Source organism: Brassica napus, chromosome C7 (genome assembly GCF_020379485.1).
Source record: "Brassica napus cultivar Da-Ae chromosome C7, Da-Ae, whole genome shotgun sequence".
In the NCBI taxonomy this organism is placed as follows: Eukaryota; Viridiplantae; Streptophyta; class Magnoliopsida; order Brassicales; family Brassicaceae; genus Brassica; species Brassica napus.
In genome coordinates, this window is record NC_063450.1 from 7,037,069 (window position 1) to 7,099,136 (window position 62,068).

At 39.8% G+C, this 62,068-nt stretch overlaps 6 protein-coding genes across 7 annotated transcripts in view; 2 read left to right on the top strand and 4 right to left on the bottom strand.

Annotated features, from left to right (window-relative positions):
- LOC106449884 (NEP1-interacting protein 2) overlaps positions 1 to 1,091 on the bottom strand; it is a 1,509-nt gene extending 418 nt beyond the window's left edge. Inside the window, exons 1-4 of the mRNA XM_048763656.1 lie at positions 809 to 1,091; positions 443 to 621; positions 267 to 350; positions 20 to 187 (exon numbers count right to left, since the gene is read on the bottom strand). Coding sequence (XP_048619613.1) covers positions 20 to 187; positions 267 to 350; positions 443 to 621; positions 809 to 974 — 597 coding nt within the window. The 5' untranslated portion in view covers positions 975 to 1,091. The remainder of the gene's footprint in view (positions 1 to 19; positions 188 to 266; positions 351 to 442; positions 622 to 808) is intronic.
- Positions 1,092 to 15,990: 14,899 nt separating this feature from the next.
- Positions 15,991 to 18,536, bottom strand: LOC106446575 (prolyl 4-hydroxylase 5). Its single transcript, XM_013888350.3, has 8 exons — positions 18,165 to 18,536; positions 18,004 to 18,091; positions 17,184 to 17,281; positions 16,994 to 17,091; positions 16,792 to 16,921; positions 16,511 to 16,698; positions 16,323 to 16,416; positions 15,991 to 16,231 (listed from the first exon to the last, which is right to left on the bottom strand). Exons 1-7 carry the CDS (start codon positions 18,368 to 18,370, stop codon positions 16,343 to 16,345), a joined length of 882 nt encoding a protein of 293 aa, XP_013743804.1. The 5' UTR covers positions 18,371 to 18,536; the 3' UTR covers positions 15,991 to 16,231; positions 16,323 to 16,342.
- A 9,304-nt stretch (positions 18,537 to 27,840) lies between these two features.
- BNAC07G06590D lies at positions 27,841 to 29,044 on the bottom strand. Of its 2 annotated transcripts, XM_013888349.3 has the most exons (4): positions 28,841 to 29,044; positions 28,503 to 28,756; positions 28,290 to 28,369; positions 27,841 to 28,148 (listed from the first exon to the last, which is right to left on the bottom strand). In XM_013888349.3, exons 2-4 carry the CDS (start codon positions 28,740 to 28,742, stop codon positions 27,998 to 28,000), a joined length of 471 nt encoding a protein of 156 aa, XP_013743803.1. In that variant the 5' UTR covers positions 28,743 to 28,756; positions 28,841 to 29,044; the 3' UTR covers positions 27,841 to 27,997. The 2 variants fall into 2 exon arrangements, with proteins under 2 accessions (XP_013743803.1, XP_022562251.1); XM_022706530.2 differs by lacking the exon at positions 28,841 to 29,044 and having other exon boundaries at positions 28,503 to 28,829.
- A 243-nt stretch (positions 29,045 to 29,287) lies between these two features.
- Positions 29,288 to 30,023, bottom strand: LOC106446573 (peptide methionine sulfoxide reductase MsrB). The gene is made up of 2 exons (XM_048762265.1): positions 29,478 to 30,023; positions 29,288 to 29,429 (listed from the first exon to the last, which is right to left on the bottom strand). Exon 1 carries the CDS (start codon positions 29,900 to 29,902, stop codon positions 29,519 to 29,521), a length of 384 nt encoding a protein of 127 aa, XP_048618222.1. The 5' UTR covers positions 29,903 to 30,023; the 3' UTR covers positions 29,288 to 29,429; positions 29,478 to 29,518.
- A 19,490-nt stretch (positions 30,024 to 49,513) lies between these two features.
- On the top strand, positions 49,514 to 52,366 carry LOC106448577. The gene is made up of 8 exons (XM_048763933.1): positions 49,514 to 49,765; positions 49,890 to 50,270; positions 50,313 to 50,934; positions 51,026 to 51,116; positions 51,229 to 51,516; positions 51,574 to 51,768; positions 51,832 to 51,976; positions 52,043 to 52,366. The coding sequence occupies exons 1-8, from the start codon at positions 49,514 to 49,516 to the stop codon at positions 52,364 to 52,366; spliced, it is 2,298 nt and encodes a 765-aa protein (XP_048619890.1).
- A 4,527-nt stretch (positions 52,367 to 56,893) lies between these two features.
- Positions 56,894 to 57,625, top strand: LOC125590382. Its single transcript, XM_048763934.1, has one exon. The coding sequence runs from the start codon at positions 56,894 to 56,896 to the stop codon at positions 57,623 to 57,625; it is 732 nt and encodes a 243-aa protein (XP_048619891.1).
- The last annotated feature ends 4,443 nt before the right edge of the window (positions 57,626 to 62,068 follow it).

The window sequence follows — 62,068 nt, forward strand, 5'->3', positions numbered from 1 at the left end:
CTATAAAACGAAGCAGAACCTGAAGACAAACAGAACAGGAGTCTCTGTTCTCAGAGGCATCTGTGTTATTGTTGTCAGTGATTGTCAACTTTGGGATCTTCTCAACAAGGTCTCCTGTTAAACCCTTTGCGCCTCCTGTCTCGAATAGGCTCGAGAGATCGTCATATGGTGCATCCAAAGCTCCCATCTGATACCAAAAGAAACATACAAATTTGAGATCATAAGAAGAGCAATTCTGAAAGTTTTGTATGCAAAAAAAAACATACTTGACTTTGCACTGCACTTAGCATTGCAGGACCTATGCGCTCCCTTACGAGTCTCCCGCTTAGAAGACTAACAATAACATCAATCTACAAAAAAAAAAAAAGAGAAACACTAAAATCACTTCAAGTTTCATTCAAATTCTTATTTCGAAACAGAGTTCAAGTGTTGCTCTGCTCACCAAGTAGAGAAGGCATCCGAAACAAGACTCATCAGATTTCCAAAGATCGAGCGATGATTCAAAGACCTCTATGGAGAACACAGCTCCTGTGATGGCTCCAATGGCTGCTCCTCTGATGAACCCGCTCTCTGTTTCTTGGCCTATCAAAGCTCCTGTAAGTGCCCCTAACAATGTGCCCACTGAACATCAAAAAAGGAAACAACTTTCTTAGCTCCAAGGCGCAGATTTTGAATAATTAAATAATATTAAATGAAAAAATAAGAAAAGTCTATTACATGTGTAAGTTAGAGACAAGCAAACAAGAACAGAGCGATCAAGAACTATTGACTAAATCTCAAGAACAGAGACTAAGAACGAGAGGCGAACCTAGGGAGAAGAAGAAGGTCAAGACGGCGGATATGATGGTGCCAAGAACAGCGGAGACGAGGAAATGACAAGCGTCTTTGATCCGTTCGACGAAGTTTCGAACAAGAAGAGAGGGACAAGGCGAGAGAGGACAAAACCCAGATTGGAATCTGTAATAAGATGCCATGTTTTCTGGTAAAAGCAGAGCTCGGAGAGAAGCTTAAATAGGAGAAAGATGGGATCTTTGCTTAGTTCTTAAGAGTTAAGAGAGAGAAGATGCGACGTCGCGCTACTTTGCATTTAAAGCACGAGTGAGAGAGATGAGTTCTACGGGCCAAGAACTTTCTTTTTCTTTACTCCATTTTTATTTATTTTTGAAATATTTAAATTAAAACTAAAATTTTGCAAAACTGAATTGTTAACTTTTATAACGTTAGTTCTAAACTATCCATTTGCGTTTTGAATTTGCATTATTCTTATTTAAAAAAAAAGCACATTATGAAGATTTATTTGATTTCATTTTCTAAGAAAGTTAAAAATAAAGATAAATTTTGTTCTAATAAATAGAAAATAATATTTTTTATAAATGAATATTTTTTCCTTTTTAAAGAAATATTTTTGAACATAATTCATTTTGAATTACTTTCGAAAATAGACGTTAACTGAGAATGCTTTTATACTCAATAAAAAAATGGAACTTGCTAAAAAAATATTACATTCATAATACCACTTTCATGTTTACACTAATCAATTTACCTTTATTTTTAATGAAAAGTAAAAGGGGAAATTTTTTGTTTAGCATTTTCATGCTACCATTATTCATCTTTACCAAGAGATATTTTCAAAAATACATTCTTTATTAAGTAGCAAAAGACTCTTACATCTTTGTTCTCTATATATATAATAAATAATTATTTAAATAAATAAAAAAAATTTATGTTTTCAAATTATACTTTTTCAAAAAAATTATAATCTTTCTTTTTTGAATTTTTTTCGAATTTATTTTTTTTCCAAAATTTCTTTTTGAAAATCAAAATTATGTTTGAAACTATTTTAAAAAAAATTATTAGTTATATATTTATTAGAATCCTAAATTTCACATTTCAAAAATCATACCCCACCCCTCAACTCTAAACGCTAAGTCTAAATTAGTTAACCTTAAGGTTATAAATGTTTATAAATAAATATTAAAAAATTAAAAAAAATTGAAAAAATAGTTTCAAAAATAATTTTTGATTTTCAAAAAGAAATTTTGTAAAAAAAAATTCAAAAAAATTTAATTTGAGTTTAATTAGAATTTATTTATTTTATTTTTTTAATCTTTATTTATTTAAATAACTAGCCGTCTTCGAGCACCAAGTGCAGCAAAAAAATTTAAAATATTTTTTAACAGATAAATATAAAATATATTTTAAAATAAAATTTTATTAATATTTTAAATTTTCTTTTTCGTATCAATATTTTAATATAAATTTGATTTAATTAAACATAAAAATTATATTTAAGAATATGCATTTATATAATTGAAATTATAATCTTAGATAGATTTTTCTATCTATTTATTTTAATTAAATATGTTAAATAAATTTGTAAAAGTTGCATAATTACCAAAATTAAAATTAAACAATATTTAAAAAAATTGTAGATATATAAGAAAATAATGATTTTACGTTTAAATTTTTATAATTTTCTAAAACAAATTGTATACATTTTTGAAAATTTTAGTAATAAAATTGGATAATTTAAAAAATATATAATTAAATTATATTTAGAAATTTATAATGCCATATTTGAATATATTTATTTTAATGATGATTTATGAGTTATTCACATATTCTAAAAAAAATTACAAAAATATAAATTGACATTAAATGTAATATATGAGTTATTACCATATTTTAAAAAATTACCAAAAATATAAATTAACATTAAATGCAATTGTCCATGTATATTAAGCTATAAGACATGTCATCAATTTCAGTAGTCATGTCATATTTGTTTTGTGAAATTGATTGTATAAAGGACATGTGGTAAAATCATTTCGCAAATATAGTTTAGGAGAATATTTATTTTATATATATAGAAAACAATGGTATAAAAAAATTTTGCCACCTAATAAAGAAGATGTTTTTGAAAATGTATTTTTAATGGTGATAAACACGAATAATGGTACCAAGAAAGTAGTAAACATGTAAATTCTCCATAAAAAAATACTTATAATTAAGTTGAGTTCAGCCGAGATTGTCATGGTCCAGTGGTCATGCAGAGTGGCTTGTCCACCTTGGGGTCGCGTCAGGGGTTCGACCCCTCTCTGCCTCCTATAGTGAGGCTTTCTCCTCAATGGGGATGTTTGTGGTCCGAAAGTCGACAAAAAAAAAGTTGAGTTCACTGTTTTCGATCCACTAGTTAGAGCATGATTATTGGGGAGTTCTTAGGGTGGAGTTCTTGGCAGAATATAAGAACCCGTCTCTTAACTTTTAACTAAAAAAACTAAGAACCGACTCTTAAATAAAAGTTTTAAGAGCATCTTTATCCAAGAATACTAGAGGAGTTCTTAGCGTGTGGGTCCCGCGTAAGACCCACTTTTTTTTAAGAAACCGGTTACCAAAACTACCAAATAGTAGTCGGTCCTTAAGGGTTTCTTACACTGTTCGCGGGCCCCACTGACACGTGGCGGCCCGCGATTGGCTCGTTTTTAATTTAATTTTTTTTAATTCGAAAAAGTAAAAAGAAAAAAAAATTAAGAAACCCCAAATGGGGTTTCTTGTCAGAGGCAGCCCGCGATTGGTTCGTTTTTAATTTTTTTTTTTTAATTCGAAAAAGTAAAAAAAAAAAAAAATTAAGAAACCCCAAATGGGGTTTATCGGTTTCTGGGATAATGATGCTCTAAGAGCCTGTTTTTAGATTTTTTAGTTAAAAATTAAGAGACTGGTTCTTATATTCCGCTAAGAACCTTACCCTAAGAACCCTCCAATAATCATGCTCTTAAGATCAATTATTCATTGTTATTACTTATTAGATATACCTATTTAACAACCATGGTTTTATTTAGTTATTATTTTAGAACAAGTATGCCTTTAAGTTGATTTAAAATTTTGGCTGCTGCAAGAAAAAACAAAAGTTGATGTAAAATCTGGTTAGACATTTGGTCAAAAAAAGATCTGGTTATACAAATTCCGATTCTCGGGAAAACTGTCTTGTGGATTTTGATGAACCTGCTCTTTCTCAAAATCTCTTCATATAAAAAGGAACTATTATTGTGCTTATTTAAGGTAGAACCTAAATTTTATAAAACTTATAAGAATCAAGAAGCTAATTGTTATATATGTTTGTAGGGTTGGGATATATAATCAATTATTAATCATTTTATTTTTGGTGATTGACATGGATGTTTACTTCAACGGTTCAACCACACAAAAATTAGTGGTAGTTGTGAATTTGTGTACGTCTGGATTCAATTAACAAGAAAAAGGCGTGGAAAACTTTGTCAACAAAATTTCTCGTCCTATTTGACTATCTTCATGGAATAATTCACTGTGGATAAACTATTTTTATATTTGGAAAACTGAAAAAATAAATAAAATCAACTGATACACAAATCAAACGCAAACCATCACTATACATAAAATCCACAAGTTAACAAAATAACAAATCAACTGATTCACAAACTTTCACATCACTATACAAAGTTACAAACCACCACTATATAATAGAACTTGATCAAGTTAACAAGTTTTCAACTATCAAAAACAACGCCACTAAACTCATCACTACTTAATTATATATGAGAAGCTTCTTTTTTTTTTAAACTAGAAAAAAATAGGAGTTAGTGATTCCTTGAAATATGAATTATATCTATTCTCTTGTAACCGATGTTTTTAAACCCGACCCGGACACTAAACCGGACAACTTATCGGATCACTGGGTCACTGGATCGACCGCAGATAAATCGCAGATTAATAAATGAATTAATTTTATTATATAATAATATATTAGCTATAAATATATAAAAACTAAAATTTAATATTTTCTAAATATTTTTAAAACATAAAATAATAGTTTGGATATGTATATATTTTATGTTTAAAAAGTATTTACAAATACTTAATTTTAGTTTTTATATTTTTATTTTCATTTGACATACAAAATATCAAAAAATTGTTTAGACTATTTAAAAATTTGTGTAACAAAGTAAGAGTTATGACATCTAAAAGATCAAGATATAATATTCATAAATATTTAAATAAATGAATATAATCATTCAGTCTTTAAACTTTTAAAAGAAAACAAATATATTTTGAATGAAGAAAATCAAAATAGAGATGAAGATCTTAAGAAGTTGGAACTTAGATTGAAAATCTTAATTTCTAATGTGAATAATAAATAAAACTTCAAATTCAAAATAAACCAAAAATAAAAGATCATTGTAATAAATTGTCAATAACAGAAATAAACTAACACCAAATCACATCAACTAATTTTGGTTCTCTCTACCATCGTTCATTTCATTTTCTTCTCGTGGCATAATGAAATCTTCATCAAAATCTAAAAATCAAAAATATAAAACTGAAAAGGGAAAACCTAACTTTTTTCGTCAGCACCTAACTTCTTAATTGAAAAATTAGAATATAAAACATAATCTAAAAACTAAAAAAAAAAGTAAAAGTTATTTATTGGTTCAACCGGTGGTTCAACCGGTATGGGTTCTGAATTTTAGTGGATTTTTGCGAATTTTTGCTGGTTTCTAAATATTGGGTTTTTCACAAAACTTAAACCAAATTTTTTTTGGGTCACCGGATTTACCGGTTCAACCGCGGATCCGGATCGGATTTCAAAACACTGCCTGTAACACTATTTTTGTAACACACACAAAAGAGTTATAGTTGTAACATAATTTAGATTTCATTTGATTTTTCTTTTAAGTCAAATTTAGATTTGATTTGACTGAGTCGAGACTATTACAATGTGACAGGTAAATGTAAATTAAATTATAAAATGCGAATTTAGTTCATATATATACAAGATTCGTCAAAAAAAACTTCTAGAAGAATTTTTTTAGATTTTTTAATAAAATTAAAAAATTTAAAGATAATATCTTAATAATTAAAATTTTGGGATTGATTTTTCTTAATCTTGTGTAGACATATTAGCACAAAGTACCGAATTTTTAAAATTAAACAGTATATACATGCAACGATCAATTAAGTTTTATTTTTGTCAACGATCAATTAAGTTTCCAACAGTTTTTCGTTACCCTTTCTCAAAAAAATAAACAGTTTTTCGTTTGTAACTTTGTAACCCTAACGCATCTTTTACCATGCACATGACATTTGACACAAATATCTAATATTGAATTTAGCGTCAAGAAATGGGAGGTTTGGACTAGTTCTTGTTGGAACTATTTTTTGAACATTATGAATAAAGTATTCATATGTCAAAAATGAATTTTTATTTGAACGAGAAATAGAGGTCTAATATATATGATTTAAGAATCTTGTATAAAGTAGCAAATACATACATTAGATATTTGATCTTGGATTTGGGTTTTGAGTTGTTAGTTGGACTTCATGTTCATTAACTTAAATCAAATATATGTTGATCTTTTATATTGATAAAATATAAAAAAGAAATCCATTTTAAAGTATATTATTTAGTTTGAATTGGTCAAACAAAAAATAATTTTACTCGTTAATTTCTTGGTCAAAATGTGGAATAAATTCACATAATAATTGATAAGAATTAAAGACTCCATTAGTGCACCATGGAGGTTTCATTTTTTGTGTTGAAAAATGAAACTTGTGATTCTCATGATTTTTCTATAAAAGGGCTTGCTAGCATTATAGAAAATACACACATTCATACAATCAAGAAACATTTCTCTCACTCAGAATAGTTATGCTAGTATTTTTTTTTTATTTTGAGTCTGAGAGTACATCACAGAAATAGGATCGATAGATTCTGTTTTTCGGTGATGATAAACAGAAACAATGCTGCAGTTGTATCCTGCGAATCTGAGCGCCATGAAACCGTCACACTACGGAGCGTTTAAAGATTTAAGGAATCAGTTTAAAAAAAAGAATTGGAGTATATACAACGAAATCAAGATAATAATTTAGATTAAAAACATGAGCCTATAATTAACGAATACATGAGTTTCTTAAGTAACAAATAATGTAAACAACCGTTAAATAACTAAAATAATTAGATATTAGTGATTATAGGTCTGAATGCATTTTTGAAATATTTAAGCTAAAGTTGGTCAAATTTTATCTTTATTTGATTATGGCATAAAACATTGAGTAATTTAATTATTTTATCTTAAAATTAACTAGAAAATTTAATGATGAATTCTTGATTAATATTTATTAATAATATAAAAAATCTTGTTGTATAAGTACAATTTTGTTTATTAGTTTAACTATTTATATGTTCTTTTCTATTAAAATATTTATTTTTATTTTTTATCGTTGAGATTTTTATGATTCGTTTAGGGCAACCATAAATACTCGTACGGCTCTAATCACAGTTATTTAAATAGTCGATAGCTAAGGAAAACGAATAAAGAACTGCGTAGACAAGTTCATGATAAGAATGATTTGTGTATATGAGAGGGTATCGTGTCATGTTGTATGTAGGTGTGTGCACCAAAGAGGATGCATGCGTGGGCGCCCTTTCTAACTCTGAATAAAAATAGAATAAAAAGAGCTACACTGCGTATTTTATTAGAACACATATATAGTGAAGACTTCAAAATAACAGTGTTATCAAATATATTTTTAACATTTTATTTTATTGATATTGGTTTGAAACTATTAATTCATAGAAGAAATTGGATATATAAAAAGAAAACTACTACTATTCCTTAAGGTAAATAGCATATATTATTTTTAATGATACATTAATAGTACTATGATTATAAGGTAAATATCTAAACATTTCCATATCTATACTAGGAGACAAATTTCTAAAATCTTTAAAACAACATAATACATTTCATATTTGGAGATATTTTTGATTGTCTTTGTCGATTTTGTTCATTATTACGACGACACTGTGAAAAGTTTTTTTTTTTTTAAATACAACATTTTTTTTTCGGAAAAGAATTTTCATTCATGAAAACTAATAAGCTTTGTGGAAGCACCAAAACCTACTAGTTAAAGTTTAAAGGTTTCTACAACCTAGGTCTAGGGTTTGATTCACAGACTATGCAATTTCTTACATATTATATGATGTGAAACTTATCAGAGGTTCTAGAGTACTGTAGGCAGAGACGTTCGCGAGCATGTCCATCGAGGATGTTGTACATGCAGAACCGTCCGTCGATTCAAGTGTTTCGGGGAGAACTTCATCATAGAATCCTTATCCATAGAGCTGTTCATCAATATCTCATATGTTACAGGTAGTTGATCATCATATGTAATAGAGTTAGTGATTATATGATAATGTAATGTGTTATCCAATATAAAAAAAACTACTAGGCTCCAAAAAGAGCATTGTCTGCCATCAACCTTGCCAGAGCTGATTTGGCTAAGGAGTCTGCCATTACATTACAAGAACGGGAAACATGAGAGAAAGATAAGTGATTGAAGAGAGAGGCAAAGTTTCTAATGTCAACAAGGTGACCCGCAATCTCATTCAATTCAGACCCTGATAGGAGGGTGGAGATGAGGATTAGAGAGTCCGAGAATAAGTTCAGTGTGGTTAGTCCCAAAGTTGCTGCTGCTCGAAGAGCGTTCCTTACTGCCATTGCTTCAGATACTAGAGTTGAGCCCACATGAGATCTTGAGGCTGAATCTTTGCTTAATATTAGTGTTGTTAGTTGTATTGATTGTCCAACCATACCCACCACAAAAGGAGTTCGAATCCCAGGCTCCGACCCAACATGAGGGAAAATTTTCATTGGGTCTACGTACCTCTGAAGGGAGATAGAGGAGGTTTAGTCTTCTGGGAGAGATGATTTGCCGATTCCCATTCTTTAGCAGCCAGCAAGGATTTAACCAAAATGTTTGTTGCCGTAGGAGACAAGTTATCAAATATAGCTCTTTTCCTTGCCGTCCATAAGTTCCAGAGAATCGAGGGGGATAAGGATTAGTAAAAAGACGATATTTTCTTTCCTTTTTTTCAACTAAAATTTCCAACAATTGTCCACACATGATTACAATACACAGGTCCAAATCACAGATGATCAGCCACAAAAAAAAAAAAGGATACAAAGCTCCCCTCAAAATAGCACACAACATTTTTTTTTGTTTTACTGAATAGTACACATTCAGTTCAAAAGATCATCAATATTCCAAAAAGATAAAACTACGAGGAATGAAACAGGAGAAACTAGATGGAAAGAAAAATTACTGTGAAAGGGAAGTTCTTTTGATCTCAAGATAATGAATCGAGTTTGTACCGAATTATCTAATTCATCTCTGCAATAAGTGTCACCGTTGGTCTAGAGGTGGAGGAATGCAAACAGTAAGAGAAATTCTGTTCTCTCTAAATGAAGTAAAATCAAACCTGGAAAAGAAGTTTGAAATTGACTGAGATATTCTTATCTCTAAAAAGCCTAATCATTCATCTTAAGAAATTTTCAAGATGAGCCGGTGGAGATAGATTGGATTTAGCGCAAAAGTAAGACCAGATTCCGGCAGAGTATGTACAGCTGAAGAACAAATGCTGGTGAATTTCTACAAAAGACGAAAAGAGAAAACAAACTCAGAACTTAGAGAAGATAAAAAGCATTAAACATAATGAGACTAACATCCCAGTATAATTAAGCGAAGCCCACTTGGGCATGTCATTCACGTGGCAGCAGTAAAACTTTGAAACTTTCCCTTGATATAGAACCACATTTAAGAAAACCAATTTGTGTGAACCACACGCCCCTAAAACACGACCTAAGAGGCGAAGAACCAAAAAATCTCCGACTGCAATTTTGGCGACATGCTGGTGTGTGTCGCCGACGATAGGCCTGTGGTGAACTTTGTCTTCTTCTACTTCAACCTCTCCCCCTATCTTGCCATGGAAACGATGAAATCAACTTCGTCACCTCCGTCGATTGCGAGGGAATCTATCGAGCAAGGTTCTTCCAACATCAGCTTTACAAAACTCTATGGTACTAATTAAGGATCCATCTGCTCTGTCTCTGACTTCTGTTTGCTCAAAGGGAATTGAAGCCTTAGCTCTTCCAGAAAGTGACACAGAGCTCTCAAACTCTTAGCTCCCCGACGGCTCTGTTATTAGTGAAGGCTTGAGCTCTCTCTCACTCTCCAACCACAACATAGAAGGATTGAAGGAACCTCCTTCGACTGTCATCACCCCTCCGTCGTCTGGATCAGTTGCTCCTCCTTCGGCTTCTCAGTACTGGTCACTCAAACATTTGAAGTTCTAAACACTCCTTCAACTGACTCAATTTCTCCTCATAAGGTCTATCAGGCACATGAAACTCGACTTGAAGTCAATGTAACACCTCCGATCTAAGAAACCACCACTCCTCAAGAGTCAAACAAATTTGTTCCCTCTTTAGGTTCATCAGCAAAACCGATTTTCTTCAAACCATCTGGTACGCCTTCTGAACCAAATACCCCTTGAGACTACGATATGTGCTTGTTGGGAATCAGTTAGCCACTCTTTGGCCGTCACTCAATACATGATCTTAATCAAGAAACCGAATAGAAAACATCCGACACGTACTCTCCAGCCTCCGATAGAAAAGCTACCGCCTCCGGAACTCAAAGCTGATGGAAGCTTAAGAATCTCGTGGGCTGCGAGATTAAGCCCAGAGTCGCTAAATCTATATCGTGCTTCTACTCCCACTTACACACTTGATGGTACACCTGGGGTATCAATCCCCTCTAAAGTGCTTAAACTAGGACCTGAAAACAAGGATGAGTATATCGTTGACAGGTTCCATAGATGTTCTTTACCTCTAGACGGTATTGTTCATGCTGTGATTAATAGAATTTGGGGAATGAGTTGTAAGATTAAGTGGAAGAAGCTTAGTGATTCTTCCTTTATGTTTCATATCCCTCAACAACCTACTTGTCAATTAGTAATCCAGAGAGGAGTCTAGCATATTGATGATTGCTTTCTTTTTGTACTACCGTTGACTCTAGAGGGATCTTTCAAAATTCCAGAAATATCTACATTGCCGGTCTGGGTAAATTAAAAAAGAAATTCATGATTGCTGCTACTCGAGATTAGAGATTAGTCATGTTTCCTCATATCTTGGAGAGCCTATTCTAACGCATAAACCTTGCATGGATTCTACTATGGGTGAAGCTAAGGTGTTAGTTGAGATGAAATTAGATAGTGACTTCTCAAAATTCATTGCTCTTGATGATAAGCAGGGAAGCATATTCCTTGTTAATGTTGACTATATATGGATTCCATCTCCGTGTGAGAGATGTGGTAGCTTAGGCCACAAACCAAGAAGTGTTTGTTGTAGTCTAATCCTACACAAGATAAGCATTTGTCTTCAAATACAGATGGAGTTAGTGTTGAGACATTAGCACATACATTTCTCACTCTAGTAGTTTGGAAATTGACAAGCAATGGTTTTCGCTCATCTCCTCAAACAAAACTAATGTGTTATCTCATTCTGCTTTCAAGAAAGAATGAGGAACATGATATCTATTCAATAAAAGGAAAAAAAAATCCCAGTAAAGATTTTTCAGTTTTAACATTAAAATATTTGATTATGAAACCTAATAAGATGTGGAAAATGTATCATCTTTGTGTAGGTTCGCCACAATTGGTCTGACACTTTTCAGCATAATAATCCCCTCTATAATTACATTTGAAGAACAACCATTTTCGCTTGAAATGAATGCTGGCCAATAGTGTCCAATGTTGTTTCCATTGACCCAAGTTGTACCTTTTCCAAGTCCCAAAAGATCGATAACAACTGGACATTTTCCAAAGGAGCCTTGAAAGTAGTCTGAAAGACAAAATGGTATTGATATTAAATCAACAAGTGTTTTGTTGTTTATCTTATGGATAATAATATCTACTTACCTTATACCAAGACATGGTTCTGTTGAATGGTATACTTTCAACTGACCATTTAGACATTGATTCTGTTTTAAAGAGTTGGTCCTCAAACCCAATTAGGCCGGCTTATAGCTCAATTTATGAGTAGACAAGTCCTTAACTATAGTTTCATCACCATTTCTTCGATAATAGAAATGGGTCCAGTGATTCCAACCGGTGCACTATATAGTTCTATAAAGAAATTTGACAAAATTTATTTTTCAGTCATACTTAAAAAGGAGTTTTAACTTTTAAAAAATACAAGATAAAATAATATTTAAAAATTACCGCAAGTTCCACAGTTATGCTAAGGGGAGAAATGACATTATGACCAGACTTAAACTTTGCATCTTTCTCAAATACATAGTAGAATTTTCCATTATCAGCTTGTTGATTACTTAAAAATATAAATCAATGATTTTGTTTTGGTAAATTAGTGTTATTGAGATTTGAAATAAAAACATATATATGGGTTACTTATCAATATGCTGTCCATTGAAAAAAACGTGAAATATATATGAGAAGTATTGTTGATGCGAAGAGACATGGTTTTTTCCAAAAATGGATTTCATTTTTAAATTTAACGATAGTCATGTACTATAGATAATCACTTTGGTCATTGCTTGCTACTTTATAATCATAAAGTTGTCTCTTTGTAGATTCTCGTTTTCCTTTCAAAAGGAAATTATCCATGTTTTCTGGTCTCCGTGATCATTTCAGAGTTGAAGGGTGATAATCTGAAAATTGAAAACCAACAAAACAATGAATTTTGGTTACAACTGTGAATGAATAATGGTTGTTAGTACAAAATTTCAAAATTTACAAAAGAAAATGTAAAAGAAAAAACTTTGGCACTGTTATAAGTCTCGATCAGTTTTGCAATCTGGTAAAATGGTAACAGAACAAGTCTGAATTTTCATTTCTGTTTCTAAAAAACCAGTTTGATCATTCTTCGGTTGTATAAATTGTTGTCTATATAATATGTTCATGATAAGTAAATAATCAAGAATAACACGTACGATACTAATAAAAATAACAAGAATATTACCGATGCAAAGTTTCCAAAGTCAATGGTGGAGATGTTTCTGTATGCTATGAAGAACATCTTGAAGTTGTTTCCATATTCGTCTCCTTTCATGGCCACAATTGCTATAATTTTAGAATCTTACTCATAGAGATCCACCACTCAAACTAGTTGGGTTCTAACAATCATGCAGAACCTTGGTTATGCCACCAAGGTAATAACTTGCCTCATCAGAAAGAATTTCAAGGATAGTTGTGATTCGAATGGGAGTAAACGGGAATAACTCCAAGCTTGGATCCCCTTGAGATATTCAATAAAAGTTGCATCCTCTTGAAGTCGACTGGTGACCTTCCTGAACGAGCTATCAAAAGCACATTTTTCATCAGATTAACGACTAACGATAACCAAAAACGACAAAGTAGTGACCTAACAAAACTATTTACCGTGGTCCATGTTTCATTCATATCGAACCACCTTCATGAAGTTTTCAAAGACTAATTTCTCGTCAGTCTTCATGACGAAGTATTTACTCTATCAATATTAAACCGAGCTGTTAGGTGCATTGACTATCTGAGGATTACCGACAAGGTTGTACATGTCGGGCTTTTGAGAAACAGTCATGAAGCTGGTTATAGCTTCAAGTACCTGCAGCCCCATATCCTGTTCGAGCTCACAAGACAGCACTAGAAGGCCTATTATAGTTAGGACTCCACTATCAACTGGGAGATAGCCATCTCATGTCTGTGACAATATTTGAATAGAAGAGAAGGAAGAGGGAACCAGAGATGGCACTCCTTTACAAACACCTTGTACATCGTAAATACCCAGGAGGTGCCAACCAAGATGTCTCGGACTCAGTAGGAAGAATGAAAATCGTCTCTATAGGTACTTCAAGCGACTCCCAACCCCTGAAGTAACTCCTCCGTATAAGCGTTTTCGGAGTCAAAAACACCGGGTGAGAAGCGACCAGACGAGTGGGATCCCCAGAACTTCTTACAGGAATAAAAGCACCGCCTCCACCATCGGCACCCCCGACAAGTTCCAAAGCAGGAGGGAGAACCCTAGTTTTGGAACTTTTAGTGGTTCGGGGACCGCTAGAAGAAGGAAGACGTGAAATAGGGAGGTCATCGTCAGACGACGAGCCACCGGAAGATGGAGCCAAGGGCGTCCTTTAGTTTCTTCTCATCAACGTCGCAATCGAAAAAGAAGGGAGAGAAATGAACAACAAGAGAAGCACTTTTACGAAGATGAAGATGAAGTCAAGAGACGAAGAAGACAAAATCGCAAAAATCCAAGAAATGTATAAGAGAAACTAACTTATAACGGTTAAAGAATAAAAACCTCTCTCTGAAACAACACGATGGCGACAAAAATGAAAAATGAAGGGTCTAATCTCTCAAAAACCAAAGAAGAACATGATTACTTGTCTTGAAACAATTCAGTTTCCAAGGAAGGAAAGTTGAATCCTTTGAGTTAAATCAATCAAATCGCAGATCAAGTCAGTAATTAATTTTAGAAACCGGAATCTCGAACCAGATTTTGAAGTACAAAAACCATCGGTCTCAAGTACACCATCCAGGTAGGAATCAATACTCGACCTGGCTAGCGACCTCAGACACACCGGACTCCAAGGAGGCTTCACCCCACTCCAAACCCGGTCCAAGGTCCGGTCCAATAGTTCAAAAGCCTGATAAGAAGACAATATTCCCATAAAGAACGCAAGTCCATCCCGAGTTCGAAGAGAGTCAAGGCCGGGCTAACCCGGTCAATCCAAAACATAAGGAAGATTAGAGCATCAAAGATGGTCTTTGTGACCTTAGATGCTCAACGGAGATCACGTTGTTATTACAATCCTCCTCTAAATATCTATAGAAGAGCCACAAAGGAGAAGGGGATCCAAGTTTCCGACATCACAAATATACTTAAATTACTTTTGAGTTTACTTATATTCTTATATCCCCTTGTTCATCACAGTTGTATAATTTCAAAATCAATAATACACATTTTCATACCAAAATCATCAATAAATAGTCTTTTTACTTATTACTTCCTCAGTACGTTAGTCTAAACTCAAACGCTAAGTGGTTTTTGAGATCTATCAACCTTGTATCTGTGTAATACCCTGGTAATGAATTCGTCAATCCAGTTGTCATGTTCTTGAAGACTTGCATGTGCAGCAATGTGGAGATGCCAATGTGTATATTTTCACAATTAAAGTGTCTTCCCTAAAGTTTTTTTGTTGCAAACGCCAGACTACAGAGATGCATATGATATGAAGATGATCTTCGAGACATTTATGATCATAGGCTTTTATCCAATGATCTCAATCTATGTTTATAAACCCTACTTATAATATTGGTAGTATCTTCTTGATCATATCATTCATATTTGGGGGAATTTCATGTTAACCACTTTTATGGTATCATTATTTATCTTTATCATCACTAAACAACATACATTTTCAAAAATACATTCTTCATTAAGTGGTAAAAGATTCTTGTATCCTTGTATGATATCATTATTTGGGGGAATTTCATGTTAACCACTTTTATGGTATCATTATTTATCTTTATCATCACTAAAAAACATACATTTTCAAAAATACATTCTTCATTCATATTTGGGGGAATTTCATGTTAACCACTTTTATGGTATCATTATTTATCTTTATCATCATTAAACAACATACATTTTCAAAAATACATTCTTCATTAAGTGGTAAAAGACTCTTGTACCCTTGTTTTCTATATAAATAATTATTTAAAAAAATAAAAAAAATTCAAATTTTTTTTTGAAAATTGAATATTATGTTTGAAACTATTTTTTTTATATTTTTTAAGTATTTATTTATATATTTATTAGAATCCTAAATTTCATATTCCAAAAATGTTTTTCGAGACCCATAACTCTAAACCCTAAGTCTAGATTAGTTAAATCTAGGGGTATAAATATATTTTACCATTCGTTAAAAGTGAAAGTAAAAATAGTTAGTGTAAACATAAAAAGTAGTATTAGTAACGTAATATTTTGGATCTAGGAATGCACATGCTTAAAGATTCACTTATATTTCGAAATCTCAAATTTGGACAATACCATCCCGTCCCAGCTGACAAACCGTGCCTGTACTGGAATAAACCGAGCACAGTTCCTGAATGTGTTTTACCAGTCTTAAAACAGCGTGTGGTTGTATTAAATTATTGAAGTCATAAGAACTCAGACAGAACATGTAAAGTTACAAAAAATCTCAAATAGTTTAAAAGAAAAAGTTCAAATATCGCTCATGATATCATAAAACACAGCCTTCAATTTCCTAAGGATCATTTCTCACTTCAAAAGGGAAATACAACAATACATCTGTTTGTAACTGTATCCACACAAACTCGTGCTGTCGTGTAACCCTACAAATAATTAAAAAAAAGTTGAAGATAAAAGACTGGATGCAATTTTGAACATGTCAGTAATAGATAGTTCAAGATTTTAAGAGATTACCTCCTCTTATCTTAGTTTTCTTAAACCTTGAACTCATGGACGTGGAACCATTTCGTGGATGACCATTTGTTTCCTTTCACCACTGGACATCCACCTGAAAATCAAAGCAGACGATATAGAAATTTAGAGACATCAATATTATTCTCACTGAAAGAAAAAAAGAGTTTTTGGTTGTTGAATCTCTTCACCGTGCAAACTGGAAGGGTCTAGAGAGGCATCAGGTCTCATGTTCCAGAAAAGTAAAGCATCTCTTTTCTTTGGTAGAACAGAGAGTCCTTCTTTGCCACATTCCGAGAGCTGGTTCCACCATGGGACTGCACTTATGTTTCCTTTTGCTGCTGGGAACACGGTCTCGCCACCATCATCAACATCCGAGCTAATGTATTGTGTTGAAAAAAGAAGATTAAAAACACGTAAAGAAATATCTCTTAGCTAAAAAAGAGATTATGAGATTCTTTTGGTTACTTACAGGTACATAAGAACAGTGGCTATTCGTTGTCCTCCGTTCTTGGTGTTGAACTCATCTAAGAAATAATCATAGTGAGGCTCATACTTCTGGCCAACTTGGTAGTGAAGAACCTGAAGACCTTCTCCATTTTCTACAAACAAACAATGATCCACAAAATCAAAGATATGATGATTAACTCCAACCTTGCAAAAAGGGAACGTACCAACAGGAATGAAGGTGAAATCTGAAATCCTTTGCTCAATCCTCTCGACAACTTCGTCATGTCCTCTTTTGAGAAAAGTTCCAGAGCTGGTCCTTACTCTGAGCAGAGACCGTATACACAAAAAACCTTGCCAAGTTAAAAATAAGAAGAAGCAAAAAAAAAAAAAAAAAGGAAAGAGTGGATAAATCACCTGCTATCTTTGCTGCCACCGGTTTTCTCATCAACCACAGTTGACTTAACCATGTTGGGTTTAGCGAGACTGATCAGGTGCTCACATTCATCATTGGTCTAAAAGAAACGGAAACGAAAAGAAAGCCCAAAGATCACATCTCAGACATTTCAATTAAACAACTCTTTTCAGACACAAACCCCCAGAATCACATTTCTAATCTTGTCATGGGTAAGCGAGAGAAAAATGTGTGTTTCCCTCCCTCTACGCCATGTTCACTGAACATTTCCATTAGCAAGGAGAATGGGATCACAAAATCAAATCTTCCTAGTATGAACAAGCAGCAGTGCATGCTCTGTGGCGAGAGAGAAATAGGATCAAGCATGAGGAAACCCCAATGCCTATTGAGATAGTGATGACGCTGTTGGAAAAAGGAATGAGGAATAAATTGAGCTTGTTGAGAACTAAAGGAGTGAAGGGTTGGGAAGAAGGCTTACAATTTTAGTTTAGTACTAGAATGTAAATTTCTTTGAAGTCTTAAATATAGGGTTTATGAATTTAAAGAATAGAGGTTACACTTGATGTAAGAAGGGTTTTTTTGATGAATAAATTTAGTGTTCATTCAAAAAAAAAAAAAAAAAAAAAAAAGCTCAAATCTTTCAATGAGGGAAACAAGTGTGTTCCTCTCCATAAGTCATATTTAGCACTCAACACTAAGATTAAAGAAGATCTAAACCTAACCTCCACAAGAGCACAAAGTCAACTTGATCAATCAAAATAAAAATCTCAACCTTAGCTTTTTATCTTGTCAGACAAGAAATAATAAATAAAAAAAGATTACCAAGAAATTGTGGTAAACAACAGCTCTAGGCTCCCACGATATCACTTCAACCCAACGCTCCCCGTTCCCTTCCTCGTCTCCTCCATTACTATTATCAAAATTTCACACAAAACAAACTCAGGAAAATTCAATTCGAATTCAAATCGTTAATCACTACTAACCTCTCCTCCTGGCTCTTCCGTACAATGTTGGTCAAATCGTTGGGTTTTGACGAGTTTCTGTTGGCATTTGGAAGTGACAAGATCCCCAGACCCAGAAGTATCATAATCACCACGAGAAGACCGATGAGCACCGTGAAGGCTTGAGTCGATCGCGATGCTGATTTTCGCGGTTGGTAGCGAAGGTTGTTCTTCGATTTCCCCGCCATTGGTTATTGATCTTTTGTTTCTCTTTCAAGATCTAAATGATTAACATTGAACAAGAGTAGTTAAAGAGAAGCTTTTGAGTTTATTTATAAATCTTTAAATAATTATTTTTATTATTATTGTGTAATTTCGTGTGAGATTGATTCTCTTCTTCTCTTCGTGTTTGTCTTCTTTTAGGAAGGTGGCTTTGACTTTTATAACATTGACTCAGCCCCTTTCATTTTCTTATATTTCTTGTTTTGTTCCAAATACTTTTGGTAATCTAGTTGTCACCCCCTAATTCGTTTTGTCCATTAGTGTGACATACTTTTACCGTTTAGTACAATGTCCTCAATTTAATTGGCACTAATCTATATGTTCCTCACATTTTTAGCTTAAAATAATTGAGTGGTTGGAATAGAAAAAAGTCTCTTGCTGGATTATTTTAGCTGCGAATGGGTGGCAATAAAGAACATTTCGTGATCACTTAGATGATATTAAACATTCCAAGGTGAAACAAATTTGCTCGTAGGTGAAATAAACTTATAAATAAAAAACTGTTATAAAAAGAACTAGGATTTTATTGTATCGTAGGAATTTAAATAATGGCAAAATTTTATACCCGTAGAATTTTTAACACTGATATAGAGAGAGAGAATTTCTTATTATAGAGAGAGAAGAGATTGAGGTGTGTCGTTACAATGAACGAAAACGTTCGTATATATAGAAAGAAATTTACTGTGCAAATAGTGCAGCGGACCCCACATCTTTTTATATTTTCAACGAAACACGGCTGCACCTTATCTTTGAATTTCGTAACACTCCCCCTTGGGGCCTTGGGGGCCGGTGTCACTATCCGCTCTCGCTTAACGTCTTTGTTGCCTCGTTAAAAACCTTTCTTGTAAAACCCAATGAGAAAAACCATAGTAAGGTAAAAAGAGTACAACCACGTAAGCTCCCCCTCGAATAAGCGGTCATAGATCCTTCTGATGACGCATTCCAATGTTATGGATGTGTTTTCTGAATACCGAGGTAGAGAGTGATTTTGTGAAGAGGTCGGCTGCATTGTCGCATGATCGAATATATCTTACTTCAATCTCTTTATTCTTCTCGAGCTCTTGAGTGTATGAGAAGAACTTCGGAGGTATATGTATGGTTCTATCGCTTTTGATATATCCTTCCTTCGTTTGAGCAACACATGCCGCGTTATCTTCATATAGAATAGTTGGCTCCGTATTTTCGTCAATCCCACTGCTTGAACATATGTGTCGGCTTATTGATCTTAGCCATACACATTCTCTACTTGCTTCATGGAGTGCAATGATCTCAGCGTGATTTGAAGAAGTAGCAACAAGTGTCTGCTTCTGAGAACGCCAAGATATGGCGGTGCCTCCAATTGTAAAAACATATCCTGTATGGGATCGAGCTTTGTGTGGATCTGACAAATAACCTGCATCTGCAAAACCAATTATTTGACCTTTTGAACTTTTAGGATAAAACAAGCCTAAATCAGTTGTTCCTTGAAGGTAACGAAAGACATGTTTAATTCCATTCCAATGTCTTCGCGTAGGAGATGAAGTGAATCTCGCTAAAAGATTAATGGAAAAAGATATGTTAGGTCGAGTACAATTTGCAAGATACATAAGAGCTCCAATTGCACTTAAGTATGGAGTTTCAGGACCAAGTATTTCTTCATTTTCCTCAGATGGTCGAAACAGATCATTTTCAACATTAAGTGATCTAACGACCATCGGAGTGCTAAGAGGAGTTGCTTTATCCATGTTAAAGCGTTTCAATACTCGTTTGGTATATGTAGACTGGTGTATAAATATACCCTTTTGAGAATGCTCAATTTGTAATCCTAGACAATATTTTGTCTGCCCGAGATCTTTCATCTCAAATTCTCCTTTCAGATAGTTTGATGCCTTTTGGATTTCGTTTTGAGTTTCAATAATATTAAGATCATCAACGTACACCGCGATTATCACAAATCCGGATGTTGTTTTCTTTATGAAAACACAAGGGCATATAGGATCATTCGTGTATCCTTCTTTTGTTAAGTGTTCGCTGAGACGATTATACCACATTCGTCCAGATTGTTTTAACCCATATAATGATCTTTGCAATTTTATTGCACATAACTCTTTAGGTTTGGAACTTAACGTTTCTGGCATTTTAAATCCATCTGGGATTCTCATATAGATATCAGTATCTAATGATCCATATAAATATGCCGTAACGACATCCATGAGACGCATTTCTAAATTTTCATTGGCCGCTAGGCTCATCAGGAATCTAAATGTGATTGCGTCCATGACAGGAGAATAAGTTTCCTCATAATCAATTCCTGGCCTTTGAGAAAAACCTTGGGCTACGAGACGAGCTTTGTATCTTGTAATCTCGTTTTTCTCATTTCTTTTTCGGACAAACACCCATTTGTACCCAACAGGTTTTATATCTTTGGGTGTGAGCACAGTAGGTCCGAATACGTTTCGTTTGTTAAGTGAATCTAGTTCGACTTGAATTGCATCTTTCCATTTTATCTAGTCATGTCTCTTTTGACATTCATATACAGACTTTGGTTCTGGATCTTCGTTTTCTTCATTTATTTCCTTTGCTAAAAGGTATGAGAAAACGTCATCAATATCATCCATCTCATTTCGTTTCCATATCTTTCCATTATGGATGTAATTGATAGAAATCTCATGATTTCCTTCAGATTCAAGATGCTTTATATTGTCGTTAGATTCACAATTTTCTTCGTCCAAAATATTTTATGTTATTTTGGGAGTATCATGCTTTTCACATTCCTTACGTTTTCTAGGAAGTTTATCCTTTGAACCAATAGGTCTACCGCGCTTTAAACGTGTTCCTGATTCACGTGTATCAACTGCCGTTCCACTATTTTGTGGTATTTCAATACGAGCAAGAGTATTTGCAGCGGGTATATGTGATTTAGTTACCATTTTGGTATCAGCAAATGCATCAGGTAGCTGATTTGCTATATTTTGTAAATGCATGATACGTCGAACTTCTAGTTCTGACTGTTTCGTAGGAGGATCAAGGTGTAATAACGATGGTACACTCCATTTGATCTCTTTTCCTACTTGTTTATTGTCTCCCTCTAGAGTTGGGAATTCTTTCTCATTGAAATGACAATCGACAAATCGTGCCGTAAACACATCACCAGTTTGTGGTTCTAGGTATCTTATTATTGATGGAGAATCATAGCCAATATATATTCCCAACCGTCTTTGCGGTCCCATCTTTGTACGTTGCGGTGGTGCTATTGGAATATAAACCGCACAACCAAAGATTTTTAGATGAGAGATATTTGGTTCTTTTCCAAATGCTAACTGTAATGGGGAATATCTATGGTATGCACTTGGTCTTATCCGAATTAGTGCTTCTGCATGCAAAATAGCATGTCCCCATACAGATGTTGGGAGTTTTGATCTCATGATCAATGGCCTTGCAATTAGTTGCAGCCGTTTAATTAATGATTCTGCCAAACCATTTTGTGTATGAACATGAGCAACATAATGCTCTACTTCAATCCCTGATACCATACAATAATCATTAAAAGCTTGGGATGTGAATTCACCAGCGTTATCTAATCTAACTCTTTTAATTGGATAATCTGAGAACTGTGCTCTTAATTTGATTATCTGAGTTAGAAATCTCGCAAATGCCATATTTCGAGATGATAACAAACAAACATGTGACCATCTACTCGATGCATCGATTAATACCATAAAGTAGTAGAATGGTCCACACGGTGGATGTATTGGTCCACAAATATCACCTTGGATTCTTTCCAAAAACTTTGGTGATTCTTTGTCAATTTTGGTTGGTGATGGTCTTATGATTAATTTCCCAAGAGCACACGCATCACATGTCATTTTATTACTTTGGTATATATCTTGGGTTTTTATTGAATGACCATGTGAGCTTTCAATGATTTTTCGCATCATTGTAGTGCCTGGGTGACCAAGACGATCATGCCATAATGTAACATCTTCTGGATTTCTTTTGATCACAAGATGTGATTCTATAGCATCAATATAAGTGTGATGCAATCCAGAAGGAAGTTCTGGAAATTTTTCCAGTACAAGGCCTTTGCCTGATTTTTCAGAAGTTATATACAAATACTTCTTTCCATTCTCAGTTGCAGACTGAGTGTTATACCCTTGACGGTATATATCTTTGAAACTCAACAAATTTCTCTTAGAATTTGGAGAATATAAGGCATTATCTATGGAAAACTTTGTTCCATTAGGCAACATAAAGTTTGCCTTGCCAATTCCTTCGATCAGGTCTGTAGGACCTGATATTGTGTTTACAGTCATTTTTACTGACTTTAAAGTAGAGAAATATCTCTTATCCTTCAGTATAGTGTGCGTTGTGCCACTATCTGGTATGCAAACTTCTCTACCAATTTGTTTAGTTGTTGTTCCATTTGCTTTCTTATCCATTTCTGTAACAACAGTTAATATTAATAAAGAAAATAAACTTTCATAAGTAAACATATTATGCATCAATAACAAGTACACAATAATTATACATTAGATATTTTGAAATACAACATTATTTTGAAAGTGAAATACATAATATTTTATGGCATCACTAGGCATTATTAAGCTTGATCAGTACAAGCACTTCAATTATTTTGATGAGTGGCCTCGTCGAAATCTCCCATAAAGTCAGAGGATTCGAGGTATGTCGATGTTGTACCCACAAGGTGTTCATTGAGATTTACTTCCTTTGCCTTGCCTTTAATAGATTCTTGGTACAATTGGCATAGATGCCGAGGAGTTCGACATACTTGAGACCAGTGTCCCTTCGATCCACATCTGTAACAGACGTTCTCATTTTTATGAGTAGGGTTTTCTTGGGTTTCTTTCCCTTTTACCCGATCAGATCGATTCCATGTGTTGGATCCCCTTCCTCTTGGGTTGTTACTCCTTTCATGGTTGCGGTTAAATCGATAACCACGACCACGACCAAAACCACGATTGTGACCACGGCCACGACCACGCCCACGATAGGAATAATTTCCTTTTTCGGATTTTTTATATCCGTTGCATTTACCTCAGGAAATGCTTTGGTTCCCGTGGGTCGGGCATTGTGGTTTTTAATGAGGAGTTCATTATTTCTCTCCGCTATCATAAGCGCCACAACGAGTTCAGAGAACCTCGTATACCCACAATTTCTATATTGTTCTTGTAGAACATAATGATTTTTGTGGAACGTTTGGTAAGTTTTCTCGAGCATTTCTGCTTCCGAGACAGGCTTACCGCAATAATCTAATTGCGCCGCTATTCTCAATATAGCGGAATTGTACGTTTCCACTTTTTCAAAATCTTGAAATCGTAGATTTTTCCACTCATCAAGTGCATGGGGGAGAGTAATTTTTCTTTGGTTATCAAACCCTCCTTCAGAGCTTTCCAAAGATCTAAGGATCTTTGGTTCTCGCATAATCATGCGTAAGATTTTCATCTAGATGCCTTCTCAGAAATATCACGGCCTTAGCCTTTTCATGAGAGGTTGATATATTGTCGTCTTTTATTGTTCCGAGTATTTCCTCGGAATCTAGATGAAGCTCCATGTTTGTAACTCATGCCGTGTAGTTTGTTCCAGTTACTTCCAATGCCGGAAACTGAAGTTTCTCGATTTTTGCCATTTGTATTTCTAAAGCACATAAATAAAAATTATTAGAATATTATTCATATTAAAAGGAACCGTTTACATTAATCATGCAAGCAATTACAAGGAGAAGCGATGTAAAGAAAATTAAACCGATATTCATCTTAAATTCACTCGGAGTAAATTCTCCAACGAATAAACCATAAATAGAAACACAAATAAAAATGGCACATAAAAACAAAAGTGCACGAATCATCTTTCTTGAAAAAATCGGAGGAGAGCGATTTGAAATTTTTTTAGAGAAGATGAGATGTTTTTGGATGAGGAAATGGAGTGAAAATGAGTTGTATTTATAGATGAAAATCACTGTTCATGACCGTTGGAGAAATGGAAAATTTTTGAAAAAATTTCTTTGTGACCGTTAGTGTTAAATCGAGTGCACCAAAAATCAGTCTGAAAATATCGTATTAAACAGTCAATCAAATCTATAAAATTTCATAAAAGTAAAAAATTATGGCAATGAAATATTTATGTTATGACAACAAATCATGCGACGGCTCAGCCGATCAATGCAGAGTAATAAATAAATTATACGGCGGCTCGGTCGACCAATTAATAATTAACATAATATAAGGCAGCTCGGCCGACCAATAAATAATAAACAGGATATAAGGCGGCTCGGCCGACCAATAAATAATAAACAGAATATAAGGTCGACTGACCAATAAATAAATTAAATTACTAGTAAATAATATATGCGGTATTCCGACCATTATAACATGATATAAATAATAGTAGAGGCGGTATACCGACCATTATAACATGGTATAAATGATACAAATAAATTTTACCGAATCGCAGAGTGATCGTGCTGATAACGTGTTATAAAAAGAACTGGGATTTTATTATATCGCAGGAATTTAAATAAGGGCGAAATTTTATACCCGTAGAATTTTTAACACTGATATAGAGAGAGAGAATTTCTTATTATAGAGAGAGAAGAGATTGAGGTGTGTCGTTACAATGAACATACACGTTCGTATATATAGAAAGAAATTTACTGTGCAAATAGTACAGCGGGCCCCACATCTTTTTATATTTTCAACGAAACACGGCTGCACCTTATTTTTGACTTTCGTAACAAAAACATTGTTTTTTTTTTTTAAACAATGTTTTTTATTCATAAGTTTATTTCACCTATGAGCAACATATAGATTAGTGCGAATTAAACTGAGGAGTTCCTGGGAGAGGTTTACGCCAAGGAGAATCAAGGGAAGATAACGGGGATGCGAGTCACTCGCGCTAGCCCCTCGGTATATCACATTCTCTTTGCTGATGATAGTCTTTTCTTTTGTAAGGCGGAACTCCGTGAATGTGAAGAAGTTATGAAAGTAGTCAGGACATATGGGAAAGCATCAAGTCAATGCATCAATTTCGATAAATCCTCTTTACTCTTTGGTAAAAGAATTCCAGTGAATGATTGACAACAGATCAAAGATACACTTGGAATTCAAAACAAATGAGGAATGGGATCCTACTTAGGAATCCCAGAAGATATTAGTGGATCAAAGTGTAAGCTATTTGCTTTCATAAAAGATAAGCTACTACACATAGTGAATGGTTGGACTGGGAGATGGCTGTCAAAGGGAGGAAAAGAGATCCTAATCAAATATATCTTGCTTGCTCTTCCGACTTACGTCATGTCCAGTTTCCTGCTCCCCTTGGAGATATGTGAAAACCTAGCAAGTGCCATTGCACAGTTCTGGTGGAGTTCAAATCCACCAAAGAGAGGAATTCACTGGGCAAAATGCGAGAAAATGTGTGCGCCTAGAGAGGAGGGAGAAATTGGTTTCCGTATGATCCATGAATTCAATCTAGCTCTTCTAGCTAAACAGCTCTGGCGACTTGTTCAATTTCCGGATTCATTAGTGGCGAGAGTTCTCCGGAGAAAATATTACCGTCTAAGTTCGCCCTTGTGAACTGGAGCAGTGGATACCCCATCGTATATTTGGACGAGTATTATAGCGGCGAGGAAGCTACTACTATTGGGTATCAGGAGCAAGGTGCATTCCGGATATGAAATTAATGTGTGGGAGGACCCTTGGATTCCTTCGATCCCAACGAGGCCAGCTCGAGCAAAAGTTCCAGTTGTACATCCCAAGATGACCGTCAGCAGTCTTATTGATTTCGAGTTGAAGGAGTGGGATGTACGATTACTGGAACAATATGTGGATTAAGAAGACATTTCGATGATTCAGAGTCCGGCCATAAGCCCCACTCACCGACGGGATACTTTCTGTTGGAGCTACACCAAAAATGGGGAATATACGGTTAAGTCTGGATATTGGGTTGCTATGAATCTGATGAGAACAGATGAGGCTTTAGAAGTTCTACAACCCAGTATAACTAAACTCCAAGACTTTGCTTGGACAGTGAATGCGCCACAAAAAATTTGTCATCTTATATGGCAATTAATCTCTGGACAGGTAGCGGTAACAAGGAATCTGAACCGACGCAATATGCGATGTGATAACTACTTCCCAAGATGTGGAGAGCCAGAGGAAACTGTTACTCATGCGATCTTTGAATGCCCACCAGCCTTACAAGCATGAGAACTATCATCTACACCATCGAGTTCTCAAACCTTTCCAGTATCAAGCTTTTATGCTAACATGGATTACCTGTTCTGGAAGAAAAATAATATAAAGAAGCCGGAAGATGACAGAGATCCTTATCCTTGGATAATTTGGTACATCTGGAAAGCCATGAATGATAAGTTGTTCAGAGGCATAGATAGAGACCCATTGGAACTAGTCAGGTATGCAGAGAGTGAGTGCGAAGCTTGGCATAATGCCAAGGAATCTATATCTGCTCCTCTACAGGGACAACCCCAAGAAGAAACACAGGCCTTAAGCTTGGGTAATATCTGCATGGTGGATGGTTCGTGGACCTCCACAACTCAGATTAGTGGAATGAGATGGGTCTGGAAGGATAGCACGGGGAATCTATATCATTCAAACTCTTCGGTTGTGTTTTTCGGACTTCAAGATTAGCTATGTACCAAGGACGCAAAATGAGATTGAAGATTCGTTAGCTAGGAATGCACGTTCTTTTCATAGATCTCTATATTTTATTGGTTGTTCTATTCCGGTCTGGTTACCCAGACCACCTCAAGTTTGAGTAATAGAATAGCCATTTGCTGGCAAAAAAAAAAAAAAAAAACTGAGTACATTGTAGTATGTATGCCAAGGGAATTAAAAACATTGTTAGGATTTACTTTGGTAGATGTCAAATATTTAGGTGTTGAGGAATTAAAGAGGACTTGGAAGTTTTAACTCTAATACTATCTTTTAAGCTAAGTTAATAATGGAAAATAGCATATGGATCTCTCACTACCAATGATATGGATTTTTCAATGCAAATTTCCTTTGTTTATCTACAAATTGAGATGTGGTAAGAACATGCTAGACATTACCAAAACATGATTTGGTCACATCCTGTAGTGTGTATTTGTCTATACAATAAAAAAGAGGATAGTCAACATTTTCTTTAGTGTGAATTGTTTAGTACAAGTACTTAGCTGTCAGAGTAATCCAATTCTTATCAACATAAAGAGAATATGGATCCATTTCAGATTAGTTTAATTTTTTTTTTATTACATGCATCCCAAATAAATCCAATATTCTCTTCTGGATTAAGTTTATTAATAATTCAGTAATACACTATTTGAGATAAACTTATTGTTCATCTGAGATGTGTATGACAGTATTGAGTCTTTCTTATGGATAAGAATGATAAAAACACCCATGTACAATAACCTTATCATCTACGGAACAAGAAACTAATGTTCCATAGTAAGAATGAATTTTATTCAACACTTGCAAATCAAACAACCACACACCAAAGTCCAGATCCATTAACATAGAACACAGTAACACATGAATGTACAAAGACACAAACACACACACATATGTAGACATATACGCAAGAGAATTTTCCCATAGTTAAAAGACATTAAGCGAAGTTGCATAGAGAGGAATGCAAGGCTTGAATGAGAAATAGTTTGGTACATAAGTCGAAAACCTCTTTCTCTTGAGTGAATCTGCAGATCCAAGAGCAGGCTGGTTCAAGTATGCGTACTTACTCTTCATCCACCTGATAGATAAGTTAGAACCGTGTTATAACATCTCAAATAAGTGAGAAGAAAAAACAGGTGGCTCTTGTTCTAGACTCATTATATGGTCCAAGATATTTGAAAAAGAGTAAAGACGATATGAAGGATAATTAAACAGAGACCAGTCTTTAATTCCCTCATGAACTTCGGTTTCTGGATCCTCCATGTCCAAGCTTTCTTCAAAGCGTTTGTAGTCCTCATCCTGCAACAGATACAATAATTAAAGAACCATTTTAGCATCTTCTGAATCATACCAAGTTGAAACCATGAGATCATCTGATTTTTCCTCTTCAACGATCTTAAAACAACATAAGAACATTTAAAAAAGGACATACAGAGAGATTACGGGCTCTGACACGAGCTGCAGCCTTAATAGCAGCAAAGAGATGCTCCTCTTCAATGATCTGCTTCTGCCTCCAGAACTTCTTGATCTGTTTATTGGTTATGCTATCTCCCTCGATCTTTCTTGATACATATCCTGGAGATGGAGGAAGCGGAGGAGGGGGAGGCGGCATCGATGACTTCTTGAATCCCAAATTCTCAGAGCCATCCATAATCTGCTTCTTCATATCCATACCAAGGACTTCACCTTCACAAGATAAAACAATTTGAAAACTATATACACAACAGAAAGAGGACACAAGCTACTAAATCTACAGATTCTGAATCTAACCTTCAAACTAAAGAGATACACCTAAGATTCTTAAGGGTCTACCAAACAATTGCCAACGTCTACGTCTGTCTACTCTTCTAATTATCTTGTACGTTAAGACAAACTAAATAGCTTAAACTGTAGAAGATAGAGACAGGTAGCTGTAACTTCTAATCTTCACTCAATGATAAAGTAATGTAAGGATAATGTAAAATATATGGTCTTGAAGCACCTAATGGTACATCTTTCAATCACATCCGTTGAATAATGAATGGCCATCGCAATCACTCACCGAAAGGCCACTTTCAACATGACCCTCCTCCATTAAACTAACTATTGGTTCTTGTTCTGTTCTTCACTTATGCTTTAAGCCGCCGATTGTATAATAAAGAAAACAACTCAACTTTTGAGTTCCTCGTACGAACATTCAAGCAATGAATAATGAATTAGTCTCACCAAAGAAGCGAATCGCCATAACAAGAACTGATGATTACTGAAGAAAAGATGAAACGATAAACACAAACACATACTCTTTATTTACATGCAAAGTTTAAACCCTCTGCTTAGATAGCAGTTTACTGATTCACATCAAACACAAACACAACCGATATAATCACAAATCCAACTTAAACAACATACTTAATTACATAAATGTGTGTATATATCTCTATGCAAAGCTTAAACCCTCTGGCTCAGATATTATGTCTGGGACGAGATCAGAAGGGTCTTGGTTTTGAATCGGTAACGAGGAGCACGAGGAACGACCTGACTCGGACCGAACCCGTACTGACCGATACCGCCGGTGAGAGGAGGACCATCGTCGTAGATGTAACCCACGAGGTGGCCGCAGCTATTGCACTTGATCTTGGTTCGTTTACGTTGGATTCCCCAGTAATTTAGGGTTTCGAAGAAGGGCATGATCTTGTCCTCCTTCTCGAATCTGAATTTGTCGGCGTCGACGGCGGCGAAGGAGATGGTTCCTTTGTTACCCGCTTCGAAGTAGAAATCGGGAGGAAACATGTCGTTAGGGTTTAGGTTTAGACCCGATCCGCATTCCTTGCAGCTGTACATCGTGAACGCCATTTCTCTAATGCTACTTCTCTCTATCGTTTCTTCTTCTTCTTATTTTTTCTTTGTGCGGAATTTTCTCCGGAAACGCGTTTCTTCGGTCAGCGCCGTCGGAACTGACTCGTATTTTCTGCCGGTGTCAAATTGCGCTAATGGGCTTAGTGTGATTTAATGTGTGGGCCTTCCATATATTTTTTTCCCGGCTGAACATGTTTTTTTTTTCGTCTCGACAAGCTTTTGAGAAACAATCTAGCCCGTTAGAAAATATGATCTTCCAATACGACTCCAAGATAAATTAGTGATTAATTCCAGACCGAAATTGGTTGGATGTTGCTACATTGATATCATAATAATCTTATTTCCCATTTTTTAACAATCGAATTGCTTTCTCGCATCACAATAAGTTGCAGTCAACTTCATTGCATGTACGATAAAATTTATCTTGATAAAGATAGATCAATTTTTTGGTTAAAGCTGTTCCGAAAGAGATTTCTTCCAAATTTTTTACTTTTGAATCCGCAGAATAATCTGTGATAACCATTACAAGAAAAATCGTAGCAAAACAATTATATCTCCTATTACAAAAGCTGGAGTCCCAGAAACTTTGAAAAAACAACTGGAATAAAGCCATAATACTAGAAAACAAAGAAGATGAAACTATTAGAAGAGAAATTATAGCTTCGTGGTTCTAGGAAATCCATTGGCGCAGACAAAAAAATCTCGACTTTTTCTCCGACGGCTAGGGCTTTTCTTTCATTTACTTTTTATTTTTTTGTTTGTCATGAGAAAGGTTTTATGAAAAAACTAATTTTAATTATTTTCGTATTATTCAATTAGTTTAAAGTTAAATACATAAAATGGAATTGGCTTATAATCTTGGATAATTTAAGCATAAATGTAGTTAAGAATACAAAAATTATCTATATATTATCTCTATATTTCTGTTGATTTAATATAGCATATCTAGTACATAAGTCCATCACTGGTACAAAGTGCTCTAGTTCTCCAAAATATTCTTTTATAACTTGGCTAGCAATGAGAAACATGCTCTTTATGGCCGATCTTAAGGCATTGTGGGACAAGAACACTTATATACCATGTTGTCTTTGTAACAATGGTGTAGAGTTAAGAAATTATTTGTTTTTTCAATGAGAATTCTCAGCAGAGATTTGGAGTAATCTCACGAAAGGTCTGCTCGGACACCACTACACCTATGACTGCATGAATACTGTCCATGAACTGGCCAAAAACGACTTGGACTGTCAGCGGCTGTTTCTCATACGCTATGCATTTCAAATCACAATTCCCTCTATCTGGATGGAAAGGAATAGGCTTAACCACGGAGATCCCCCTTCCAGGCCTCTCTCTCTCCATAAGACTGTCGACAATGACATTCAAAATCGCCTCTCTCTATCGGTTAAATATTGATAGAGAATTGCAAAGGGATGAATACAATTTAACATTTATTCAAAAAAATGCTGAATTTTGTGTATGCAGAATGTCTTAACTGCACACATAAATTGAAGTACTAATATGGACAATAAAGTGTATGCTCCAACACTCAACATGCCATCATTTTGAAACAAAATTATCAAGATCTTATATGGATGATTTGCATCCAGAATGATAGCATAGTTTATCGATGGAGCTTAAAGAGGTAGCATCACTGAAGAAACACTTTCAAAACTTCACAATTGGATATTTCTACGAGCTGATAATTATATGCATTAGTTCGTCATTTACGGTTATATGCATTATATGCATTAGTTCTTCATTCATATTTCATTTACGGTTCTTTTCTAGTTTTGTATGATGATCATGTGATATTATTATTATATAGCTGCTAATGGGGGATTTAAAAAAGAATAAATAAAAAGTGGGTATAGTCAATGGGGACCAGATGAAACAAAACTTCTGATCGATTTACTTGTTGATGCATTTCGTCGTAATTGGCGTGATACTAATGGTTTAATAAACAAGTTCACAGTGGAAGAAAAAAAATTTCTTGTTCTCATTGAAAAACTTGGATGCCAACAAGAACACAAGCACTACCTAAGTTGAATAAAAATATTTAAGAAAAAAAACCAAAGCTGTTTGGATCTTCAACACTTCAATTCTGGATTTGGATGGGATCATGACACGAAAAGGTTTACTGCTCCAGTCGAAGTCTGGGACGAGTATTTAAAGGTATGTATTTGTCTATATAAATTTAAACATCATAACTTAAGTTTTCAAAAATATCTTATAACTAAACTGTGTTTATTAATCTACAAAACATCCTATACACAAGCATCTACGGTATGATTCGGTTGAAAAATATGAGGATCTGCAACGCATATTTGGAAATGGTGTAGCTAACAGTGGTTTTATGATTGGAATGGGTGATAGTACTGATGCTCGTACCTTTATAGTTGAAGAGAGTAATCAAATGGATTGGAAGACTTTTTTGAAGTTGTCTGGAATACTTCCTAGCGCATTATTGATATCACTCAAATTACCTTAATGAGTGATTTTACTCTCTCAAATAATAGGTTCAATTGTAGTGCTTAGGGATCGAATCCACAAGGAGCTAGGGAACCTAATAAATCTAATTGGATTTGTTAAGTAAGGTGATTTAATGATTTAAATGTAAAGTGCAGTTGTCTGAGCAAGTAATTGCTCGATTGATTGGTTGAGGTTTTGGTGCTTAAAAAGGAAATAACTAGACTTAGGGTTTTTATTCAGGAAATTTGGAATTATAATCTTATAGATGCCTAACAAGTTGCATGCATGGTATTGTAGAGCTCAACACTTATAAACGAACCACTAGGCTCTCGCTTTCTAGATTCGTCTATTGACCAGTGTCGATTGATGATTCTATATGAATATTGATCGATGCACTATTCGAAACGTCGACCGATTATTGTATTTGAATATCAATCGACGCTATTGGTCAAGCGTTAATGCGCAGGTTGAATGTGCTCAATAAGCTCACTAGATCAGCTCTCGCCTTACTCTAGTAAGAATCTTAGCTCAATTAGAATGGTTTCAGGATGAGATTAAAGCTATCATTTATATCCAACAATCGTAGGGCAAATTCTAGGTAGCTAATCTAGAATCAGGCATTAATGACAATTCTAATGTTTAATATCACAACTTAACAATCTATAGTTGGGGCTAATCCCTCATTACCTATTTAAACCCTAAAATCTAACAAGAGAACTACTCTGACATGGCCAAGCAATTCATAACATCAATAAGGTATGAAAACTGCATTAGAATAGTAAATAGATATCAATGGAGTTCCAATCACAAATATAACTTTGGATCTTCTCTCCAATCTATCAAAATCCTAGAAAACCTTTGCTGTGAAAATAGTAAAACAAGAAAAACACATTTTGCCTCTAACATGTTGGTAAAGCTTATATAATTATGTTAAAACTCGTCAGGGGTAATCTTGTACATTGGTGAAGACTTGGGCTTCAAGTCGGCTGTGACCAAACATGCTTTCTGCGCACTTCGCTGTCGATCGATGTCAAGATGTGAACATCGATCGATGTCAAGATGTGAACATCGATCGATTATTCCTCTTCAATATCGAGCGATGGTCGAGCTCGATGGTCATCTCGGGTGCTTACTCCAAATATCTCCAAAATGCTCCAAAATCATCACTTATCTCCAAATCACTCCTGATCCTATAAATATACTAAATAGACTCTATAATATAATAATTAATAGTTAAAACACTTATAAACTATGGGTAAAAGTGGGTCAAATCCATGGTCTATCAACTCCCCCAGACCTACCATTTTGCTTCTCCTCAAGCAAAACAAACAGGTAGTCTCTCTGAAAGAGGTTTGAAAACAGCAGGGACTCACATGATTTAAAACTTAGAATCATCACATCTACAATATTACTATCCACATCTAATAATTCCTAATCACAAAAGTACATTATATCATATCCTAGCTTAGCAACCAAATTCACCTAACCAACAACTTTGCAAATCTTGTCTGACATTCCCTTCTACCAACCTCATTTTTTAGCATAAATAAAAGTGCATGCTTTACCTTAGGAGTATCGATCACAGGATGAAAGGATTTTCAAACAAGTTTCTAGACCTGCAGGTAAACATTAGTTCATATCCTCGACCTGCAGGTAAACATTAGTTCATATCCTCTCTCTCTACTAATTTTCTCTCTTAGTAAAAATCTGCTTATATTTGCAAGATCATTGAACAAGATTGAACAGACTTCCATGAATCAAGCCTTAATGGTGGTTGCCACAAGTCTTGTTCACTTTTTTTTGACCTATATCCTAGGATTATTTGTGAAGCAAGCCTTAATGGTTGTAGCCACCGAGTCCTGTTCTAATCATTTACCTATATAATTCTTATGAAGCAAACCTTAATGGTTGTAGCCACCAAGTCATGTTTGAATCCCTTCCTAATAAATCTCTAATAGATATGTATATATATTTTTTATATTTCGAAAATAGAGAGAGAGATGGTGATACATCTATCTACACAAGGCTTTACCTTCCAGACTTGTTTGAAGAATCCGATCCCATGTATACCAAGCCCCAAGACAAGCAGTTGTGTCAAGTTTAGTGTTGGAGGTCAGGTTTGGTTCCTTCAAACAATCTAAGCAAGTGTGAATAGTTGACAGGTTGATCCACTTTAGTATCTGTAGTACTATCTGCAATTAGTAAGTATAGAATGGTGCTAAAGAGTGGTTAGATAACAAGCAAAAATCTAATAAGTTCATTATCCCCTTCTTGACTCAATAAAAACTTTTTGAAAACATTTTAATAAAACTCATAAATAAACTATTATTAATAAACCTCCCCCAGACTTAAACTACACTGTCCCCAGTGTAAATTCAGTTGAAGTTATGGTGATAATTTAATAATAACGACTCAATGTAACAAGTGAGAAAGATATACCAGACCGGGATGGATGTCGACCGATGTAAGGATGCGATATCGGTCGCGGCAAGTGATGCTTTGTCGATCGATGTCGACAGTGTCTCGTCGGTCGATACTCACGGCAATCGTCTACTCGGATCTCTTTTTTTTTTATGAACTGCAATAAATAAATAAAAACCAATATTAATACTAGATAAATCAAAACCAAATAAATATTACCTAATAGTGAGTTGCCTCCCACTCAACGCTTTGTTATAGCCATTTAGCTTGACTTTGGAGGTGATTTGGCTAGTAATGTTGAAGACTGGAACTTGTTGGAAAACAAGTGTACATCTCTTCTCTGCGCTTGTTGAACCATGTACCAGTGAAGTCTCGCATTGCTTCATCCCTTCTGCGCCATTTTTCCTTCATCGTTGCAGTTGTGTTTTCCATCTTCTGCAATCTATCTCCAAGACTCTCAAGGTTGAACTGATGTCTTCTGAGTGTGGCATAAGTGTCAGCTGAGATCTCCTCTCTTTGGTTAGGTGTGTCAAACATGTCTCATGTCACCTTTTGTACTAGCCGGCCTCGGTTTGTAGCGTCGTCGACCAATGTCTGTCTAAGAAAGTCGGTCGTTTTGTTGTTGCGTCTGTCGATCGATACGGATGCTTCTGGTCGACAGGCAATGTAACTCTGAATCTCCACTAATTTCCCTTGTATAGCTTCTATCTTGGATGTCAAAGCACTAAAGCTAAGATCCATTGGGAAATAGATGTCATCACATCTCCTATCAAGCCTCTCTTCTGTAGTTTCCAGAGTTCTGTAGATCTCTTCTACCAACTGATCAATCTCTGCTCTGGTGTGAAAATCTGGTTGAGACTTCATCGGGTGTGAGTTCTTTGGGTCGTCGTCGATCGATGTTGGGTGGTGTCTGTGTTGGGGTCAAAATCGGTCACGACGGAATCAATGTCTGAAAGTCCGTAAAAATCAGCATGAAAGTTTTTATGAAAAATAAATCTTAGAAAGAGATTTATTTTTACGAAGAATCTTGCGGAGAAAACACATTCACGAAAAATCGGAGAAAGACTCGAACAAGATTGCCGCGTAGCAACCAGCGCAAAAGCTGGTCGCTACGTAGCGACCAAGCACGTACACGGCTCGCTCGCTAACCGAGCTCTCACCGAAGCTCGGTTGCTACGTAACGACCTATCACGTACACGGCTCGGTCGCTACGTAGCGACCAAGCTCTCCCCGAAGCTCGGTCGCTACGTAGCGACCGTGCTTTCTTAAAAATCGATACGACACGAATCCATGCATTCTCGTCTACTCTTTAATGCTATCTCCCGAAGACCGTAGCCAACCCATTTCATGTTTCTCGTCATTCGAAGTCATCAATCGAACTTTACGATAAAAACCGCGGAAAGTTCGTTTTTATCGAAAGAAGTCGTAATAAACGTTTTGAGTCAAACAACGGCCCAAAGAGACCTAAGACGTGACTCAAAACCCACTTACGATTTCTTAACCAAAAGCCCATAAACCATAGGACGGTTTATGCTTGGTTCGCAGGAAAAGATAAATGTCAAGTTTCCGCGGATAAATACAAAATTTTGAAGATAATTATGAAGATCGGAAAAAATGGAATATCTCTATTTTTATGCTATGACGGTTTAAGGGCTGAAGAGGAAAAGCGTAAACCGACCTAGGAGCCAGTATATAAGGAGTCCTAGGCGAGAGTCATGAGGAGAGACTTTTTCAGAGCAAACTTAGCACTTAGAGTAATTAGGCAACTTTCCGTTTTTGTTATTTCGAGCTACGACTCAACTAGGTTTTGCAGTCTTAGGTTGTTAGAACTAGGAATCTCGCCGACATCTCTCATAGCCAAGGCTTCTACCTTGTTGTAATGCTCATACGCGGATTCGGAATAAAACTCCTTTTGCTCTCTTTTACGATTTCTTATTTCTTTTCGTCTTTAATTGCGTGTTCTGATTGCTTGGCGTGTGGTTTAACAGATATCCGGGACCTCTGGGAAATTAGGGTTTTCCTAACTTTCCTAATTTAATCGGAAATCGACAGTGCGAATTTCGGTTCCCACAGTTTGGCGCTAGAACGAGGGGGGGGGGGGGTACGGATCAATCTAACCCTCAGCCACAAAACGCTTGATCAAAACAATGTCTGGAAACACGAAAGACAAAATCGCAGTTCGCAACAATGCTGGTAAGACAACCCCAGCCGCCACTGCGCATGTGGCCAACGATTACGCAAATGCCATAGTGCCTAAAAAAAAAATCAAACAAAAAAAAACCTAGCCGCGACTTTTCGCCAACAGGAAGTGCTACGAGACAAGCTTGTGATTTCTCTGTCTAAACATAAAGGAAAATGATAAATTTTATCAAATCCCGTAAGCTTGGCTCATTTCCGAGCTAAAGAAGTTTCAATGCGTAAGGTTTTTACCAAAACACGTTTTCCAAAAACTTTTCGGAAGGTAAAACTTGTTCTCCCAAAAACCGCAGAAAACCCCTAGGTTAATCGCGGAAAAAGGAAGCGCAGCAAATTGATTACACAGCTCGGTCGCTACGTAGCGATCGAGCTCTAGCCAAGCTCGGTCACTACGCAGCGACCGAGCACGCACAAGGCTCGGTCGCTACATAACGAACGAGCACGCACATAGCGCGGTCGCTACGTAGCGACCAAGAACGCACACAGCTCGGTTGCTACGTAGTGACTGAGCAAGCACACAGCTCGGTTGCTACGTAGCGACCGAGCACGCATACGGCTCGGTCGCTACGTAGCGACCGAGCTCAAGCCAACTCTCCACTCGCTACGTAGCGATCTGCAAGGCCTCAGAAAGGTCCCCTTTGCATTCTCGTTTGAATCCTCATCGAAACGCTTTTTATTTCGTCTCAATCGGAGTTTCCGTTGAGATTTTACGACGAAAACAAGTATGACTCTTCTTGGCTTGCTTCCACTCGCTACGTAGCGACCTGTCAGACCTTCACTCGCTACATAGCGACTTCTCAGGCCTAAGAAAGGTCCTTCTTTAGGATCTCTTTTGAATCCTCATCGAAACGCTTTTCGTTTCGTCTCAATCGGAGTTTCCGTTGAGATTATACGACGAAAACAAGTAGGACTCTTCTTGGCTTGCTTCCACTCGCTACGTAGCGACCTGTCAGACCTTCACTCGCTACATAGCGACCTGTCAGGCCTCAGAAAGGTCCTCATTTGCGTTCTCGTTTGAATCCTCATCGAAACGCTTTTCGTTTCGTCTCAATCGGAGTTTCCGTTGAGATTTTACGACGAAAACAAGTAGGACTCTTCTTGGCTTGCTTCCACTCGCTATGTAGCAAACTGTCAGACCTTCACTCGCTACATAGCGACCTGTCAGGCCTCAGAAAGGTCCTCCTTTAGGTTCTCTTTTGAATCCTCATCGAAACGCTTTTTTTTTCGTCTCCATCGGAGTTTCCATTGAGATTTTACGACGAAAACAAGTAGGACTCTTCTTGGCTTGCTTCCACTCGCTACGTAGCGACCTTTCAGACCTTCACTCGCTACATAGCGACCTGTCAGGCCTCAGAAAGGTCCTCCTTTAGGCTCTCTTTTGAATCCTCATCGAAACGCTTTTCGTTTCGTCTCAATCGGAGTTTCCGTTGAGATTTTACGACAAAAACAAGTAAGACTCGTCTAAACTCCTTCGCTTGCTCCTACTTGCCCTTACCTCCATCTTTGTGTTCTCCTTCAAATCTCGATCGAAACGTCTCTTGTTTTGTCTTGATTGGAGTTACCATTGAAACTTTACGATAAAAAAACCCGCAAAGACTTGTTTTCTCGCTTGGATTCAGATTAATCGTATAAAACGGCAACGGTTAACTTAACACCTTAGCCGCCTCAACTATATGATTACGTTGAACCTTTTTATAAAAATTGACGTCGTATCTAAGGAGAAGATAACAGCCAAGTTCGGAAGATAAATGTCAAGTTTAAAGGACAAAAACCAATGTAGAAAATGGCGAACATACACGAGAAGAGGAAGGGGAAATAATCAAGCAAAATTGAGAGGAGACAAAACTGCGTCTTCGAGAGAACTAAGGTATTTCCGACTTGAAATTTTTGAAATCAGACTTGGAATTTTCGTAGGAAATTACTAAGAAATAAAAACGCCTTGTGGGAACCGAAATTCGCACTGTCGATTTCTGTTTAAATTAGGAAAATAGGAGAACCCTAGTTTCCCAGAGGTCCCGGATATCTGCTAATACCACACGCCAAGCAATCAGAACACAAGAATAACAACGATAAAGTATAAGAAATCGAAAAGAGAGCAAAGTAAATCTTATTCCGAATTCGCGTTTGAGCGTTACAACAAGGTAAGAGCCTGGGCTACGAGAGCTGTCGGCGAGATTCCTAGTTCTAAAACCCTAAGACGGCAATAACCTAGTTGAGTCGCAGCTCGAATAACAAAAACGGAAATATGCCTAATTGCTCTAAGTGCTAAGTTTGCTCTGAGAAAAATCCCTCTCATGCCTCTCACCTAGGACTCCTTATATACTGGCTCCTAGGTCGGTTTACGCTTTTCCTCTTCTGCCCTTAAGCCGCCATAGCATAAAAATGGAGATATTCCATTTTTTCCGATCTTCGTAATTATCTTCAAAATTTCGTATTTATCCGCGGAAACTTGACATTTATCTTTCCTCGCAAACCAAGCGTAAACCGTCATGCGGCTTACGGGCTGTTGGTTAAGAAATCGTAAGTTGGGCCTCGAGTCATGTCTTAGGTCCCTTTGGGCCGTCTTCTGACTCGAAGCGTTTATTACGACTTCTTTCGATAAAGAGTGAACTTCCCGCAGTTTTTACCGTAAAGCTTGATCGATGACTTAGAATGGCAGGAAACATGAAATGGGTTCGCTACGTTCTTCGGGAGATAGCATCGAAGGTTAGACGAGAATTTATGGACTAATGTCGTATTGACATTTCGGAAGAGCTCGGTCGCTACGTAGAAACCGAGCGGAACACGCGCTCGGTCGCTGTGTAGCGACCCTTTTCGAGCTCTTGTCCGATGTCTCGTGTTTCCTCCGCAAAACGTTTCGTAAGGAAGAATCTATTTCGAAAAAGTATTTGTCGAAGAAGGTTTTTCGTTTTCTTCTTCGGGGATTTGGACGTTAACTTCGTCGTAACCGTTTTCGACCCCAACACGCCTTTGAGACTGCCATAGAACTTTAGGGAACGTAAAACCTAGGTGGATAGTCTAGCGAAGTCTTAGGCGATTTTTCTTGTCTCGATATATCGTTCCATAACTGTTCAGCCAGATCTTGCAAACCGATCGAGAAACGATCGCCACGCATATCAAGCTCGCTTCCTAAAGAGGGAAAAAACTAGAGACATGAATGTCGTCTTAAACCCAATTGGTTTCTAGAAATTTTCTCGGAACCGACATATTCCAAGTCGTCAAAGTGGAAACAAACCAAATCACAGTCCAAGCATCGTCTTTAAATTGTCCAGGATTATTGATAATTTCAAACCTTAGAAGAAGAAACGTACACAACCCTTCAAAGTATTGGTTCAACTGTTTTCTTTCGTAAAAAAAAATGGGGAGTAGGTACGTATACTATACTCGTATACTTCCAAACTTCAAAAACTTTTGCAAATCGTCTCAAATAGGCAAACGACAATCTAAAATTCGTCTAAACGCTAGCAACATATCCAGACGATCATGAACATAATCTCAAAGACTATTCATAATTTTTTGTCGCAATCATGCGTACAGAAAACATATACTAATATCAAACTAAAACTCGACGATTAGCCAAAGTATTGAAGCCCTTTCCAGTTTTAGAAAGCCAGTTTCGTTTAAAAATTTCTACGTGAAATCTTCGATCACCAAAACATTTCTTTCAGTTTCCGTTGTACCAAGTGAGTCACGGAAAAGCATCGAAAACATTTGTGACGAAGAAAACTCGAGAATAGATGTAGCATCGTGCACAAAGAGATGCTTTCCTCCCGATGGTGGCTAGATCCACCTCTGGTCGATCAATTCGTTCCAGAAACGAATGTGTCATGAGAATCCTTTCATAAAACCTATGAAAAACGTTCTGCGACTAGATCGTAATGAAATAAACTTCGGTAACACTCCATGAGTAACTCCAAGCAACTTTCACCTAGGATCGAAATCACAGCAGAAACGTTTCTCGTGAAACCCACAGAAATAACGCTACTTTAACATATGTTTACATATGACCGATCTACAACCTTCGTAAAACCGGTCCCCGTTACTTACGCGAAAAATCCTTCGTACAATCAGACCAAGTCTTACGAAGAAACTTTCTAAAGTTAACATAACAGGCTTTATGAAGAACCATGCGGCTCGCTGGCTTATGCTTTTCTTTTCCCTCAGCCACATCTGAGAAGTCAGTCGTCCCGCCACTGACTCCACACTGGTTATGTAGCAAACCTCTTGGGCTTCGTCTTCCTCAGGCAAAAAAGATTCGATTTTCATAAGACTATAGGTCACATTATACGAAATATTCGTCGTATAACTGAAACCTAGAGCGGAGAATCATTTTCTACGACTATCGGCCATATTAGCATGGATAACCCCGGCAAACTTGCCCTATCAATCTCGACAAGCGCTCTTTGGCCCTCGGTCAATTACGCCTTCCACTAAAGGTCCAAACCAATATTTGTCATCCCCTTTAAGGACGATCGTAAACTAACATGACCTTAAATGTTAAAGTACCATGGTCTAATCCTTGACCTACAACATCCTTGGCTATCTGAGTGAACACATCTCTCACGCCAAGCCAAACTATTTGAGAAACCATAGCTCCATCACTTAACGGCTAAACGACAATCTACGATTTGCTAAAAACGTCGTGTGACTATTAAGAGAATAATTATCGTATAGCCTACAGTCGGAAGTCATATGATAAATTCTTCGTAACGAAACTCAGTTCTAACAACCAAATAGTTAAAGGAAGATCCAAACTTTTCGAAAATTGACCGAGTTCAATACGCTCCACAATGCACTTTAAGCCCGCAACGTTTTATCCATAATACGCGGCATGTAAGGAAAAATTCGTAACAAAGCTTCTAGAGCTGTACGAAACATCCTCAAAAATGCACGAAATAGATCTCGGAAAGCCAACACTTCACAAAGCACTATGAAGGAAAATGCTTCTTCCCATGGAAAATATTTACGCGACACCTCAGTCCTAATTCCTCTATCGCAAATCAAATTATTAGCATCCAAACAGGAACAACAATTTTGGCTGCGAACATCCGCAGTCAAACAAGAACGTTTCTCAAACGCAGGGCTAAGACTAAACCCTTGCAACATCGCAAAACATCTTCAAGCCGGCGAACATTTCAAGCACGAAACGCGGCATATGAAAGAATAACAAATCTTCAGCCTCGCGAGACGTCGCAGACGCCTAAAGATTTGTTCTTCGATGAAATTTCCTTCCTCGATAAAAACACTTTCTTGGAAGACCAGACAGTCATACACACTAACATCTTCTCAAAACATATCCTTCGCGAAGACTCGAAACGATATTTTTTACCATTAAGTTTGTTGATGATCACAACGAACTCTTAACATCCTAAACAGACTTAGCCATCTCGTGGAGATGACTCTCGTACATCCGACACAAGGATAATGGCGCTATAAGAGAAACCCAAATTTTTTGGTCAGCACTTCCAGGAGGCTTAAAAATTGTCCTTGGAGAGATGCTCGGTTCCAACCATACAAGTCGTATAAGAGAGAACCTATCGCAGACTTTAAATCGGTATGGAATCAAGATGAAACTGAAACGGGATAAGTAAGTCGAATTAGTCATCGCACCCTCTAAAACCAGGAGTAAACCTAGGTCTTGCCCTAAACCCAGCGCACTGGTCTCTAACATCTCTAGGCATAGTATCAAAAACCTTGATACGAGATCCCAAAATTTGTCTTTTTGCCAATATTCGAGCGTCTTCAGAAATCTCGCAAGATTTACACACTGCGGAAAACTCTCGAAACAGATCACGGATATAGCAGTTCACACAGAGTTATATTACGAGATGACAACTCGTAGTCTTCCTTCTACACCCATATAAAATGCCATCGGCAACAACACACCTGATAACCGCTACATAAAAACTAGACCGTAAAGGTCTCGCTGGAAAACAAGTCATAAGAACCTTAACTCCAAGACGAACTACGAAAGGCTTGATCCCTTCAACAAGGGTACGTAGGCAGCCGTCATAAGGCGCAGCCCCAATCTTATCGCGTTCTACTCTTAGAAGAGTGAGAAGACCACTTACCACGAACCTTTTCGACCATTAATTCCGCCTAACTCACCTAACTTGCCAAGCCACTCGCTAAAACCTCACGCTAGAAGCTCATGGTTCTAACGAGCTGGGGGGTTAACTGTTGGGGTCAAAATCGGTCACGACGGAATCAATGTCTGAAAGTCCGTAAAAATCGGCTTAAACGTTTTTACGAAAAATAAATCTTAGAAAGAGATTTATTTTTACGAAGAATCATGCGGAGAAAACACATTCACGAAAAATCGGAGAAAGACTCGAACAAGGTTGCCGCGTAGCAACCAGCGCAAAAGCTGGTCGCTACGTAGCGACCAAGCACGTACACGGCTCGGTCGCTAACCGAGCTCTCACCGAAGCTCGGTCGCTACGTAGCGACCGAGCATGTACACGGCTCGGTCGCTACGTAACGACCGAGCTCTCACCGAAGCTCGGTCGTTACGTAGCGATCGAGCACGTACACGGCTCGGTCGCTACGTAGCGACCGTGCTTTCTTAAAAATCGATACGACACGAATCCATGCATTCTCGTCTACTTTTAATGCTATCTCCCGAAGACCGTAGCAAACCCATTTCATGTTTCTCGTCATTTGAAGTCATCAATCAAACTTTACGATAAAAGCCGCGGAAAGTTCGTTTTTATCGAAAGAAGCCGTAATAAACGTTTCGAGTCAAACAACGGCCCAAAGAGACCTAAGACATGACTCGAAACCCACTTACGATTTCTTAACCAAAAGCCCATAAACCGTAGGACGGTTTATGCTTGGTTCGCAAGGAAAGATAAATGTCAAGTTTTCGCGGATAAATACGAAATTTTGAAGATAATTACAAAGATCGGAAAAAATGGAATATCTCCATTTTTATGCTATGACGGCTTAAGGGCAGAAGAGGAAAAGCGTAAACCGACCTAGGAGCCAGTATATAAGGAGTCCTAGGCGAGAGTCATGAGGAGGAACTTTTTCAGAGCAAACTTAGCACTTAGAGCAATTAGGCAACTTTCTGTTTTTATTATTTCGAGCTGCGACTCAACTAGGTTTTGCATTCTTAGGTTGTTAGAACTAGGAATCTCTCCGACAGCTCTCATAGCCAAGGCTTCTACCTTGTTGTAACGCTCAAACGCGGATTTGGAATAAAACTCCTTTTGCTCTCTTTTACGATTTCTTATTTCTTTTCGTCTTTAATTGAGTGTTCTGATTGCTTGGCGTGTGGTTTAACAGATATCCGGGACCTCTGGGAAATTAGAGTTTTCCTAACTTTCCTAATTTAAACGGAAATCGAGAGTGCGAATTTCGGTTCCCACAGTCTGTCGATCGATGCCGGTCGATGTTTGTCGGTCACATGCTGAATCTTTGCTATGTCTTGCCTCATCTCCTCCATGCATGTATTCAACCAACTGATGCTACCATTCAGTGGATAGTAGACACCATCAAGCTTCATCTGAAATCACCTTCATACTTTTCTTGGGCTCCACAGACTCCATAGAACATCTCATTGATCTCGTCCTTGGTGTAGATCTCTGGTACCAGCTTGGTTTGTGTGAATGAGCTAGCATGTTCTGGAAGACATATGTAGCTATGCTCATCTCTCGAAGCTCTTTTCATTAGCTTTCTGATATCCTCCTTGGACACATTGATGATGTGTCCATCCACATCTCTTGCACATCCCTGATCATCTCTGTAGACTCCATACTCATCTTTCTCTTCCCAGTAGATTTTTCTGGTTCCAAAAAGGTCAAAAGCTCTTCTGCTGAATTCTAGACGTCTGTCGATCGATGGTGGTATGTTAACATCAGTCGACGGTCGAGTAGGATGTCGATACTTCTTCTTGAAGCGATTGTCTATGCCACCAGATGTGTCATAGACTTCTTTTGTACCCTTCTGAGTTGCTGGGACTGTGCGTTGTTGCATGAAGAGATTGTCTGCTCCATTAGCCATCTGAAGAATGTCTGCAATGTCCTCTCTGGATACTTGCAGTGCATGTCCATCTATTTCTCTTGCGTAGCCATCTGAGTCCCTAAAAGTACCATATTCGTCTGGTGCTAGATACTGGTTATCAAAATTAGGGTTTTCGCTTATAGTGGATTTTGGTTTTGGACGGATGTCGATCGATGATGGAAGCTTTTCATAGATCGACGGGCGGTTGGCTCTATCGGTAGAATGGCTGAAATGTGTTCCTTCCCCAATAGCTTATGCTTGTTGTTGATCTGCTCCATCATGTCTTTGCATGTTGAGAAGTTCCTTATATGGGAAACCTTCATGAGGTTCATCTGCTCCTGGCTCATGAATTGCCATTTCTACTGCATAGATTTCGTGATGGTGATCATCTGCCCAACTGCCAATCGAGTAGTCTCCTTCTCGCACACGGTCGACTCCAGTGTCGATCGATGGGTAGTAGGCAATGTCGGTCGATTCTCGTTTTTGGTTTCTCTGATGAGGTTGAGTGTCGAACGATGTCGAGACTGTTCTGTCGATCGATGGTGCATTCCTCTTCCAAGAGGAATGATGTAGAAGTTTTCTTCCTCATCAAGAATTGCTCTGTACTCTGCAGCTCGTTCCCCCTCATAATCTTCATCATACTCCTCTGTATGCATGGTGTTGTCTGGTGTAGGCTGTCATAGTGGGGTTGTAGTAATCGTTCTCCCAATTTCCTGGGCTACTGTTGACCGATTCTTCTCTTGGTGCTTCGGTCGATTTCTGCTTGGCACTGTCGATCGATGTTGCAGTGTAAGTTTCAATCGACGTCGAGTATTCTATCTCGTATTCGGCTCCACAGTGGCAAGCTGCAATGATTCCTGGATCATTAATTATTCTGGAGGACATTTGTGGCTTCTTGACTGGAATAGGGTTGTAGTGGACATGAGGATCTATGAGTGTTAGGCACAACTGGTTGGTTTGCAAGTTGCACACTGCTCCTACTGTTGACAAGAAAGCTCTCCCAAGTAATAGAGAAGAGTTCCAGTTTAGCTTGATATCCAAGACATGGAAATCAACTGGAACTATGGCATTGCCAATCTGCACCTCTAGGTCTCTCACAATCCCTCCTCAGTTTCTCTAAGGACAATCCACGAAGTGAATAATTCTTTGGAAGGCTCCACTTGCAGACCCAGATGGTCTGCCATAACCCTAGGTAGGATACTGACTGATGCTCCTGTGTCGCACAAGGTATGTGGGAACTCAATACCCTTCACTGTACATGGTATTGCAAATTGCCAAGGATCGCTCTTCTTCTTCAGTGTAATCCTCTTCCTCATCTTTTCTCTAGCTTCACAAAAAATTCTCGTAATGTCTTCTTCAGTCTCCCTTGTTTCTCTGAAGAACATCCACAATCCATGGGTAAAATAAAGGAATCCTGAAAACTCTCTTTTGGAAGCTTTCCCTTTGCTTTTCATTAGCTCCCCTTTTCAGACGTTTCGCCACTTTTTCCTTTCTTTTCCTCAGGGATCTTCCCATAGGAACCCTATCAACTTCCATAAGATCTGCTCCATCATCTGAAGGTATACGTAAGAGGTGCTCGTCGATCGATGGATGCTGGAGGTTGTCGATCGATGTCTGTCTCTCTTTGTCGATCAATGGGAGTATCAGAATGTTGATCGATGTTTACGTAAACAGGGCTGGGCGGATGTGGGTATTTTGTTGCGAACACCTCGAGAGTAATAATCCTCACGACATTGCAAGATGCGATTGACTCCGTAGGTGTCATCGATCGATGCTCTGGAGAGCTTGTCAATCGATTTGGATTGTCATCCGTCGATCGATGTTCGAAGTCTGGCGTCGATCGACACTAGTGCGATCCGCCGAAACTCATCGAACTTTAAAACTTTGAAATCTCCTTCTTGCAACTTCTCTTGCTTCACCACTTGCCAGAAATCATCCCCAATGATGGCATTCACGTGGTGCTTCATCACATCATATCCTACCCCTCTTTTCAAGGCTTCCTGCCTCTTAACAGCTTCCCATGTCTGAACAACCTGCATCTCCAGTTTCTTCACATGAGTGCTCAAAGTCTCAAACTTTGTGTTCAGGTTGGTGTAGGGAGAATCAATCTTCCCACTGAAGTCCACTGTCATGCGCTGTCATGTCCCCGATCCTAGATAGGATCGTCCGGACGGACCATGGTGCGAGGAGACGCACCAGTCAGGTCGTAAGACCTTGAGACAAGCGTAATATGGTCCAAAATGAAGGTTAAGGGCATCAGGAAGCTGAGACTTAACCAGAATATGAGGGAAAAAAGTAATAAGGAACTGGATGAGTGAACCGGAAGCTGTATGAGGTCCAGATCAAGCTCAGCCAGCTAGGTGCAGCTGGAAACTAGTTCACCATGACTTAATAAGCTCACAGGAGCTGGAATACTAGCTCACTCAGCTGGGAACAGTTGGTGGTCAGCTCATCTCAGCTGGGAGGAGTGTTCCGGTCCGAACCAGTATGGTCGGGTCCGAACGGTTACGGACCGAGCCGGTGGTCCATGTGTGACGGTTGGATCAGGAGTATTGGGGATCGAACCAGGGAGTGAGAAGGCTCAGGTTTCATTTGAAAAGGAAGGAACAAGAAGAATAACCGCCATGGGCAGTTACTGGGCGGCGGTTATGGGAAAAACTACCCCTTTTGGTACCTTTTTGGTAACTGCTCGTCCAGGCAGTTATGGGGGAGGTCATGATCGATTTCTTCTTCATTTTTTCCTTGTCTCTGTCGAAAATATGAAAAGATAAAAGACAGGAAACTCAGGCAAAACTTCCAGAGAGAAAAGAGAGACAAACCGAGAGTTGGGCGATCCGATCTGTGGTGGTTCCTGGTTGTTTCTGGTGGAGTTTGTCTGTGAGATTAAGAGGATGGATACTAGGCAGAAAGACAAGGAGAAGGAGACATCCCCTGGAGATCGTAACCCTAAGGTGAGAGGTGTATCCGAGAACCACCGGACATAGCCGGCGGATGAACCGTCTGTGCGTATGGTTCGCTCTGGTTCGTTTGGTTAGACCCATCTCTGATCTTATACTCTGTCTTTCATCTTTTTGTTGTTGTGGAGATCGTAACCCTAAGTTTTTCCTTGTCTCTGTCGAAAATATGAAAAGATAAAAGACAGGAAACTCAGGCAAAACTTCCAGAGAGAAAAGAGAGACAAACCGAGAGTTGGGCGATCCGATCTGTGGTGGTTCCTGGTTGTTTCTGGTGGAGTTTGTCTGTGAGATTAAGAGGATGGATACTAGGCAGAAAGACAAGGAGAAGGAGACATCCCCTGGAGATCGTAACCCTAAGGTGAGAGGTGTATCCGAGAACCACCGGACATAGCCGGCGGATGAACCGTCTGTGCGTATGGTTCGCTCTGGTTCGTTTGGTTAGACCCATCTCTGATCTTATACTCTGTCTTTCATCTATTTGTTGTTGTGGTATTGGATGTTGATGTTTCAGACATGAAAGCACAGATCTTAGGCCTTGGTCGGATCAAAGAACCGATGAAAGTCCATGGCTTTGGCCGAACTGACCATGATCAGGATCCATATGTTTTGGGTCGAATATTTGGATTCTGATTATGGGAACCTCTTAGTTATGAATTGTCATGAGTTTTCATGAATTTTAATCAATTTTTAGGAATTGATTTGATGATGTTCACTTTGGGCCGGTTTGACTGTTTTTGGCCGAGATCTGTAAGATCGAGACCGGTTCTGCAAATTCTGATTATGGCATTCTCTTATTTGGGAATTATCAAGAATTTTCATGAATTTTAATTAATTTATAGAGTACTTTTGAAATTGGTCATGTTTTGACCTGATGAGTAATTTTGATGATAGATGTGATTACAGCCATGCTGTGTGATAGATTCTTGTTTAGTAATCTGATCAGGTGTTTGTGTTTGTGCTTTGTTGGTCTCAGGTACAGACTTGGACCGTGGTAAAGGAAAAGCACTGTGAGGACTCCGGCCATGGGAAGATGTGTGGTGAATGGGTCATACCTAGCAGTGGTGTTATCTTAGTAGTTTTATTGTGAAACCTGTGAACTTATGCTAGCCTAATGTGCAACTTGTTTATGCTGAACAAATGAATGATGTTTGATTCTGTTTATCTATCTATGAAGTATCTATTTGCGTTATTGATTTTGGTTGGATTTAAGTGTGTAACAATGAACCTCAAATCACTGATAAATACTTAGAAAATATTGTATTTGAATCGGAGTTAATGGAATCAAACTGGTTAGGATTGTTTGGTGAGACTGCGGTCTGGTTGGATTGAGAAATCCAGGATCGGGTCTTACAAGTTGGTATTAGAGCATGCTTGATTCTAGGATTTGTTTGGGTTATTGGTTCACCACACATCGGCTGTTGATACTCACGGTAGGTTGTTTGTTTACTTATTTGAGGTTTGTGTGTTCTGTTATGAACTAACCCTTGTGTGTGTTTTGAACCCTGAGGTTACTAAGAAGACTAAATCTCGGAGAGGAAATGATGCGGCTGGAGCATCCGAAACCATGGAACAGGATGATGCGGTTCAAACCGCAGTGTTACCAGCTGGAACCATTCCAACCACAGTGTTACCGACTCAGGAGGGGCTGGGTAACAATGAGACCGGACTTCCAGTGGATCCGATCCTTCCTACTGAGACTCGTGTGAATGCTGAGGATGGTCAGCAATGGCAAGTTCAAGAGGATGATGCTGCGTCCTCCGATGCAGAGGATGAGAATAACCTGGGCATTGATACAGATAATGATGGGGTTGATGGTGTGGGTGGGGGGGGTAGCTGAGCCGTCTATGAGGGACATACTGGAGGCTATGAAACTCATGGGAGCTCAACTAGTGACCTTGACTAAGGCGTTCACCCCGTTGGTGAATCCGCCTGTGAGATAGGTTACTCCTCCGGTTCGTGTGGCTGCTCAAGTGACTGGTGTCCGTCCGAGGCAGGTAGCTGAGGTGGTTGAAATCGACCCACCAGCTAGGCCTCTCCAACGTATGGATTACCTGAAGGTTCTGGAGCACATCTCCAAGTTGGGGACTAAACACTTTGCGGGAAGTGTTGATCCTATGGAGGCAGATGAGTGGAGGAGTCGGTTGGTTCGCAACTTCCGCTCAACTCGTTGCCCTGAGGATTACCAGAAGGATATTGCAGTGCACTTCTTGGAAAGTGATGCACACAACTGGTGGTTGGCTCTTGATAAGCGTACCAATGGCATCATTGAACGCTTTGCTGATTTTGAGGTTGAGTTCAACCACAAGTACTTTCCAGCAGAGGCATGAGATCGTTTGGAGTCTAAGTTCTTGGACTTGGTCCAGGGACGCAGGACGGTCGGTGAGTATGAGAAAGATTTTAACCGGCTGAGGCGTTATGTGGGCAAAGAACTGGAGGACGAGGCAGTACAGGTCCGTAGGTTCATCAGAGGCCTTAGGGCCGAGCTCCGGACCTATTGCTCAGTCCGCACTTTCCACATTGTTTCTGAGTTGGTTGAGAGGATGGCTATGCTGGAGACCAATCTCGCAGAGGAGGTTAAGCAGAAAGTGAAGGGTGTGGTTGTATCCACGGCTCAGGGTAGTGACAAGAAGAGAAAGAGGGACTCGGCTGAGGAGGGTAAAACCTTAAGTGGTAGGTCTGAGTGCTCTAAGTGTGGTCGATACCATGGTGGTGAGTGTTGGAAAGCCATGGGAGCCTGTACTCATTGTGGTAAGATGGATCACTCTGCCAGGGACTGTCCTAGTCCGACAAGTGACTCCAGGACTTGTCACCACTGCGGCCAGAAGGGACACTACCGTAGGGACTGCCCTAAGATGCAGAGGGGTCAGAGTAAGGGGCGTGCAGGGGCAAGCAAGCCGGTCCAGAATAGGGGCCAGACCTCAGCACCGCGTGTGTACGAGCTGTCCAAAGGTAGGGATGAGGCTCAGCCTTACAAGGCGATCACTGGTAATATTCCAGACTTATACTTTTCAATTCCTGTAGAATTGCATGGTATGGAACCTAGGATGGATAGATACTTGGGTTGGGTCTTGTGTAGGGACCTTAAGTATTGGTGCTGTGGAAACACTTGGTACTTTTCGATACTGGAGCTACACACAGTTTTGTGAGTCCAGATATGATCGAAAAGGGTATGTTCCGGTATGGAACCTAGAATTGTCCTGACAGAGTGGTTGTGGCCGGAGGGCAGATTATGAACCCACTAGGTCTAGTTAAGGACATTCCAGTGATGATCTTTGACAGGCCGATGCTTGTAGATCTGATTGTTGTCCCCCTAAAGAATCATGAGGTAATCTTAGGTATGGACTGGCTTGGAAAGTATCGGGCAACTCTTGATTATCACCGGGGAAGAGTGCAATTTGAGAATGAGTTTGGACCGCCGATCAAGTTCCAAGGGATAAAGCCGACCTCTTGTTGTTTGGTGGTTTTAGCAATCCAGGTGGAAAGGATGCTTGGAAATGGTTGTGAGGCCTTCTTGGCTACCATTTACACCGATGAGGTCGTAGGGGGTGGTGACCCGGATGGGATACCGTTGGTCCGGGAGTTCCAGGATGTGTTTGGGGCACTACAGGGTATTCCCCCTGATAGGGCTGACCCATTTGTAATAGAACTGGAGCCAGGAACGACCCCATTGTCCAAAAGTCCATATAGAATGGTTCCGGCTGAGATGGCTGAGCTGAAGAAGCAACTTGAGGAGTTGCTTGATAAGGGTTTCATACGCCCTAGTATATCACTTTGGGGAGCACTAGTCCTATTTGTGAAAAAGAAGGATGGTAGCTTCAGGTTGTGCATTGATTATTGGGGGTTGAATATGGTGACTGTGAAGAACAAGTACCCATTACCCAGGATTGATGAGTTGTTGGATCAAGTCCGTGGAGCAAAGTGGTTCTCCAAGATTGACTTGGCCTCTGGATATCATCAGATTCCAGTTGCGCAAGGTGATATAAGAAAGACCGCGTTCCGAACCAGGTACGGCCACTATGAGTTTGTGGTCATGCCATTCGGACTGACCAATGCACCAACTGCATTTATGAAGATGATGAATGGTATCTTCCAGGAGTACTTGGATGAGTTTGTGATTATCTTTATAGATGATATACTCGTTTACTCTAAGACCAAGGAAGACCATGAGAGGCATCTTCGGGCAGTGTTGGGACGCTTGAGGGAGCAAAAACTCTTTGCTAAGTTGAGTAAGTGTAGCTTTTGGCAGAATAACATTGGTTTTCTTGGACACACGGTGTCTGATCAAGAAGTGCCGGTGGATCAAGAAAAGATCAAGTGTATACGGGAATGGCCTCAGCCAAAGAATGCTACGGAAGTACGAAGCTTCTTGGTATTGGCCGGCTACTACCGGAAATTTGTCAAGGGGTCTCGAGCATAGCTCAGCCCATGACTAAGTTGACAGGCAAGGACGTGAAGTTCGCATGGTCTGAGGAGTGTGAGAGGAGTTTCTCAGCACTCAAGGACATGTTGACTAGTGCACCAGTCCTGGTATTGCCGGAGTCGGATCAACCCTATGTGGTGTATACTGATGCATCAATCACTGGACTTGGATGTGTCCTGACATAGCATGGGAAGGTAATAGCCTATGCATCTCGACAGTTGAGGAAACATGTGGGGAATTATCCGACCCATGATCTGGAAATGGCAGCTGTGGTGTTTGCCTTGAAGATATGGAGATCATATCTGTATGGAGCCAAAGTGCAATTACTTACAGACCATAAAAGTCTAAAGTATATATTCACTCAGCCTGAGTTAAACTTAAGGCAGAGGAGATGGATGGAGTTTGTTGCAGGTTATGATCTAGACATAGCTTATCATCCAGGAAAGGCTAACCTAGTGGCAGATGCCTTGATCCGCAGGAGAGCGGAGGTATCAGCCGAGAGGGAGGCTGGGGAACTGGAAGAGATGGTCCGGTCACTGCATCTCAACACATTGGTTGGACAGGATGAACCTTTGGAGTTGGAGGCAGTGGATCAAGCTGATCTACTTTAAGCTCAAAGTCTGGATGAGAACCTTAAAAAGGTTGCTTCCAATGACAAGACTGAGTACCAAACGGCGAGTAATGGTACCATCTTGGTCAATGGAAGGATTAGTGTTCCTAACAACCAGGAACTGAAGGAAGAGATTATGAGGCAGGCTCATAAGTTTAAGTTCTCGGTTCATCCGAGATTGAACAAGATGTATAGAGATCTGAAGAGGTATTACCATTGGGTGAGAATAAAATCTGATGTTGCTGAGTGGGTGGCTAAGTGTCCTACTTGTCAACTTGTGAAAGCGGAGAATCAGGTTCCCAGTGGTCTACTTCAGAACTTACCTATACCGGAGTGGAAGTGGGATCACATCACAATGGACTTTGTGATTGGGTTTCCTACAACCAGGAACCGGAAGGACGCGGTATGGGTTGTGGTCGATCGTTTGACCAAGTCTGCTCATTTCCAACCCATTCGGAAAGGGGATGGTGTAGATCAGATTGTGCGGATATACATGGATGAGATAGTGCGGTTGCATGGTGTTCCAGCAAGCATTGTCTCGGATAGAGATCCAAGGTTTACATCTTACTTCTGGCAGGCTTTCCAGAAAGTTTTGGGAACCAGAGTAAACATGAGTACATCCTATCATCCTCAGACAGATGGACAGTTCGAGAGGACGATTCAGACCTTGGAGGATATGCTAAGGGCATGTGTTTTAGACTGGGGAGATTCTTGGGAGAAACACTTACCTTTGGTAGAATTTTCTTACAACAATAGCTTCCATACCAACATTGGCATGTCGCCATGTGAGGCTTTGTATGGTAGGCCGTATAGGACACCTCTATGCTGGACCCAAGTGGGGGAGCGTAGTATGTTGGGCCCTAAGATCGTGGAAGAAACCACTGAGAAGATCAGGATGGTCAAGGAAAAGATGAAAGAGGCGCAAGATCGCCAGAAGAGCTATGCTGACAAGCGTAGGAAACATCTTGAGTTTGAGGTCGATGACTTTGTGTATCTCAAGATGATCACCTTCAAGGGTAGGACCAGAGTTTCTGGACGAAAGAAACTGGATCCTAGATACTCAGATCCGTTCAGGATCATAAAGAGGGTGGGTGCAGTGGCATACAAGTTGAATGTTGGGGTCAAAAACGGTTACGACGAAGTTAACATTCAAAACGTCTGAAGAAGAAAACGAAAAACCTTCTTCGACAAATACTTTTTCGAAATAGATTCTTCCTTACGAAAAGCTTTGCGGAGGAAACACGAGACATCGGACGAGAGCTCGAAAAGGGTCGCTACGCAGCGACCGAACGCGTGTTCCGCTCGAACGCTACGTAGCGACCGAGCTCGAGCCAAAGCTCGGTCGCTACATAGCGATTGAGCTCGAGCCGAAGCTCGGTCGCTACGTAGCGACCGAGCTCTAGCCGAAGCTCGGTCGCAACGTAGCGACCGAGCGTTCGTCCTGCTTGGTCGCTACGTAGAGACCGAGCCCAAGCCGAAGCTCGGTCGCTACGCAGCGACCGAGCTTCCATTCCGCTCGATCGCTACGTAGCGACCGAGCTCTTCCGAAACGTTGATACGACATTAGTCCATGCATTCTCATCTACCCTTCGATGCTATCTCCCGAAGACCGTAGCGAACCCATTTCATGTTTCCCGCCATTCTAATCTTTCCCCTTGTAACCGACCGAACGTTGATATTTCCGACCATTAATAAGACGTCTTTGTTTAAACCCACATCTTTTTTATTACCGTTTTCCGATTAAACAGTTGGCGCCCACCGTGGGGCAACTAGCAAAGTAACGTCAGAACTATGGTCGTTGGCAACGACAGTTCTTCGTCAGGCGAGGAGCGCGAAGCTCTCGAGGTGACACCGGCTCCAGAGATGACACCTACGCCTACACCAGTAACTCCACTTCCTCATCCTGCATCTATGGAAACTATCCTGGCACGCCTCGCCCTACAAGAAGCGGCGCAGAAGGCGGCAGTTGACCAAATCACGGCGATAGCAAAGATCCTTGCTCCTCTCGCTGCAAACGCCGAAGCTTCAACGACGCAGTATCGTCGACACCTGTTCGCCACAGAACGAACCACCGACTTGGCACCTACGCGGGATAACGATAACCAAAGCGCCGGTAACGACACCAACGCGCACACCGCAAGCGAACTAGCCGCGTTGAAACAGTCGGTCCTCGACATCAATTCGAAGATCCACCAGGTGACGACGTCCGCGCCCCAAACCGAGCATGTACTCGCGGAATCTCTTCGTACACCTTTCACGCAAAAGGTTACCGGCGTGCGGCTACAGAAGATGGAGAAACTCCGTCTTCCAACCTTCAAAGGTCTCTCTGACCCTTCTACTCACGTCACATCTTTCAACATAGCGATGCAACGCGCAAACCTGACCGACGAAGACAAAGACGCCGGCTTTTGCCAACTCTTCGTCGAAACCCTAGAAGGACCGGCCCTTACTTGGTTCACCGGCGTCAGAGAGAACTCCGTCGACTGTTTTCACGACCTCTCGACGGCTTTCCTTAGAACTATATCATGTTCACCAACCAGGAAGCGACCGTGTCAGATTTGTGGAACCTCACTCACGCCAGCGACCAAAGTCTCCGTGACTTCATGGAGAAATTCAAAGCTATTGTCTCGAAGATCGATATTCCCGACCATATCGCCGTCGAATCTTTGATGAACACCTTGCACGTCGACTCCACATTCCGCCAGGATCTCTACCGATATCCGATAAAATCTGTCTCCGACGCCATCGCTCGCTCGCACAACTTTATCCGCATGGAAGAAGACACCAGAGCAAAGTTCGCAAAAGAAGCAGCAGCGAGACAACGATCCTCCCGAACAAACGACACCCGCCCCGAGCCTCGACAGCACTCCTCCGGTGGAAATACCACTCAGAAGCGAGGCTACGTTATCTTGGTCGATGATGAGGAATCTCCAAAATCAGCAGCGATCACGCGAGAGAAAGGCTGGAACCACTGGGATCGTGACTCCACTCCGAAGCAATCAACCCCAACCGAACCAGCGAGTTCAAACTCCGAGGAGCCGAAAAAATGGTGCCTCTACCACAAAAGGGATTCCCATGACACAAAGGAATGCAAGGTCCTCATCGGGCAGTTTTTCGACGGCATCACTAATGGGACAATCCAAATGCCCACTTCTCCTACGACACCGAAAAACACTAAAAGCTGGAGTAAGAACAAGGAGAAGAAGGCACAGAAGTCTCAAAAAAAAACGGCCCCGAGCGAGGAAAGAGCAAGCCCTGAGCGCACTCCCATCAACAACGTCGGCCCCGACAAAGATTCGTCAGAAGACGAACACCCGCGTCGCCGGCGACGAGTGGAAGTCATACTCTCTCGCCCTTGCGACTCCTCAGATGACGACGTCCCGACAGTGCAACCAGATCTGCACGATAAATTGGATAGCAAGGATAAGCAGTCACTCGCTCCCTCGAAAGTAGATAAAGACCTACGCAATCTATTGAAGCGAAAAAGCGCCACGAATGAAAACACAGGAACCACCGACCTCCGTGCGACCATCTCAAAATGCAACGCTCGGAGAGTCGGTCAAACTGGTGACCTTCGTGACCAGCTCAATTCGAAGGCCGACGATCTGCGAATCCAACTCAACCGTTCGAAAGGGTCCGATCTGCGACGACGTCTTGAGTCAAAAAAGAAACAGCCCGCAGAAATTCCTACATTCGAGAACACAACTGACGATTTGAGGAAGCAACTCGAATCAATGCGAGCTACCCGAGCCCCGCACATTAGTGTTATAATGGGCGGATCCCCACCTTGCGGTGACTCGGTTTGAGCCGTCAAAGATTACAAACGTCAAGCAACCACCTCTCAGAAGTGGCCTTCTCCAGTCGAAAATGATCACCAGATCACTTTTTCGGCACTAGACACCAAGGGCGTCCACATGCCACATAACGATCCTCTCCTCGTCGACCTTGACATCGGCGAATGTCTGGTCGTAAAAGTCCTTATTGATACCGGCAGCTCAGTCGATCTCATCTTTCGCGACATGCCCGACAAAATGGGAGTCGATTTAAGGGATATGAAGCCTTCTTCTCGCACGCTCACCGGCTTCAACGGAGCCTCGGAGCAAATGATCGGGACAATTCGCCTTCCAGTTTATGCAGGAGGTATAACCCGCACCGTCAAGTTCTCCGTCATCCGTGCCAAAGCACCCTATAATGCCATACTCGGAACACCATGGCTGCATTCCATGAAAGCCGTCCCTTCGACTTATCATCAATGCATCAAGTTTCCCGGAAAAGACGGCAAAACTCAGACGATTCGGCGCGATCAACAAGCCGCAAGAGAACTGCTGATCGCAACTGTAAAGATGCAGCAACAAGCTTCCCTTGTCAACTCCGTCAGTAAACCACTCAACAAGATATACCCTCAGAAGGAGGAAGTTCGCGAAGTCGCAATTGATGAATCCGAAACGACGAAAATCATCCGAGTTGGCGTCTACCTGTCCGACGACGTATGTTCAAGGATCATCTCTTTCATCAAAGACAACGCCTCGACGTTCGCCTGGAAGACTTCCGACATGAAGGGAATCGCCGCAGTTACCTCTCATGAACTGCACGTCGATCCAACATTCAAACCCATCCGACATAAGCGACGAAAACTCGGTCCATAACGATCTAAAGCCGTAAACGAAGAAGTCGACAGGCTCCTCGACGCGGGTTTCATAACCGAAGTCCGATACCCCGAATGGTTGGCTAACCCGGTTGTCGTCAAAAAGAAAAACGGCAAATGGCGCATATGCGTCGACTTCACAGACCTCAACAAGGCATGCCCAAAGGACAGTTACCCACTCCCTCATATCGATCGTCTCGTCGAATCAACTGCTGGTAACGAACTCCTAACCTTCATGGACGCTTTCTCGGGATACAACCAGATCTTAATGCATCCCGACGACCGCGAGAAGACGGAATTCATCACCGACAGAGGGACCTACTGCTACAAGGTGATGCCCTTCGGGCTAAAGAATGCTGGCGCGACTTATCAGCGACTCGCCAACCGAATGTTCGCTGATCAGCTAGGCAACACCATGGAAGTGTACATCGACGACATGTTAGTCAAATCGCTCAAGGCCGACGATCACCTAAACAACTTACGCGACTGCTTCAAGATCTTGAATGACTACGGGATGAAGCTCAACCCGGCCAAGTGTACCTTCGGCGTCACTTCGGGAGAATTCCTCGACTACATTGTCACTCAACGAGGAATCGAGGCTAACCCCAAGCAGATCTCGGCGATCCTCGATCTTCCAAGCCCAAAGAACAGCCGCGAAGTACAGCGACTAACCGGACGCATAGCAGCTCTCAACAGGTTCATCTCGCGATCAACCGATAAGTGTCTTCCCTTCTACGAGCTACTAAGGGGCAACAAGAGGTTCGTCTGGGACGAAAAATGCGAAGAGGCGTTCAATCAACTCAAGCACTACCTCACAACCCCCCACCCAGTACTATCAAAGCCAGAAGCCGGCGACACATTGTCTCTCTACATAGCCGTCACATCCTCCGCTGTCAGCAGCGTGCTCATTCGAGAAGATCAGAGAGAGCAGAAACCAATCTTTTACACAAGTAAAAGAATGACTGAGCCGGAGACGAGATACCCAACACTCGAAAAGATGGCCTTAGCTGTCGTCACCTCGGCCAGGAAACTGCGACCCTACTTTCAGTCGCACACGATTGAAGTGCTCTCCAACCAACCACTCCGAACGGTTATGCAGAATACCAACCAGTCAGGACGGTTGACTAAATGGGCGATGGAGCTGAGCGAACATGACATCGTGTACAAGAATCGCACAGCAGCAAAGTCACAGGTCCTTGCAGACTTCTTGATCGAGTTAACACCAGAGCTGGAGCAAGACCTCATCCTACCAAGTTTAAACTGGATCCTCCACGTCGACGGTTCATCCACGAGTAAAGGGTCGGGGGCAGGAGTGCAACTGCAATCACCAACAGGAGAACTCATCCGGCAGTCATTCGGTTTTGGTTTTGCGGCGTCAAAAAACGAAGCTGAGTACGAGTCCCTCATCGCAGGGCTCCGTCTCGCCAAGGCAGTAAAGGCCAAAAGAATCAGCGCTTACTGCGACTCTCAACTTGTTGTAAGCCAGTACCTCGGCGATTACGACGTCCGCAATGAAAGGATAGACGCCTACCTAAAAATCGTCCAAGACCTCACGCGAGACTTCGAGTTCTTCGAACTCACGAAGGTTCCTCGCGGAGAAAATGTCTGTGCCGACGCCCTCGCTGCTCTAGGAAGCAAGCTACACGATCAAGTCAAGAGGACAATCCCAATCCATAAAATCGAGAAACCGAGCATCGACATGAAGGCGGAACAGACTGCAATCGCAGCGGCGATTAGCGAAGCGATGGACATCGACGAAGCAGAACCTCCTTCACAGGATGATCAGCCAACAGATTGGCGCAAGGAACTCATCGATTATCTCGCTGAAGGTTTATTGCCCACCGAGAAATGGGACGCGCGGTGACTGAAGCGACGTAGTGCACACTACGTTGTCATGGACGGGGAACTACACCGATGGACCGCGACGAAGGTGCTACTCAAATGTATCTCCGGCGAAGAAACGAGACTAGTCATGGCCGAAACACATGAAGGAGCAGTAGGCAATCACTCGGGCGGATGAGCTCTTGCATTAAAAGTAAAGAATCTCGGATTCTACTGGCCAACCATGAACGCCGACTGCGAGAGATACGTGCGCAAGTGCGACAAATGCCACCGTCATGCTCCCACCTTACACAGCCCAACGCAGTTCCTTCATACCCTAACTGCTCCATACCCATTCATGCGATGGGGAATGGACATCATCGGTCCAATGCCGGCATCTCGCCAAAAGAAGTTCATCCTGGTCCTCACAGACTACTTCACCAAGTGGGTAGAAGCCGAAGCCTATGCCAGCATCACCGACAAGGAGGTACAAAACTTCATCTGGAAGAACATAATCTGCCGACACGGGCTCCCATACGAATCATCACAGACAACGGTTCACAATTCATCTCGCATCATTTCAAGGGATTCTGCGACAGATGGCGCATTCGACTCAACATGTCGACCCCGAGAAACCCGCAGAGTAACGGCCAAGCTGAATCGACGAACAAGACCATCATCGACGGTCTGAAGAAACGACTCGACTTAAAGAAGGGTTGCTGGGCGGATGAACTAGATGGTGTCTTGTGGTCCCACAGAACAACTCCTCGCGGAGCGACGAAGGCTACGCCCTTCTCAATGGCCTGCGGCGTCGAAGCAATGGCTCCCGCAGAAGTGAATGTGACGAGTTTGCGCCGATCACGAATGCCACAAAACGTCGAACTCAACCGTGACATGCTGCTCGACGCACTCGACGACATCGAGGAAAAGCGCGACCAAGCACTACTCCGTATCCAAAATAACCATCATCAAATCGAGAGCTACTGCAACCAAAAGGTTAGGTCGCGTCCCCTCGAAATGGGCAATCTTGTTTTAAGAAAGGTCTTCGAAAAAACTAAGGAGTGGAAAGCCGGCAAGCTTGGAGCCAACTGGGAAGGACCATACAAGATAGTCGAAGTCATCAAACCAGGAGTATACCGCCTCGAGACTTCAACAGGCGAAGCAGTACCGAGAGCTTGGAACTCCAAACATCTCCGCCTCTTCCATCCTTAGCCAAGACGAACACGTTACCAAGTAAATGCGCCACTAAGGCCACTTTTACTCGGTCTCTTTGTTTAAAAAAAAAAAAAAATGGTCGAGAGAACGACCAACCGTCACATTCTCTCGCTAAAAAAGAAAAAAAAAAAAAAAAAACTGAGTAAATGCGCCTCAAAAGCCACTTTTACTCGCAATCTAAGAACTACGAATGGCTTGATTCCCACAAAGGGATACGTAGGCAGCCCAAAAGAAAAAGGGGTCCAGCCGAAATTTAAAAAAAAAAAAAAAAAAAAAAAAAAAACCTCCCCGATGAATCGATCTCCGAAGCAGACGATCACTTAAGCAATGCCGACACGAGCATGCCCCGGCTTCTCAAACAAGCGTATCGGTACTCGCATCCCACTTTGGATATGTCTTGATCAGACACGTATTCACGGGAGTCGACCGTGTTGCGATTTAAACCAGCACGGCCGAGACAATGACTCCAACTCACCCTGTAATTTACTAAGTAAGGTTTGACCTACCGAACGCCCGGAAATTACGTTAGGGTCGATTTGGAACCGTCAATGTGGAGAACTCATAATTAACAACGAAACTCGAACGACGAACGATCGCGAGTCAAAGAAATCGACCGAGACAAAATCATAACGAGCTCAACACAATGACGATTCGATATCTCGAATAATGTTTATACTAAACAAACAGTCACTTCAAATCTTGAGAAATCATGCATTTGATAGACAAGTACAATAAAAAGATAAACAGTTAATACGATTCGAAGAGTTGTAACAGAGGAAAAACAAAGTAGAAGCCTCGAAAGGCAAAAGTCTAAAAGGCAACAACATAAGTCCTCCGGGACTCAAAAGAAAACAACAAACAGAAAACACTAAGCTTCCCGATCGCTCTCGCGATCGTTGAGGACGGAGAGCTCCGAAGCCCTGACGCTTGACTCACGGGCAGCCGGAGAAGCATGCACTTCACCTGATCTCGGGACGATCTCTGGATCGGCCAAAGGACCTTCAAGAAGAAGCGTCGGGTCTTCGCGCCGCTCTTCAGTCGGATGAGTGAGCGGAACTTGAAGACTCGCTGCAATCTCCGGATCGATCAAGTCGGCGTTGGACCCATACGGATCGAGACTCGCCAAGATTCGAGCATCCACAAACTGAGAGTCCAATACGAGAGGAGAAAGCGTGAGATCTTCCTCGGGTATCTCGCCCACCCTAAGCTTCTCGGCTTCCTCCTCGTACTTCTTCTCTTGCTCGGCGAATATCTCGATAGTAGCTTGCGGGATGTCGCTTCCAGCCCTCTTCAAAGCCTCAAGGCATTTCCTGGTTCCGAAGGCTTGGCTATGAAGCAACCGGGCCTCCTCATAGGGACCTCGTCGCTCTTCTCGGGAGCGAATCCTAGCGAAGCGACGATTAGCTTT

What these genes read in the sequence shown, in the direction of transcription:
- BNAC07G06590D (XM_013888349.3), bottom strand. Translation starts at nt 28,742, where the DNA reads ATGGATATGAAGAAGCAGATTATGGATGGCTCTGAGAATTTGGGATTC. An exon ending in TCAGAGCCCGTAATCTCTCT is followed by an intron (nt 28,370 to 28,502) that starts GTATGTCCTTTT and finishes TATCTGTTGCAG; the next exon opens with GATGAGGACTACAAACGCTT. An exon ending in CATGAGGGAATTAAAGACTG is followed by an intron (nt 28,149 to 28,289) that starts GTCTCTGTTTAA and finishes CTTATCTATCAG; the next exon opens with GTGGATGAAGAGTAAGTACG.
- LOC125590382 (XM_048763934.1), top strand. Translation starts at nt 56,894, where the DNA reads ATGCCACATAACGATCCTCTCCTCGTCGACCTTGACATCGGCGAATGT.
- LOC106448577 (XM_048763933.1), top strand. Translation starts at nt 49,514, where the DNA reads ATGGAACAGGATGATGCGGTTCAAACCGCAGTGTTACCAGCTGGAACC. An exon ending in ACAAGTACTTTCCAGCAGAG is followed by an intron (nt 50,271 to 50,312) that starts GCATGAGATCGT and finishes GACTTGGTCCAG; the next exon opens with GGACGCAGGACGGTCGGTGA. An exon ending in ACGGCCACTATGAGTTTGTG is followed by an intron (nt 51,977 to 52,042) that starts GTCATGCCATTC and finishes GGTATCTTCCAG; the next exon opens with GAGTACTTGGATGAGTTTGT.
- LOC106446575 (XM_013888350.3), bottom strand. Translation starts at nt 18,370, where the DNA reads ATGGCGGGGAAATCGAAGAACAACCTTCGCTACCAACCGCGAAAATCA. An exon ending in GGTGGCAGCAAAGATAGCAG is followed by an intron (nt 17,092 to 17,183) that starts GTGATTTATCCA and finishes GTCTCTGCTCAG; the next exon opens with AGTAAGGACCAGCTCTGGAA. An exon ending in GCCACTGTTCTTATGTACCT is followed by an intron (nt 16,699 to 16,791) that starts GTAAGTAACCAA and finishes ACAATACATTAG; the next exon opens with CTCGGATGTTGATGATGGTG.
- LOC106446573 (XM_048762265.1), bottom strand. Translation starts at nt 29,902, where the DNA reads ATGGCGTTCACGATGTACAGCTGCAAGGAATGCGGATCGGGTCTAAAC.